Raw genomic sequence first — 72,089 nt, 5'->3', positions numbered from 1 at the left:
AGACCAACCATGCTCCCTTCACTCCCCGCCCACTTGATTACTAACTGGTCTAAAGGCCCATCGAGCACCCGTGAAGTGCAACATATGCAAAGAGGTCAGGGCCCTAAATGCTGTTTCCAAAGGTGCTGTTATCACGGATGCTGAAAGTTCAGGGAGTCCCCGCTGGTTCTTCTATGAGTTTTCACTAAGGGCCCCAGTCCCCTCTGCAGACTCGATGTGGATTTCTCGGGTTTATAAGTCAGGGTTCCAGAGAAAAGATCTCAGCTAGAGAGCTGTTTATTTTGTGCTGTGTTTTCATCTTGTCGGAACGGGGCACGGGAATGGAATTCTCTGTGGCTATTTGAGTGCAGCGAGGCACAGAGAAATATGTACGAACACAGACAGCAAAGCCAAACAGCAGGGCCTGGATAAATGGGTGCAGAGATGTGGCTTGGGGGTATTTGGGCTGTTATCTCGCACAATGAAACACGGGAAGGGGCATTAAATCATGTCACTTATGATTATTTTCACTCAGAATGCACTGGCGGCACCTCCTAGCGCTGAACGTCTCTGTGCTCCCGTTCAGCAGGCACCTAGGGCAGGGCCGCGCTGTCCTCCCACTCTCCGGGCAGCGCCTTTGATTCGCCCCCACTTCGAGTACAAACCTCTGCTCAGGAACAGGAGTGTCCCAAGGCCTGACCCAGAGGCATTTGTCCGCCCTTCCAGCTCCTCATCGCTGCCAGCGGACTGTCCCCCTGGCCAGCAGTGCCCTCACTGGGGGCATGTCCTGCGTTAACTGGATTAATTCTGTGTTGACAGTTGGAGCATAGCTGACCACCTGGTCTGGCTTCTGGCTGGCTATGCCTCAGTTTCACCCCTCCCCCCCGAGTGCCTCGATAACGTCAACACCGGGTTCATGTGTTGAGTGATGCCCTGTCTGGGTTTATTAACACAGCCCACCAGGAAACACCAGCACCCCACTCAGCCTTTGCAGCCAGCTCACGCCCTGGGTGCAGGGCTCCTAGTCCAGTCCTGGGGCTTTCCGCTAGCAGACACTCCAGCTTCCCAGCCGGCAGCCTGCACCACGCAGGCCTCTGCCTGGGACCTGGGGACCGTCTCGCTGTGTAGACGCTCACAGCCTCCTGTCCCTTTGAGCTTCTACCTGCTCCCTAGCAAGCAGTGACTTCCCAGGCTTCCTAGTGGAGCCTCCTTTGACTCCCCACAGGCGTCTCTCCTATCTGCCCCCGAGAAAGGCTGGTGTTAGCCCTACCACCTGCCCGCCATCATCTCCAGCTGGGGGGCTGAGTTAAGGTGGGGCCCCTCTTAGCGGGCCAGTCCCCCGGGGACAAGGCGCTTTAAAGGGAGTTGGGGAGCTCTATCGAATTCCCTGGTGATCTTCCATTGACCTCACTGGCCCTGCAGCTTTTCCCGCAGTGAACAGAGGCCGAGCGGCGATCGGAACAAGGCCCCTTTGTTCTTGTGCCGTTGTTAGTCACTTAGTGGGGATCCTTTGGGCGGCCAAATGCAGGACTGATAAGCCACGTCCCCGTGACTCTCGGCTTGCCTGCTAGATGGGAGGAGGTGAACCGTCTTCTTGAACCTATTAGTGACAATGAATGGAAATGCTTCCTTCTGAACAAGGCATTGACATTCAATAGCAGGCAATTTGCCGAGGCCTTGTCTAGACTAGGAGGAAATGGCGCTTTCAGCTGAGCTAGCTTAACTCTACTGAGACCCCTCGAACACCAATGGACTAACTCTGTAACCCACCCTCCAGCACTGAACTAACGGGGTCAAACAGCGTCAACACCGGCGCTCAGTGGAGGTTTCGGTGCCGTGAAGCTAGCTCACCTGAGCTCACTCACTGGAAAAAGCACCGATTGCCTGGTCTAGAGAGACCTGGAGAGAAGAATCTTTGCACAAGACCTTTAAACAAGGAATCTCGACCGGCTCTTCATGGACATGGCTGAATCCCTGGAGCGTTTGCTCCAGTGACCTTGGCCAAACATGTTTCTGGGACCCAGCTGAAATCTTTGGGCAAATGAGAGCCCATCTTATCCCAAGGGGAGTGAGTCAGTGCATACAACCTATAGTTGAAAAATACCCGGCTGTTTTCACTGTGATAGTCCTGCCTGCAATCGGAGACATTCCGCTTGGGCAAATTCACAGAAACCAGCAATTTATCCAGCAAGGCAGGATTTACAGTTGTCTCAGTACAAGGGATGTGGTCATTGATGGGAAAGGTGGGTTTCTTCCTGGAGCAGTGTAGGGCTGCCAGAATCATCTCTTGGGGTCCGTCTAGCCCCAGATTCTGTCTCAGACCATGGCCAATGGTGCCTGGTTCAGAGGAAAGCAAATGAATGTGAGCAGTGTTAGCTCACCAAAGCGGTGGGCTGGGGGTCCCTGCCAGAGCTGCCCAGTGAGCTGCACTGCACCAGACGTGCTGCCGACAGGGATCTGCCGTATTGCAGAGGAGCATGCTGGGTTTGCCCGACCTGGCATAACATGCTACAGACAAGCACTATCCATGCAGCGGGAAAGAACCCTTTGGTGAGAGATCAAGGCAGGGCCCATGTGATTTCCTATATGAGTCGGCACTGGAAACCTGTCAGCTCACATGGCACCAGGCCAGGCATCAAGGTGCTAATACCCTCCTCTGCCTTCTGTTTTATTTGTTCACAGCTCTCCAAATATTTCCCTCCTTTATCGGCACCATCCACACCTCCTCTCAGCACAGACCCCTCTGGAGCCAGTTCTCCCAGGCCAGCATATTCACTAAGCCTATTGCATCTGCTGCTGCTGCCTGTTTGAGAAATGTCCTGTAGTGCTGCTGCAGCTCCCAGTTCAGCGGTATTGGAATTTGCTTTTGCCCCCTTTTGTCTCGTGCTCCTGATTTTTCTTCAGTTACTGTTTTGACTCCTAGAGGGATTATCACTGTTTCTTTCTTATTGGAGGACTGTGTTTTACAAGCAGGGATGGAGATGCACTACTCTTCCTCCTAAGTTGGGAATTGGTCCTGCTTTGAGCAGGGGGTTGGACTAGATGACCTCTTGAGGTCCCTTCCAACCCTGATATTCTATGATTCTATGATTCTAAAGTTCAGATAAGACATATTGGAGTGATGGAGGTTCATTTGTAAAACAGGCCCATCCTCTGCGCTGGGAGCTGCACGTCGTACAAACAATGTTAGCATCTTAAAAAATACAAGAAATACCAGTTGCATGGATGTCAGTAATAACATCTTCACAGACCAGGAGGACTAACTGTCTTCTCATCCTTCAACCCAGCTCTGCACCTGCCTGGGGGAAGAGCTAACTGTGAAGCATGCTCTGAAATCCAGTCAGCTCCATTCTGTGGCTGGGCCTTGGAAACGAGAGTCCCGTGACTGTGGAGTTTGCTCCCTTCCTACACCCACTGGGTCAACGCAGCCCAAGTTTCTTGACTTTAGAGACATGCCAAGGGGTTGATCTACTTCTCCAGCATCTGGCTTCCCAAGCCGAGGGATACAAAAAATAATCCCATTATCACTATTAAAAACTCTACAATCTTTGTCAGATAGTTTTTCTCAACAAGTGTGGTGTACAGAGACCTCATGGTGGCATGGTGTGACACAGCTTTGTAAGTGTTTTACTTTCCCTTGTGTAAGACGATCTGCCTCACGTGTGTGTGGTTTGCTTTCTCTGGGTGAAGCTGCCATGCCAAACTCATCCTGCTAAATGTTCACCCACCCCAAAACTGACAAGTGTGTGTGTGTGTGTTTGTAGATTCATGGCATTTAAGGCCAAAAGAGACCATTAGATCATCCAGTCCAAACTGCTGTATAGCACGGGCCTTTGAATGTCACCCAGTTACCCCCACATTGTGTTTGACTAAAGCATGACTTCCAAAGAGGCCTCCAGTCTTGATCTGAAAACATCAAGAGATGGAGAATCCTCCACTCCCTTTAGTAGGTTGTTCCAGTGGTTAGTCATCCTCATTGTTAAAATTACATGCCTTATTTCTCCTTTGCATTATCTGACTTCAGTTTCCAGCTATGGGGTCTTGTTCTGCCTTTCAATGCTAGACTAAAGAGCCCTTTAGCACCTGGTGTTTTCTCCCCATGAAAGTACTTATACACCACATCAACTCATTTCTCCATCTTCACAAGTGTCCCCTCCCGCTGTGTGTGGGCCCGTGCCTTATTATATGTGTGTATAAAGCGATGGATGGGGTGCTCAGGTTTTCCTCTGCAGTGCTCCCTTGACTCATCCAGCCGCAGGGTCTCTGATGGTAAGGGGCGATGTAGCTGTGGTATGATAAATATCAGTGTAACAATATACAAGTGGGCCAAATTTTTCTGTTACATTCACTAGTACAACCATGGAGCAATCAGTGAGATGGCAGAGGAATCTGGCTGCAGTTATACACACAGAAATACCCAAAACACGGTAGAAGCTCCTGGGCACAGTATGACATGTAAGGTATTAATAGTGTATAGCTAGTTTGTCAGAAGTAGGCACTCCAGTGTGAATGCTGGTCAGGGACAGAGCAGAATAGCACTGCGATGGCTGGCAAGAGAAAATCTTTGGGGAATTAAAGTCTTCACAGAAGCTCACCGGCTGGAGTGGTCAGAGATTAACAAAGAGACTCAGAGGTTAGTTGGTACAAATGGACATAAGTTGCCCTCTCCCTCTTGTGCTGGACATTGTTCCCAGCGGTGGCTTAGTGCCTTGCTGACACTTTTCTTGTTATTCCTCTTTAAAAGATCCTTCTGTACTCCTCTCTAGCTGGATAATATTCTTAGAATCATAGAATCATAGAATATCAGGGTTGGAAGGGACCTCAGGAGGTCATCTAGTCCAACCCCCTGCTCAAAGCAGGATCAACCCCAATTAAATCATCCCAGCCAGGGCTTTGTCAAGCTGGGCCTTAAAAACCTCTTGTATTGCAGGTCTGGTCCCTTTGCTCCTTTCAGATTCTTTTCTCAGGTTCGCTACATTAACATGCTTTTCTGGGGGGGAGTGACCCGCTGGCGCTGCTACAAATAATCTTGCTTTTTGGTGCAAGAGCACACCGCTGTGGACGAGCTGATGTATCGCTGTCAGTTTTGTGATCATTTCTTGTGGGAGGGCTGTGGCAAGCAGCAAGGGAGATGGCTTTCGTCCTTAACCTATCTAACTAGAGTCAGTCCTTGGGGATTGTCGCTCCCTGGGAACCTGACGCTGGTGTTTGGGGTCCCTGGGATAGGGGATTGCCGGCTGCTGTTTGACACCCCCTCTGTGCACAGATTGGTGGATGTGTGTAACGAAAACAAGTTACACTAAGGAAATACCCCAGATTCACAGCCCTGATGCCCTTCCAACGGAAAACCAACCCGTGTCTACTACTGCTCAGCAGAAGCTCAACAATACTGTGTAAGATGTCAGATGGGGTCTCTTCTGCCGCTGGCATTGAAAATGCAATGCTGCTGCTTTGCTTCTTGCAATCTGAGTTTCAGCGTTTGATCTTGTGAGACATTGTGGCATCTTCGTGTTCTTCAAGCCTACTGTCACTAGTTATTCTCTTGTGTCCCCCTGTTTGAACTGTTCAGCAACACAGGAATGGCTCTTTGAAAAGTACCAGCTCTTTTCCTAGCACCTCTTCTTTACAGCTGACCGAATAGCTGATTTTTTGGGTTCGGTGGCTGAACTGCAAAAATCTTTCTAAAAAAGAGGGGGAGGGGTTTGTTTTGAACCCAAACTGATTTTTTTTTTCTCGCTGAAACAAACGAAAACTCCATGCAGCTGGAACAAAAGTTCCAATCATCATTTTGAAATGATATTTTGAAATAAAATGCTGAAATTGTTCTTTTCAAAACTGACAAGATGAACTGTTTTTTAGACAAACAAAGTCCTCATTTTGTATTTAGTCCAAACTATTCACCAAATTCAACCTGAAGGTGCAAATCGTTTTGATTGTCCCAAAACTACATTTTTCGGAAAATTTACTATTCAACCAAAAAATTTCACTCACCTTTTACTCTATTAAATTTGGCTCTTCCATGTATAATATGACCAAATATTGTTTTCACTTCAGTATCATTTTTCATTTCCACGCTAGTCTGTGGGAAGGCATGTGGACTGTCATTGGCAGAGTCACCCATGGCACATAGCTGGGCACTCACCTGTATTCTTGTGGTTTGCCTACCTAACAGGAAGCATTACAAAGCTTTCGGATCTTCTTACACCAGTTACACTGGCTGCCGCCAAAAAAATTTCCACTGAAAACAGGGTTCATTAAAACTGAACTGTTTTGCAGGCAAATATTGTTTTCAGTTACATTTTATTTTTCAGTGGGAAATTCCTAAAAGAAACAAAAATGTTTGTTTTGTTTCAGTTTGAGTTACTCTCTGAAACCAAATGAGATAACAATTTTGATTAAATTTCCTATTGCATTTTTTGTTTTGTTTTGGATTTCTTGGGTTATCAGGCAAAGGCACTATAAAAAACAGAGAAAAAATAGTTCTCACTTTACAGTTTTAAATCTCTTTCCCACAGGGAAGAAAGTAAGAAAAGGGAGATAATTTTTCAGCCACGACTCATCCTTGGACTGTGACCTCCGTTCTTGCACTTTGTTCACTACTTGCTGTTCCTCTTGTGTGGGAGCATGGGGCCGTTCAGACAGCGAGGAATGCCGCTGTTCTTCCCCTCGCAGCTTTGGCCAAAATTCTTTTCTTTCATGCAAAGGCTTTTCCCTCAGTTTCCTTCTCTGAAAGGAAAGTAGCTTCTACTTTCTTCCCTGTACTGCCCTGCTGGAGAGCACAGCTCAGGCCCTGTCTATGCCAGGCTGACGAGGCAGAGACCTGTGAGACAGCAACTCCATGCTCCCAGGCACAGAACTCCCCTACACTTGACTGACGTCTACCTTACAACATTGCTTGGTCCTCTCTAGGAACTGCAGTATCAAGAGCTTTATGGTTACAACTGCTACACCAGAAATAGACCACGAAACACTGGAGATCACATTCCAGAAACCATTGTGCAAAGCACTGCCTAGTGTTCCCTGATTTGTCAGTTGATTATTGATAATGTTGGCTATAGTGATTATTTAGAGTCCCCAATTAGTAAAGTAATTAGACCTCTGAGTCTTAATGGGTTCTAGCCCCAGAATGAGGCACAACAGAGCCGTGATCTCTGTCTGGTTGGGACCCTGACGTGCCCAGCACCAACACTCACAGCCAGGGCAAAGCTGAGTCTGTAATATTTTTGTATTAATACTGTTAATAAAAGCACACATGTTCCAATCCAAAAGAGAATGTAGCTATAGTGCAGTATCAGTCTGATGTCCCACATCATCCCATACACTTACTCACAATTCCCATAGACACCTGAGGACAGGTGGTGATCCACAGGGGTCCTATCCCATCTCTCTGGCGTGCCAAGCACCTTCAATGGCCAGACATTTCCCAGCAGAAAATCATATGGGGACCTTTAAGATGAAACTGTTGCACAGAGGACAATCTGTCCTTCCTAGTGCCACCCAGCATGAGGTCAGAAATGCCAAGCATAGTCTGCAGCCCCCATCTGAGTACTGAGAAGTGTATGAGGCCAAGATGACCTATTCTGACAGGTGTGGATGCTGCCAGGAAAGAGAAGGAATCTAAGTGTGAACTCTGTGATAAACACAAGTAGGAGAGTGCAAGAGAACGACCACAACCACATTCAACATGCATGGGAGCAGCTTTCTGTGACCGATCCTCTTTCAGGATGGAGTCCTACCCTGGGCTTTATGCACATATGTATGTAATTGCAAAATTGGGGCCTTGGATTCGCCCTCTCCACCCCCTGAGATTTTTGCTGCTTCTTGGAGCCCAGTTCACTGAAATATTACTATCATATGAAGAATTTTGTCGCAAGAGTCAATTTTAAGCAAATATTGTGGAATATTAATGGAAAGCACTTTCAAATTGTAACAGAATATTTCTACAAGAAAATTGAGTCTAAGGCCATGTCAACACTACACAGTTTGTCGACAAAAGTCAGCTTTTGTCAACAAAACAGTGGAGACGTACACACTGAAATGTCCGTCCGGCCAATGTAATCCCCCTGCCACGCTGACAAAATAAAACTACCTTGATGAGTGGCACAGGGCATTTCGTGATGTAGTTAGAATCTGGTGCAGCGCCAGCGTAGAGGCTGCAAATGGTTATGTCGTCCTCATTGGCTGCCTGGAGGTGTCCCACAATGCACATCATGAATGCTCTGCTCAGCAGTTTGAACTCCGTTGCCCTGGAGATACACAACTATATGCCCTTTTAAAGGCCTGGGTCTTTCTGAAATTCCTCTTCCTCTTTGCTTTGCGTGGACAGTTCACACAACATCTTCCCAGCTGACCGTGTCGGCTTTCCACAAGAGGAGAACATCGGAGTGGCGTTCACAGGAGCTGTTGGATCTTCTGGGTCGGTGGGGAAAGGAGGCTCTGCAGTCACAGCTGTGCTCCAGCTGTAGGAACTTTGATACCTACAGGCTGGTTGCTAGTGGCATGTGGGATCTAAGAGGGACATGCCGCCGTGCTGGGCTAAAATCAAGGAGCTGAAGCAGGTGTACCAGTAGGCAAGGGAGGCCAATTGTCGCTCTGGTGCGGCGCCGAAGACACGCTGCTTCTACAAGGAGCTGCATGCCATCCTCGGTGGTGACCCCACCGGCACTGCCAAGAGCCCCGTGGGACAGGAGACAGCAGCCATAAACTCAGCCCCAAGGACGAGGAAGTGGAGTTGGAGGAGGATGTGGAACACACAATAGGCCGTTCGGTGGTGCGGTGAGCCAGGTCCTCTTTTTGACTCCACGGGGGTCAGCACTCCAGCTCTGGCATGCATGAAGCAGGGGGCAGGTGCGCGGGTAGCAGCATTTTGCTTTGATACTTCACGGTGAGAGGAGATTGAGCTCTCGCGTATTTTGTTACATGGTAGAGGAGCGATAAGGGACAGAGATTAACAACAGTGCCTATGCAGCTATGCAGTAGGGGGCCTGGTGAAAGGGTTTGTTAATGTACACTGGGATGTACTGGGAATCCACCATAGTGAGCTCTAGGAAACTTTCCTGTCGGTATTCTGCAATCCTCCGCCAAAGGTTCCCTGGGACAGCTGCCTTGTTTCTCCCCCCACACACACACACACAACCTAACCCGCTCTGAAAGAAACTTTGCCATACCAACCAACAATTATTTCTGCAGGGACCAAAGTAGCCCAGAGGTGAGCAGCATGTGGCACTGATCTGAAGCCACATGCATGCAGGAGAAGTATCTTTGCATCCTGGGTTACCCTCAGGACTGAGATACTAGGTTTGATTACCCCAGCCTGTGGCAAAGGGTACCCATATTCAGAATACTCTCCCTAGGGGCTTGTAGGAGCCCCCTTCTCAGATCACCCAGGCCCTCTGTACCTTCTTGCCCCTTCCCCTTCTCTCCCCCACCGTGCCAAACTCACCATATTTTGGACTCCTTCCGAGCTGCATGCTAGCCAAGGGACAGTGAAAAATGTGGGTGTAACTTTTGTGATTCACGGCTGTGAGCACACTCACAATGTCTCTCTTCATTGTTTCTTTGGCTTCTGGAGATGTGCCCTTGCAGACCCACTCTTCCACACCGACAGAGTGCCAACGTCACATAAGGCTGCTTACCAGGAAGAGGAAGGAGTACATGTTTTGTGAAGTGCTGCAGTCAAAAGATACAGCACATAGCGAAATACGAGTGTGGAGGGAGACAATGAAAAACTCAGGCTGGATAACCTGGAAAACACACAGGGGCAGGAGCAGATGATTAAGCTACTGGAGGACCAGACAGAGATGCTCAAATCCCTCATTAGTCTGCAGTCAGAGCACATCCGTGTATGAATCCCCCTGCAGCCAATACAGAACTCCATTCCATGCTCTTCCAAATCTCCAGCAGAAAATCGTATGGGGCCCTTTAAGATGAAACTGTTGAACAAAGTGCATGGATTGTGTTTTCTCCTGTTATTAAACTTTATTGTGTTATACAAATTGACTCTTTATTTGTGTCAGATGCACTTTAGTTGGTGCTGACATTCAAACACAGTGGCTATTGGTAGGAATAGTTGCTCAGTACAGTTAACGCCCTATAAGCAATTAGGGGTCATTCAGGGAGGCAAGTAAACATTGTCTGGCCAAATGCCTCACATAAAGACATAAATGCCTCACATATTTCTAGGAATCATTATCAAAGCCTCCCTGATTTGAATGGTGCCCCACTGTGCCCCTCTAATTTCCCTGGTATCTGGCTGCTCAAAATCAGCAGCCAGCTGATAAGCCTCAACATTCATCCCAGGGAAACTCTCCCCCTTACTGCACAAATAGTATGCAGAATACAGCAGGCTGCAATGATCATGGGAATATTTTCTTCACTGAGGTCTAAACTGCCAAAAAGGCAGCACCAGCGACCTTTTAATCTGCTGAAGGTGCATTCAGTGGTCATTCAGCACCTGCGGAGTCTGTTATTGAAGTGAACGTAAGAACACAAGCGGCAGTCAAACAGGCAAACAGAATGCTGTGAATCATTATGAAAGTGATAGATAATAAGGCAGGGAATATCATATTGCCTCTATATAAATACATGGTACACCCATATCTTGAACACTGCGTGCAGATATGGTGCCCCCATCTCAAAAAAGATATATTGGAATTAGAAAAGTTTCAGAAAAGGGCAACAAAAATGCTTAGGGGTATGGAACAGCTTCCGTATGAGGAGAGATTAATAAGATTGGGACTTTTCATCTTGGAAAAGAAATGACTAAGGGGGGATATGATAGAGGTCTATAAAATCATGACTGTGTGGAAAAAATAGATAAGGAAGTGTTATTTGCTCCTTCTCACAATACAAGAACTAGGGGTCACCAAATGAAATTAATAGGCAGCAGGTTTAAAACAAACAAAAGGAAGTATTTCTCCACATAACGCACAGTCAACCTGTGGAAATCTTTGCCAGAGGATGTTGTGAAGGCCAAAACTATAACAGGGTTCAAAAAAGAACTAGATAAATGCATGGAGGATAGGTCCATCAAAGGCTATTAGCCAGGATGGGCAGAGATGGTGTCCCTAGCCTCTGTTTGCCAGAAGCTGGGAATGGGCGACAGGGGATGGATCACTTGATGATTACCTGTTCTGTTCCTTCCCCTGGGGCACCTAGCACTGGCCACTGTCGGCAGACAGGACACTGGGCTGGATGGACCTTTCGTCTGACCGTTCTTATGTAAGCACTCCTTGCTGCTGTCTAGATTTCCAGTGTAAGGCTTCATGAGCCACAGGAGTAAGGGGTAGGCCGGGTCTCCCAGGATCACTATGGGCATTTCCATGTCCCCCATTGAAATCTTCTGGTCTGGAAAGAAAGTCCCAGCGTGCAGCTTTCTATACAGTCCAGTGTTCCTAACGGCGCATTCATCATGCACTTTCCCTGACCACCCTGCATTGATGTCAGTGAAATGGCCCCAGTGATACACCAGCACTTGCAAGACTGTCATAAACAGATAGTTAAGGGTTAATGCCTCTTTTACCTGTAAAGGGTTAAGAAGTTCACCTAGCCTAGCTGATACCTGACCAGAGGAACCAATGGGGGGATAAGATGGTTCAAAAAGAAGGAGGGAAGTTTCCTTTGTTTAGAGTTTAGTTTCAGTTTTTACCGGAGTGGGAAAGCTCCAGAAATCAGCCTCTTATCATGTAGTAAGTATTAGTGAAGGGAATAAATAAGTTTATGTTTATTTTCTTTGTAACTTGTCTTGGGCATTATGGAATAATCAAATTGGGTATTTTTTGAGTAACTAAGTTTTTGCCCAGGGGAACATCCTCTGTGTTTTGAATCTGTTGTCTGTGAGATCAGCTGGTATGCTATCTCCCAGAGGGTTTTCTTTTACCTTTCTTTTCTTTAATTAAAAATTTTATTTTTAAGAACCGGATTGATTTTTCCTTGTGTTAAGATCCAAGGGGATTGGATCTGGACTCACCAGGAATTGGTGGGGGAAAGGAGGGAGGATGGTTAAATTCTCCTTGCGTTAAGATCCAAGGGTTTGGATCAGTGTTCACCAGGAAATTGGTGAAGAAGTCTCTCAAGGCTACCCAGGGAAAGGAGTCAAAACTTGGGAGTGGTGGCAGCAAAACCAGATCTAAACTGGTAATTCAGTTTAGGGGTTCACATGCAGGTCTCCATACCGGTACTCTAAAGTCCAGAGTGGGGGTGAAACCTATGGCAAAGACCACGGAGAAGTAGCCATTTTGATTGATGTACCATGTTGCAAGATGGTCTGGGGCCAAAATGGGGATATCCGTTCCATCTATTGCCCCACCAAAGTTAGGGAATCCCATTGCCTTGAAGCCATTGAGTATTTCCTGCACATTGCCCAGAATCACAGTCCTTTGTAGATGGACATGATAAATTGCCCTGCACGCTTACATCATTGCAACCCTCACGGTGGATTTTCCAACCCCAGACTGATTTGCGACTGACTGGTAGTAGTTTGGAGTTGCCAGCTTCCCCACAGCGATCGCAACTTGCTTTTCCACAGTGAGGGCACTCTCATTCTGGTGTCCTTGTGCTGCAGTGCTGGGCTGAGCGCCGCACACAGTTCCAGGAAGGTGGAGTTTCACATCCGAAAGTTCTGCAGCCACTGCTCATCATCCCATACCTACATCACAATGCAATCCCACCACTCAGTGCTTGTTTCCCGAGCCCAGGACTGACAGTCCACCATGTGCAGCTGCTCCGCGAATGCCAACAGCAATCTCGAATTATTTGTTTCCATGGCAAACAGCAGGGCAGGCATCACTGATTCACTTTCTTCTTTTGCAGCTCATGCAATACTGCAGGACCAGTTGCATTGTGTTTATAGTGCTCATCACCAGGCTGGTCAGCAGTTCAGGATCTGTGCTTTCAGATGGCAGGTGCACAGTTTACAAGGGTTTTAAAAAATTGTGCAAAACGTAGTCGGAACCATGGAATGATGGGACGGATGGGGTGGTGAGCATGCCCCCATGGTGCACTGAGATCCATTCCCAGAGCTCCCAGTGGCAGAGAGTGGCAAGTTGCACAGTGGGATAGCTTCCTATGATGCAACACTCTCTCTGTCGATGCAAAAGCACCTACTATGGACGTGCTCCGCCAACACAAGGAGCGTTGTGTGGACATGCACAACCAATGTAATTAAAGTGTCATATGATTGTCAACGTAACTTAAGTCACCTGAACTCTGTAGTGTAGACATGGCCTAATTGTTCTTCTCTCCAAGTTAGGAAATTAAAACAAGTCTTATGATCTGTCTGTCCACTCAGAACAGCTCAAGTATCAAATTTTCTCTGGCAAGCATTAGCCATGAACTACTACAGAACTAAGGTAGCAAATACTTTCAAGAAAATTCCAATATTTTCATAATATTTGTTAATGAAAACAAGGTGAACTTTATCGTGGTAACCTACCTGCCATATGGATGTTGCAAGACTTAACTGAGATCTGCAAATACCTTGACATGTGTGGATGAACTGTGCTATGAAGATGCTAAGAGCTGATGTATGATTATGTTATAAAATATTAAGAAACTCTAGCCTGGGAATCCGATGCTTCTCTTCACTTGCTAAATAGTGGGCTTTCATTTTGGTTAACATTTTGTCTCTAAAATAATCCAAGGAGGATAGTTTGTTGGGCAAATCCTTCAGGATTGTGGTGTGTGAACAGAGAACCCGCTGCCCAGGCTGCAGCCGGTATTAATAGTGCACAGCGAGCAACAACGCTGACATGCTAAATCATGCTAATCTGCATTTTAGTTTAATCTGGGAAATCTAATACACCAGCTGAGAGCTGAGCTCCCAAGCAGTAAGAAGTGAAGCCGTGAATGAGAAAATCTCAACGGTGGCCTGTTAAGCAGCTTTATCTGCATCTTTCTGACATGAAGTGCACACAGCTCTGCATCGGAAATGGAATTCCTTTCAAACAAGCCCAGTGATGTGCCAGCTGTCTCGCTGGCTTCCTGCCCCATCACTAATTTGATCCCAGACTGCCCAACTGCACCTTCCAGCAAAATATGGGGTCTCTTACCAGTCTCTTGCTGGCTGATATGAGCTTCACAGCATGTGATTGGCCTTCACTCAAATTCTGCATTGTGGACATAGCTGGCAGAATTAAGGATTTCATTAACTTGCAACGGTGGGGTAATTTTGGTCAAAAAGCAGATTGAGGGGAGACTAGATCCATTCCCCTGGAGCCTCTTTCTCTGCAATACCAGCTGCATCCCACCTTGCTCCCCACCTGCCACTAACATAAAAATACCCCCCAAACAAACGAACAAGAATCCCTCCCTGTGTGCACTCGCTGTCTCACGTGTGAATGTGCAGAACCCGTTTTTCACTTGCAAGCAGGGGGAATTGGCTGTGCAGGTTTAAAACCGACTCTTTGTGCGTGTAAGTGACTCTGTACGAAAGTTGTGTCACTCAGCATGAGAGTCGTGGTGGATTCTCTGTCACTGACAATATTTGAATCAAGACTGGATGTTTTTCTCAAAGCTCTTCAGGCATGTTGCTACAGCAGCTCAGACGAGGTGATCTCAGTGGTTCCTTCTGGCCTTGGAATCTGTGAATCTACAAACATGGACTCCAGTCAGGGCTCCTTTTAAAAGGTGGCTCTGAGGATTTAGAAACACTCCCTAATGTCTATCAGGAAGGATATGCTGGTGGCATAAGGATAGAGCAGCCCCTGGGCTGCTCTAACCGATGCTAGGGTCGGCATAGCGCAAGATCAGGAATCTGTCACTTGCTCTCTGATGTCCCCCATCCCACCCCTCCCCCTCAGCTTCAGCCCAGGGGAGAGCTGAGCTCACATTCTCTTAGGTTTCGGTGCTCCCCCTCCTTGGCGATTGAAGGGACCCTGGGGGCTGCTAGTGACTGCGGAAGCTCTGACAGCCTGGCACCACGGGAAGCACTTTGTCAGGGATCAATGCTAGGGAGGCAGAGCCAGTGAACAGGCATGGGGCCTCCACCCCACCCTGCCTGCCCCAGCCTGGTTTCTCTGCAGTCCCAGGAGGACACAGGGTGTATGGATGGGCTCCATTGAGCAATTAGAATGAAATCTGTCAGAGGAGAACCTTGGGAGCAGCTGATCAGGTCCTGAGATCGAGCATTTGTGCTCCTTAAAACTCTGCTAACTCCCTTTGGGAGAGTAGGGCAGGTAACGGCAGTGTCCGGCTAACTCCCAAACCAAGACACTGTGCTTGACATCCTTGTTGGGAAGTTTCAGTCCAGGGCAGGTAACGGCAGTGTCCGGCTAACTCCCAAACCAAGACACTGTGCTTGACATCCTTGTTGGGAAGTTTCAGTCCAAAGGGCCCTGTATTTCCGTCTGATACAGGGATCAGTTAAATTCAGACCCCTCCACAAAGGCAGGAGCCAGACCCTGCCGTTATAAGATACCATTTGACATTGACACACTTTATTGCTGCTCTAGCAATTGTTCCACAATGTGCCTTTCACAGGCTAGGTAGGGAGAGTGTGTGACCGTACACACCAGCTGTCTAAGGAAAATAGCTGGGGTCTTCTTTAAGCCACAGATTTTGATACTGAACAATTTTTCACTCATCTTCTCATTTCTTTCTCAAACGTGCCCCTGAATCTGAACCTGAATGTCTTCATCTTAAAATTAGAGCAATTTCTGCAATCAGCTTAATGAAATACGTATTTTATTTGGTACAGAATTTCTTCACATCGGCAGTAGGTGTTGTGACATTGTGCAGTCTATATGGTTTTATAAAAACTTGATAATAAGTCAATATAATGTAACTGAGATAAAAAGAAGAACAGGAGTACTTGTGGCACCTTAGAGACTAACAAATTTATTAGAGCATAAGCTTTCGTGGACTACAGCCCACTTCTTCGGATGTAACTGAGATAGTTTTAGAGAAAATACGGTAATAAGTGAATGTAACGTAACTGGGATATGCTTCATGCAAAAGGTCTCTTGTAAGGTATCATTACAAAGCTTATAATCTACTGAGTATGATCATCTGATTTGTATAAATGTACCACTCTTGTATCTAAAACTATAAATATAAAATATAACTCTGAGGGCCTATTGTAATTGTGTAAAGTGTGGACCATTAATGATGGTTTGGAATCTTGATGACTCCCATTGACTGCAGATGGCTGTATTTACCTGTGAGTCTTCCTGTATATGTGTGTGCTGGCAAGTGAGTAATGAAGTCTTGCAGTGACATGTGATCATGTCACCTGAACTGGAATCCATCTTTAACCTGGTGCTTTTCCAGTGAGGGGGGGTGGAAACCCAGAGGGACAAAGGGTTCCCGCCTTATGCAAAAGATATATAAAGGGGGGAAGAGAACAGAGAGCGAGAGGAGCCATCATGAAGAATCCCCTAGCTACCACCTGAGCTGCAACAAGAGCTGTACCAGGGGAAAGAATTGTGCCCAGGCCTGGAAGGTGTCCAGTCTGAGAAAAAACTTACTGAAGCATCTCTGAGGGTGAGATTATCTGTATTCAGTTTAATTAGGCATAGATTTGCGCATTTTATTTTATTTTGCTTGGTGACTTACTTTGTTCTGTCTGTTACTACTTTGAACCACTTAAATCCTACTGTTTGTATTTAATAAAATCACTTTCTATTTAGTAATTCACTCAGAGTATGTATTAATACCTGGGGGAGCAAACAACTGTGCATATCTCTCTATCAGTGTTATAGAGGGCGAACAATTTATGAGTTTGCCCTGCATAAGCTTTATGCAGGGTAAAACGGATTTATTTGGGTTTAGACCCCATTGGGAGTTGAGCATCTGAGTGCTAAAGACAAGCGCACTTCTGTAAGCTGTTTTCAGGTAACTTGCAGCTTTGGGACAGGAGATTCAGACCCTGGATCTGTGTCTGGAGCCAGACGGGAGTGTCTGGCTCAGCAAGACAGGGTGCTGGAGTCCTGAGCTGGCAGGGAAAACAGAAGCAGGGGTAGTCTTTGCATATCTGGTGGCAGCTCCCAAGGGGGTTTCTGTGATCCAACCCGTCACAGGTGTGTTCTTAGATTTCACTCCCCAAAAATATGAAAGGAACTGTAACTCCTGGAAAACTGCAAGGTGTGTTCCACTGCACCTGTATCTGGGGTTTGCCCAGATCCTCAGATGTGGTTTGGTGCCTGACTCCCATTGGTTCTGATGGGATTTTGGTGCTTAACTCCTCTGAGGTTCACAACCTGGGAGTCTTTCTATTGACTCCACAGGACATTGGCTCAGCTCTAAATGGATTATTTCCTATATGCCAGAGAGAGTCAGAGCAATAGGCCCACTCTGATGTATCACAGGAACATGAAAGGATCTTAGTGCATTTGTCTTTTGGTTGCTTGTCTCTTACGTTAACTTGGTTTGGAACAATACAAGCAGATTAGGCTTACGTTCTCCACTTTATCTTTTCTTAACCATCTTTTTGTTTTAGTCTATTTTTCATGATATGTATTTCTTTCAAAGAGATTTCTCTGAAGGATAAAATATTGCACAATTAATCAAAGACTCATCATGACAGTTGCAAGAATTGTGTTTTTATTTATTCCATATTGAAATAAAACTTCTGAGCGAATGATATCGAAGTTGCATCTTTATGCTTAAAATGTTCTGTTCTGTTATTTCACACTGAGCTGTACTGAATATCAACAAGTCCCTTGCATCTTCCTTAATCTAATGCCCTTTAATGGCTGTGTAGGTGTTCACTGAATTTGGGATTTTGAGCTTTCTATCAAACCTTCCAACTCAATTCTTTCCTACCTGCTGTACCAGGAGCACTTTCTGCTGTGGATATTTAAACACGAGTCTGTTTCATCTCTTGACAGTTGTGTCTGAAATAATGATCTAAAGGCCAGGAGTTTAACAGGGCCCCATTGCACGACAGAGCTAGCACTGTCCCAAAGGGTATCACCATTTCCTGCTATCAAGAACGTAAGAACGGCCGTACCGGGTCAGACCCAACGTCCATCCAGCCCTTATCCTGTCTGCCGACAGCCAATGCCAGGTGCCCCAGAGGGAGTGAACCTAACAGGTAATGATCTATGTAAAGGAGAAAATATCTGTGGGAACAAGGGGCAACTTGTCTGGCTGCTAACGCACTTTTCTAACATGATTTCTGTTGAGCTGGTACCATTGGCAGTTACCTGACTAAATTGGAGAAAATGTCGCCCAAGTCCTAGGGTTGATTTATTTATATGGATTGTGCTGCTGAACCTGCATTTTGCATCATTCTTCTAGGCTAGTATTATTTTTACTGTTGTTTATTTTTCAATAATGCCTAGAGGCCTTGTAACAGGAAACCTGGCCCCCAAGCGCCCCATAGTAGGCAGAGTCCACTCTGCAGGTGCCCTGCCGCAGTTTACCCACCCTAGTGCTGCTTAAACAAATTCCACTAGCCCAAAGCCCCTAAAACATTCCCCTTCTCGGTCTAATTTATTTATATACAATTCACAACAACATTCAGCGCTGCGGGTTTTCCCCTTCATCCAGAGACGAACCCGCCTCTCCCCGGGCCCCTCCCAGGCCTTCCCACCTGCAGTCTGCAACTTATGAAATGAAGCCATGAAACCTCAGCTCTCCTGTGAGAGCTCCAAGTGAAAATGTGTGTTTTGATCTTGGCAATGCATTATCAATTTACAGTCTGCTGAAATCATACTGTGTTCCCTGACTGCTATTTTTAGATAGTCTCTGCTTTGCATTTCCCTTGCATGCCATTCTTTCTTTCCCCCGTGTGTTTATTCTCACTTTACCTTGTCACATGTAATTCTTGTTTCCCCCAGAAGCTGGGACTAGGTGACAGGGGATGGATCACTGATTACCTGTTCTGTTCATTCCCTCTGGGGCACCTGGCATTGGCCACTGTCAGAAGACAGGATACTGGGCTAGATGGACCTTTGGTCTGACCCAGTATGGCCGTTTTTATGTTCTTCTTATTTATTTATTTATTTTGTTTCCGTTGTGATTCTTTGTTTGCCTTGCTCTGTTACTTCACTCTGAGGTGTGACATCCCAGTGTGTGTTTCCCTTGCTGCTCATCCTGTTTAAGGATGTTTCTCCCTCGTGCTGCTCTGCTCAGACCCGATGGTTGAGGTTTGTTTGCCAGTCCTGTTGTGTACAAGAGTCTCTGACAATGTGCAGCGACAGCCAGAAAAGCAAACAGCATTTTAGGGTGTGTAAATAAAGGGATAGAAAAATAGTAGCTAATGCCACCATCTGCATCAAGTCTCTGCTTGCACTTGCAGCGCTGTGCTCAGTTCTGCTCAGCCCATCCCCAAAAGGAGAGAGCAGAACTAGAGATTTAGAGGCAAGGGACAAAGGAGATTCAAGGCTGAGAGATTTAAAAGCTGGGGACTGTTCGGTCTGCAGAGGGGATGAATGGGAGGCACCATGGCAGAGATATACACGGTAAATGAACAGCACGGAGCAGGTGAATGGGGAGCTCTGATTCATTTCACCCTCGTAATGATCCAAGAACAGCGGGACAGTAAATGAAACTGACAAAACTTGACAGTTGAATGGGGGACAAAGCATCATAGACAGGTGTGTTTGCATTAATTAGTTGTCACATGTGCGTGCCAGCATAACCGATAGCATACAGCAGTGATCTGAAATCACTTCTTAAGCACAAGGAGCCCTGGTGAAAGGAGAATGCATCGAAAGACTAGGGCCTGGAAAATGGAAAAATGGTAACGTAACTGGAGCAAACTGAACTCCCCTAGACCATTGATCACAACTGGCAGATCTGACAGGCAGTAGGGAACAGAGATGAATTAGTCCAGTACACAAATCCAGAGCAACACCATCATTATAGCAGCATCCCTACGTTTTGTTTGACTCGCCAGTTAAATTGCTATAAGGGCACAGTGAATGCTCAGACGTGGAAACTGCAGGAAAAACATATTGTCGAACGCGTTTTCAAAGACTGTTGAAGCTGTCCTGTGTACACACAGGAGACAGAGAGCCATGCAGAACAGTAGAGGGCGCTCACACGCATCCTTTCATGGTTACATCAATGCTGAGAATTTTTCAACTTATATCCTACTGTGTATTTACTTAAGGAAAAATGTGCAGCCCCAGGCCTCAGACTGCAGGACAAACCCCGGCAAAATTCCTTCTGGCTTCCAAGGCTGATCTCCCTGGGCAAAGGCTGGGAGTCTGGGCCCCCTACAGTCCAGGTGCACAGGCTGGATGAAAACAGTGCAAAATATTTGCAAACATTTTTGAAAATTCCTTCTGACTCTTCATTTCAGTCAACCCCATTTGATTTTGCATTTACACAAATGACATTCAGGCAAATATTCATCCAAATATGAGCAAGTGATTCTGCATACGACTATGAATATTCATTCTTCACCTCTAAGTGCTCTTCCCTGCTTTATAAAATTTCCACCAGCCAATCAAGGAGCAAAACAATATCTAAGCTCTTTGAGGCAAAGACTGTCCTTTTGGTCTGTGTTCGTACACTGCCTAGTGCAATGGATTCATGACAAGGGCTGCTAGGCACTACCATAACGAATAAGAATAATAAATCATGTGACACGGGTGACCAATGAGACACTGCAAGTGACAGAAAATGAAGCAGAAAAGTGGAAGACACAATGAAAGAGAATTACAGCGGACAATCCATAGGCTGAAGGATGTTTGCATAAATCATTTGTTGAACAATTGCACATAAGAACGTATAACATGAATATCTAATTCTCTGCCCAGATAATGACCAAACAGAAAACAAGGCTAATTTCTAATGTACATTCAGTATTAAAAAACCTATGCTAATGGAACATTAAAGTTGAAAAATTATGGAATCAAAAACCACACAATGCAGAATCTGGGGTGAACCCCTTGTGCATGTCCCTTAAGATATAACATCACTTTATAGCATTATAATAATATAATTAATGTAAAACTGTATAAAATTAAAATTATATATCAAAACAATTTTTTACAACATGATATACAATAATTTACAGATACAAAACACGGTCTTCAGTCTTGGCTCATTTTGTAGAGCTCCCAAGTCTTAAAACCAAGCCACATTTTAAGAAAAGCAGTTGAGTCATTTTGCAGTTGTGAACATTTACATTAGTGAGTGGAAACATTATTTGTTTTATTACTGTGTTTAATGCCATTAAATCACATTAGCTAGAAGGTCATAGGTTGGGTTATTCTATGGTTGAAAATGGTGAGATTTATATCAGTTCTACAGATGGAGAAAAATCCAGTTTTCTTTGAAGTAAAGTGGGACCCTTGGGGTTTGCCGATTGTATCAGGATGTTGAGAGACTTAACCTAACAACACTTGGAAGTTGGTGTTTCTATACAAGGCATTATCCAGGCCAGCCAGTGATAAAGATGAGAACTCAATAGCATGAGGTTCCCAGCATTGTCCCTTTTCCACTTCAGAACTTCTGAACCTATCTCCTGCAAAGTGGGCACGTTCCTTGGATTGCTACAAGAGATATCAAACCAGCCACATTTGAACAAAAGTCTATTTCCTGCTGTTGAACTGGCCAGAAACAACCTTTTTGGTGGAAAGAGACGGGATAAATATATCCGTGAGTTTGTTTGTTTTGTATTTGCATGTGAATTACTATTTCTAAAATGGCCAAACCGCTTGTACTGAAGCTCCCTTTCCAGTCAAGATAAACCATCTCCAGGTGAACCATAGCATGGGAATAGCAGCCCAAAAGGACTTTAGACTGGAGGACAAGTGAAAATGGGAAGGGGAAGAGTTAAAATGGAAGCTCCATTTCACACGTGAGCACAGAGCTTGTTATGACTTCTACCATCCTTTCCCTACACATCTACAAATACAAACAACACTCCAGCTCCAGTCTAGTCTAGCTGCAGGTTATTCAACTCACATACTTATGGGAGGGCTAATGTGTGAGGGTAGGAAAGAAAGCTTAGTGGTTTCCCCGGAGTTCTTAATGGTATTTTAATGTTGATTCCATTTGTTGACTTTGCTTAATGAATTACTCATGAAATGTCATATGTTAATCCAATTATCTCAAATGAAGTATAACCCCCACCAGTGTCATTTCTGCTGTTTTCACTGTGAAGCAACATTTTGATACATTTCTGCAGTTATTTTAACTAGGGCAATGAAATCATTTGATATAATTGCCATTAATTTGTGCTGATCTGTCATTGCATTTCCCAAGTTTGTCTCTATTGGACAGAAGTTGGTCCAATAAAATATTACTTCAGCCACCTTGTCTCTTATTGCATTTCTCGGGCACACTGGCTGACTTCCCACCATATAACTAAACACAATATTATCAATTAATGTCTGGGTTGTACAGGGGCAGCAGCACTCTTGCACCAGCAGACAGCAAGAGACCACAGATTTTCCATACTCCGTAAAGAAACTGTGGAGTTTTAAAAAAGAAGTTCCTGTTATTAGCTTGACTTAGGAGTCCTTTCTGTGAATGGGAAGGCTGCATTGCTGTACTGTGTTCTGGCATGAAACTCTACTTATTGGCCAGCTACAAAGGCAAAATTATACAGCTCTTTCAGACACATGGGTCTGGATTGTTACTGTTGTGCTAGGCTTCCCTTGTGTTAATGAGCCTTTTTCAAATCTGATTCGTGTAAAAGTTCAAAGCTTTCATCTTCCTTTTCCAGACAAAGCACCAAGACAAAGTTCAAAGCAATATCACTTTGGTAATGGTTTCCCTCTTGAGTAATTCAACTGGCTGTGGAGAAAAAGAAAATGTCTTTGTCTTGGCCCCCTGCTCAGTAAAACTCAAATAGCTGCTGAGTGTCCCAGTGTATAGGAAAATACAACATCTCAACATGAAGTGAGGCCAGCACATTTGCTGCAGGAAGTTGTTTTGCAGGTGAAAATCTCAACTACCCTTCAAGGATCACCAGTTTGGGAATTAGCAGCAGTTACTTGGAGTTAGTCACTGAAAACGTTTATCTTTTAGCAATTGTTTAACTTTGAAAAATGCCCTTGTGGTAGGATGTTTTCAAAACATATTGATTAAGCCCTGTGTGGAGTCAGGGCATCTAGGACAGGTAACACAAGGGAAGCAGATGAAATTCAATGTTGATAAATGCAAAGTAATACACATTGGAAAACATAGAAAAGGATGGGGTCTAAACTAGCTGTTACCACTCAAAAAAGAGATCTTGGCGTCATTGTGGATAGTTCTCTGAAAGCATCCACTCAATGTGCAGCAGCAGTCAAAAAAGCGAACAGGATGTTAGGAACCATTAGGAAAGGGATAGATAATAAGATGGATAATAGCATAATGCCACTATATAAATCCATGGTATGTCCACACCTTGAATACTACATGCCTTTCTGGTCATCCCATCTCAAATAGGAAACATTAGAACTGGAAAAAATACTGAGAAGGGCAACAAAAATGATGAGGGGTATGGAACAGCTTCCATATGAGGAGAGATTAAAAAGACTTGGACTGTTCAGCTTAGAAAAGAGACGACTAACAGCGGGCATGATAGAGGTCTATAAAATCATGAATAGTGTGGAGAAAGCGAATAAGGATTACCCATTCTGACAAGACAAGACCCAGGGGTCACCCAATGAAATTAACAGGCAGCAGGTTTAGAACAAACATAAGGAAATATTTCTTCAGAAAACACACAATCAACCATAGAGCTCATTGCCAGGGGATGCTGTGAGGCATAAATATAGCTGGGTTCAGAAAAGAACTGGAAAAGTTAATGGAGGATCGGTCAATCAGTGGATATCAGCCAAGGTCAGGGATGCAACCTCATGTTCTCGGTGTCCCTGAACCTCTGACTGCCAGAACCTGGGACTGGACAACAGGGGATGGATCACTTGATAATTGCCCTCTTCTGTTCATGCCCTCTGAAGCATTCAGCACAGGCTACACTGGTGGGCTAGTCTGACCATTGGTCTGACCCAGTAGAGCCATTCTTATGTTCTTAATATCCACAGAGTAAGGCCAGAAATATTGCACTCTGATAATGGCTCGACAGGTGGTGAGTTGGAATCACTGCTTCTGAGCAGTTAGGTATTCGACACTCACCTGGTCTGGGCTAAAACATCCTGTTATTTGTGTCACCTTGTCCACCCTGCCTGTTATGTCTTGTTTTTTTAGATTGTAAACCCTTTGGAGCAGGAACCGTCTTGCTCTCACTGTATGTGCATGTACAGCACTTTGCACACTGGGCCTGGCTTTTTGAAGATCTCTAGTCACCAGCAAAATCTAAATGGCACGCAGTCATGGAAGTGGGACCCCGATCGCCATAGCATATTGAGTGACCCTCTCCAAAGCACATTCCCCCTTTAGGATCCTGTGTCACACACATTCCTGAAGAGGGAACATTGGGTTTTTCGCAAGACTGAATAACATTGAAATGAAGCTTTGTCTGGGCAGACGAGCATCTGGCAGCATTCTAATTCATTTCCAAGCGCTGTGTCTGACTCTGCTCTCATTTGCATCACCAGCAGGACTCCACTGACTTAAAGAGGGTTATTCATGACTTATAAGTGAGGACAGAACCACCTTCACCTTGCCTTTTCCAGGCCCCGCCAATCAAATGGCACTTAGGTCAGCGATCAGAAAATAATTCAGATTTGTCTCCTTTTAAATTTCCCCTGGATTCTTCTATCAACTTGAACTCTGTATGAAACGAATAGATACAAACAAAGTTATGCAAATGTAAAACAATCCTCAGATTCAGTGACAGGAAAGTGGTACGAAGGGCATGGCCTTATCTCCCTAATCAGGCTGGGTGCTACTGTACTCCATGAGCAACTCCATTGAGTTCAGGCACAACAGAACTCAGGTTATCTAGTTCAGTATCCGGTTGGGAACCCCAATGTGCACAACAACATTCACACCGAGGGCAAAGAAAAGCTTTAACCACTTTTATTAGCACCATTAGTAAAGACACCAGTGCTCCAAACCACATAAAAAGGTAGCTGTAATATCAAGTTGTGGTCATATCATGTACCATTCCTTACATATACTTACACCCTTTCTTGGGGATCTGGTGGTAAGAGACAAGCAATCATCCATGAAGGCCCTACTCTATCCCTGGCATGCCAAGAGAGTCTGATGGTTCAGATCTCCCCTTACATGGTGGTCTGGCTTATTATATGGTCTGATAATTGCCATGAATATTCATAAAAATGCCCATCCTCCTTTGTACATATTTAACATCCTCACGCTAATGTTGGGGTGTTCTCATTCTATAGGTTAGTATATTAGACTTTATGATCATCTAGTCTGACCTCCTGCACAACGCAGGCAATAGAATCTCACCCACCCACTCCTGTATCAAACCCCTAACCTATGTCTGAGCTATTGAAGTCCTCAACTTGTGGTTTAAAGACTTCAAGGTGCAGCGAATCCTTCAGCAAGTGACTCGTGCCCCACGCTGCAGAGGAAGGCGAAAAACCCCTAGGGCCTCTGCCAATCTGCCCTGGAGGAAAATTCCTTCCTGACCCCAAATATGGCGATCAGCTAAACCCTGAGCATGTGGGCAAGACTAATATGATTATTCATTATCATATATGTCAATTAGTGGGTAAGGCACGGTTGTGGTTAAGCCAATTTTTCTATCCTATAATATCCCAGCCTCGTATCAGTTCAATGTTCCTGCGGTTACCTGGGATCATTTTGTACAAACCCCGCTTCTAAGCACAGTTTTCTCACTTTCCTAAAACTCAGGGTCACTGTTGGGCCACTTACTTATGCTAAGGCTCATAGCCTTATGCTAATGACTTAAGCTAATACCTTATGGGATAGGCCTGTAGGTTCCTTGCATTACCGCCAGGGGCGGCTCTATGTTTTTTGCCGCCCCTTAGAAGCTCTGCTTTACTGCGCACATCTGACGAGGAACTCCCAATTCTCCGGGTAGAACCGCTGCTCCAGTTTGCTGCCCAGCATCATGTGGAAAGAGGAAAATGAACTTGGAGAAGATGGCACTTAGCACATGGCCAGAAATAGTTTCTCTTTGCTTTGATTTGAACCCAACCCCCCGGTGAAAGCTCTGGTTTTGATCTTCACATGGCAGGGGAAGGTTTACGTCAGACAAATTTCTATCAAAGTTGTATTTTAAAAGCATGCTTTTAACAGGACGGGGACATTGACTAGATCTGACACCTGAGCCAGCCCAGGACTCAGAACGATTCAAGTGAGGTCTGACATAAAACGTTGCTTTTTTATTCGGTGAGCTCAGCCTTTGAGTAATAAGGTTTGGGTGCTATTAAGCCAACCTGGCAGCTAATAGTTAATATTTGGGGCGTTGTAATTCTTGTTTTCCCCATCTGCTATCTTCCCTGTTTAACAGAGCATGACCTGGTGCACAAAGCCTTGTTAAGAAGTTTCCTGAAATGCAGTTTTTGTGACATAACACAGTTGCTGGCATGGGAATACAAGCCTCTCCCTGCTCCTTTGGCTCTTGGGGGACGTTAGAAAAGCAGAATTTATAGTCATGAGTTAAATGGTGTCAAGACTGCAGCACCAGCTACTCAGGGCCAGTAACTTAACTTAATGGAGATATCCTATCTCCTAGAACTGGAAGGGACCTTGAAAGGTCATTGAGTCCAGCCCCCTGCCTTCACTAGCACGACCAAGTACTGATTTTGCCCCAGATCCCTAAGTGGCCCCCTTAAGGATTGAACTCACAGCGCTGGGTTTAGCAGGCCAATGCTCAAACCACTGAGCTATCCCTCCCCCCACACACAGCTGGTGATTCCTAAACCCACTGACCTGGGGCGCTGGTGCCACCCAGCAGCGGTAGGAGGCCATGGCCTGGGGAGCAGGACTCCGCAGGCTGCAGTCGATCAAGGGCACAGCTGGAGAGCAAACGGGGAGGGGCCAGTGGCGTTATCCTGTTTCTAGCCGGCGGCTCCAGCAGCCAGGCTGCTCGGAAGGGACTTTCTACATGGTTGGGAGCAAATTATTCCTCTCCTCAGGATTACAGCGCAGCTCTGGAGAATTTCACAGCTTCTATCCTGTAGCAGGGTGGTCACCCCGCTCCTGCCTAGCGGGATAAAGCATCCCTGGAGAGGGCTGCAGCGGGGAAAACTGGGCTGACTGGGAAAGCAGCCACAGCTGTGGTCAGCTTAATCAGGGCCCTATAAGAAGGCTGAGGGCCAGCGACTGAGGAGAGACTCTCTCTCCCTAGAGAGAGAAGGACCGGCTGCCTGGGAGCTGAGGAGGGGACCTAGGGTGGAGCAGGGCTGGGGAAGGGCAGAGGGAGCTGGGGCGCCCCAGGCTGCAGGCCGAGTTAAGGGCCCACAAAAGGGCACTGGGGCGGTAGAAGGGCAGCCCAGAGATAGGCAGCGGCAGCTGGTTCAACTCCCCTGGCCGATGATGAGGGGTTTACAGACTGCGTCTGCCCCAGGGGGCAGGGGCTGAATGGAGACTGGCAGTAGCCACTGAGGCAAGGTGGGAATAGGGGGTTGGGGGTTCCCCTGGGTGGGCAGACCCAGATTGTGGGTTGCTGCTAGGGGGTAGAACCCTGATGTAAAGGGCACTGGGTCCGGGAGGGACACAGGGGCCAGCGGCGGGCGAGACACCAGCCTACAGAGGGCGCTCCGGACTGGAAGAGCTAATTCCTGAGATGACCAGCAGGAAGCGCCGAGCCAATTAGTCGTCACCCCGCCACATATCCCCACTCAGAACCGGAGCAGCCTCCCTACAGGCAGGCAATGGCTGGTGGGCAGAGGGGGACACCTCACTACACATCACAACAGAAGGACCCCAGTAGAGCTGGGCTAAACAGCAGGTAGAGGGCACAGGTCTTGTGTGCAGGCGGCTAACTCTTGTTAGCTAGAGACGCTCCTGCTGGGCCGTCCAGCCAAGGGGCGCAGCGACGGAGCTCTGCTGCTAGTCCCGCAGGGCTCCTCAGCCAGGCAGGGCCAGGAGGAGGTTCCTTGGCCCAGAAGCTGGTACTCCCTTTCCTGGTACTGTGCCCGTTCTGTATGCAATGCACATTGTGGCCAACCCCGCAGCCTTCACACGCGCTGGACCTGCTTACCAGGCATGTGGAAAATGGTACCCGATGCTCAAGAAATGGAGAGACGCCAGAGACATCCTGGTGAGCTGACAGCAGCCCAAGCATCATTTGCTCAATCTTCTGACTGCCCAGACAGCCATGATGCACCGCTGTCGTAGGTTCTGCAGAGCCACGTTGGCCACTGAGCTAAAGCCGCTTCTGTAAAACAGTCTGCAGCCTCTCTGGGTGGCCTAGTCTCCTCCCCATCTGGGGCAGTCACTCTGGCTCTGGGCCTGACACCACATGTGTGTTTTGCACAGGACTGAGACACTTGAAACTTCAATGTAAAAAAAAAAAAAAAAAAGGGAGTTGATGTCACGTGGCCAGCACAGCCCACTAGAACTGGATTGTAATGGTGCTGGGCCAAATTCTTGGATGGTGTAAGTAGGCAGAACTCCATTGAAGCCAATAGGACTTCACTTCTTTACACCACAGAGAACTGGGCCCTCTGTTTTCAGCCTCTTGTGATTGACAGTGTCTGGGGTTGGTCAGCACCCAAAATGGTGGCCAGTCACCAATCAGCTCTGCAAGGTCTGTGTGACGACTGGGGCGGAAGAGTAAATCCATAGAGGACTGAATGTTGGGGATACTGGTTTGGTCTCCTGTGATGTCAGGCTCTTGGGAGGGTTAGTAACAGTGTCATTTCACCTTCAATTACCCAAATGGGAAAGAGAGTGGAGGGGAGGTCACCAGTTTATACTGCTGAGCGGATGCCCAGGTCAGCGGACGCACACGCCCAGAGGATTGCTCTCCATTTGGTAACTGTTTGTTTTTAGAGCCAGGCTGTTTTTGCTAATGCAATAGCACAGGGCCTAGATTGGGCTCCCACTCTGGGTCTCGGCACACAGCCCAGGTGCTAGAACAAGGATTGCTAAGGTATCCTGAGCAGAATGATTTATTCAACCTGCAATAAGTGAGTATTTGGAAATGCTTAGACCTGACAGAGGGATTATTCCTTTTTACTCTCTGATATGCAAATCCTATTACAGGATTTTTTTTATTTTTGAAATGTTGCAATGTTTGGTAGAATCATAGAAATTAGTGTCAGAATTATATGAAATTGCCTCTAATTATTACTTCTGCTTTGCCCAATTCATGTTCTGCACAAAAGTAACATGGCATTTATTGATGTTACAAATTGTACAAGGGAAAAGAGATAGGGAACTTTTTAAAGTCTGCTACACACAATATATATTTATTCCACTTTTCATTACTCCACAATGAAAAGTGCCTGTCCAAAGCTCTGGGCTGCTTTGACAATCTTTCCAAAGCAAGCACATCAGCAGACCTAGCGATGACCTCGATAGCCTCGATCAGAGAGACAACGGTTTATGTCGTCATTCAGTCACTCCTGGATTCTGTTTCGTACGCATGAAAGAGAAAAACTAAAAAAAAAAAAAAAGAAAAGGAAGTTAGCAACACCAAATACACAAATTGTCGCTGGCACTTGGACTCGAGTGCTGGGCCAGGCTCTGCACATAGTGGGCAGGAGGGCAGTTTGCAGCACTGAAAAGCATTCAGATCTCAGAGACGCTCGGGTGCCAGATGAGATCACACGGGTGCCAGAGAGGACACTGCCATTGCTTTCAGCCGACTTCTGCCTCCACTCCCAGTCCATATTACTGATGTCACTTCAAATACCGGATGATCCTTGAGACATTGGATGCTGGAGGCTGAGAACGATTCCTGATTTAAATGAACCCTTAGGAGACAAGCTTGGACGCCAGGTAAAACTGACAAGAATGTGGCAGCGGGGCCTGGGCAGCCAGGCTAGGTTCAGAGCAACCCTAGTGCACGGCAGCCTGGGGTCAGGGTTGCCAGGTGGCAGGAAGCCCCTCTCTGAGAGCAGCTCAGCCGACCTAGACAATCTGGGGGAGTGTCCAGCTCTGCCTCTGCAGAAGCCTCCCACGCTCATCCCTGAGACCAGGATGGTGCTGCAAACACCCACTAAATCCACGGGAGCTGCACCAAGCCCCAAACTAGCCGCCACCGACATCACCAATAACTTCATTCTGAGCTCCAGCCACCCAGAATTCAGCCACGGAGTGTTGCTCCCAAACCCTCTGGAGCGTCACTGAGAAGGGCTCCCTTGTTCTCAACATGTTCCCCAGCCCTCCACCTACAACAGGCTGGGAGGAGGATGGGGTCAGAGCCATACTGGAGGGGCACGACAGGGCATTGCCCTATTTTGGGGGAATCCCGCTGGGTTGCTTCATGCCACCCAATTAGTGAAAATCAGCCGTAAAGGTTCAGGGTCTGGTCATGAGACTGGTTCTACTGGCAAGACACGGCGCAGGTGAGCTCAGCAATATGCCTGCAGCGATTTGCTCTCCTTTGACCCTGAGTCTCCTGGGCTTTTCATCAGAATAACCAGTGGCTGCTGGTTACACTGGTGAGTTAGGCACAGCATGTCTGCAGTGACCTACAGAGCACTTCTCGCTACACAAAAGGAAGGCACTGACTATGGTAAAAATGACAAGGAGCGTTTACCACCCACCACTTCATGCAGAAAGGGTGTTCCTAAGACAAGCACAGGGCAGCGGGGGACACTGCATGTTTACTCATTAGGAACCAAACCCACGCTCAGGGGCATGCGAGATGGGAAAAGCAGTCGAAGGGCTGTAGAGAGCGTATCCAGAGGAGCTGAGCAGGGCCGCGGCAGGACACAGCTCTCCACGGGGGCCGTGACAGGAGGCACCATGGTTAGGTTTGGGATTGCCAGGGGAATGGCCAGAGACTGTGCATGTCAACCTGTCTGGAGTGGCTGAGGACTGTGAGTGCCAACCTCAGGGCAGCCTGTTACAAACCAGTGCGCAAACCCCCAACTGGGTGTGAGTTCTACACTTAAATGTCACCAACCAACAAGTGTGAACTGCTCAAGCGCTATACCAGGGTCGGCATGGACTCACAGACAGGCCCCTTGGGCACATGGTCTATCTGGCCACCCTGGAAAGCCTGCCTTTCTAATAGATGGTCCCTTACACCAACAATCACAACAATGTTCAAGTTATTCCCTGTCCCAAGTCACTTCCCCCACTTACCTCTTACTAAAGACAATGCTTGTAACCAACCCTACTCATGATTTACTAACTAGGAAATAGAAATCAGAGAGTTATTTACCAGGTTAAACCAGGTAAACATGCACCCACAAATGAGTTACAGTCTTAGGTTCCAAAAAGTAATAGAGGCTGTTGTAATGTGCAAGCTCTACATGTCCTCTAGGGCTAACCCAGGCTAAGCAGCTGGGGATCCCTTGCGTATGCTTAGAAGTCCGGCCCTCTCCCTGAAGGCCAAGCAGCACAGGGATAACGATTTCTTCTGGATGGGTTTTTTATTCCCTGCCCCCAGACTTCAAGCTGATGGGACCAGGTTGTGTGCATGTCCCGTCCCCATGGGTGTGGGGGGAGCAATCACCAAAGTCTTTTGTCCATTGATGTTCCACAACGACTTGTCTAGTGTCCATGGGCCTTCTTTGTTGGGCAGGAGATGACACTTCTCGTGATAAACCAGCATTTCACTCTTGGTAATGCTTCTCTCCTGGCTTTCCAGTTTCAGAGCAAACACATTTACAGTTGCTGCTTGGCATTAATCTCATGTATAACCTCTGTATGCGTTGTTAGAAGGTTCTATCAGAGTGTTTGCTCTGTAACTCACAAGCATTTCATAAAGCTCAAACACTAAGCACATCTCTATAAATCCAATCCCTATGTTAACAATGCAAACCCACAGGTGAGCCAGACTGGCTCCAGCCAGCATTTGTCAGTGTTCAGTGGGGCTTAGGGCCCTTGGCATGAGTTGGCACCTGGTCTGCCAGTGTCACAGTGCACACAGCACAGATGCCTGAGCCTAGATTCTGTACAGAAAGTCCCAACCCCACACCCAGCGATAAAGCCACAGCCCAGCTGGGCTGCAGCACAGGAGGAGAGGATTCTGTCCCTCCGGCTTTGTGTTGTTCCCTGACACAAAGGTCTTCTCCGGCGGCTGTCTGCAGCCGAGCCAGTTTGGCCCCCATTGCAGAGCAGGCACTGGCAGAGGAGAGAGATGCACGCTCTAAAAACCTGCTGCAGCTGCGTTTCAGTTCCGTGTGGATTCATGTGCTGTAGTTCTCGACATTTCTGTGGTGGGCTGATGGGTAGGCAGGTGGGTCTCTAGGTGCACTTTGCTCACACACAGAAGATTTGTGCAATCACACTCTTAGTATTAACTGGAGGGTTTATTAAAACACAGACTTTCCCCCAGTTGTTCTTATTTGTTCTGTGTGACAGAGAGAGGGGAAGAGAGCAGCTGCTCTCCTGTCTCACACTCCCACAGTTGCTCCAGCCACTGTCAGGGATGTGCAGCTCCACCGAGCCCCCATAAGAGTCTCCCACATGCGGAATCAGAGAGCACAGGTCCATCAATGGCTATTCGCCAAGATGGTCAGAGATGCAGCGGCAGGCTCTGGGTGTCTCCAGCCAGAAGCTGGTAGCGGATAACAGGATGGATCACTTGATGATTGTCTGTTCTGTTCATTCCCTCTGAAGCACCTGGCATTGGCCACTGTCGGAAGACAGGATACTGGGCTAGATGGACCTTTGGTCTGATCCAGTCTGGCTGGTTTTATGTTCATAAACAGCTGCTCTCCACAGTAGGGTGTGCTCCGAGAGCAGAATGAATTGTTCTGTTCCCTAGAAACCAGGGACTAAATTCAGAGCTGGTGTAAGCTGATGCACCCCTGGTTTATGAGCTATCGATCCTACTCGATACCGTTTTTGATGAGATGAGACGTCTGATCGAGAAAGGTGACAGTGTCGATGTAACTTAAACTCTTATGAGGTGTTTGACTTGGTGCCATTGACTGTTCAGTTAAAAATCTAGAACATTATAAAACTAACCTGCCACACGTTAAGTGGATTAAAACCTGGCTAATTTATAGGTCTCAAAATGTAACTAACTGGGGAATGGTTATTGAGCGGGTGCATTTCTAGTGGGGGCCACAGGGATTGGTTCTTGGCCCTACACTATCTAGCATTTTTTATGAATAATCTGGCAGAAAACATAAAACCATCACTGACAAAGTTTGCAGATGACACAAAAATTGGGCAAGTGATAACTAATGAAGATGACAGGTCACTAATACTGGATTGCTGGGTAAACTGGGCGCAATCAAATTGTATGCATTTTATTATGGCTAAATGTAAATGTACACATCTAGGAACAAAGAATGCAGGCTGTAGTTACAGGGCGGGGGCCTCTATCCTGGGAAACAGGGACCCTGGGAAAGATTTGCAGGTCATGGTGGATAATCAGTTGAACATGAGCTCTCGGTGCGACGCTGTGGCCAAAAGGGCTGATGCAAACCTTGGATATCTTGAGTAGGAGTAAAGTGGTTATTTTCCATCAGTATTTGGCACTAATGTGACCGCTGCTGGAATCCTGTATCCGGTTCTGTTCTTCAAAACTCAAGAAAGATGTTGATGAACAGAAGAGGGTTCAGAGAAAGGCAGGAGAATGATTAAAGGTTTAGAAAACCTGCCTTAGAGTGATAGACTCCTGGCACTCAATCTGTTTAGCTTAACAAAGAGGTGATTATAAGGTGACTTAATCACACTCTCTAAGTACCTATATGAGGAGCAGAAATCTGATAATAGAGGGCTCTTCAGTTGAGAGACAAAGAGTAGAACAAGACCCAATGGCTGGAAGCTGAAGCTAGACAAATTCAGACTGGAAATAAGGTGCAATTTTTTAATAGTGAGGTTAATTAACCACTGGAACAACTTACCAAGGGTCCTGGTGGATTCTCCATCACTGTCAATTTTTAAATCCAGATTGGCGGCTTTTCTGAAAGATCTGCTCTAGCTCCAACAGGAACGTTCTGGGGGCAGGTCTCCGGCCCGTGCTAGACAGGAGGTCGGGCAGACGATCACAATGGTCCCTTCTGGCCTTGGAGTCTGCACGTCTATGAATCGCTGCTGTGAACTGAATGTGCCGACTTACCCCAGGTTGGAATGCGGGTGAGTCTCATTTCTAACAGCGAAGTCGGCAGGCGCTCCGTGGCTCCACCCACGCCATTGGCTTTCTCGTGCTGCCTGTGCTGCTTCCTTAGTACAGGGCAACTGGCCAGTGTCACACTTGGCAGGGTGCTCAGAGTCATTTGCATTGTACAGTCTATTGCTGGGGAAGAATCACAGTTTCCTGTTTCATAAGGTAGCCTGGCTCTGCCGAGGGATGATGTGATGGTCTGAAGAGACGCTCTCTCACTCTCTCTGGAAGGGCCAGCGGCGGTTCCAGGCACCAGCGCTCCAAGCGCGTGCCTAGGGTGGCAAGCCGTGGGGGGCACCTGCCGGTTCCTGCGAGGGGAGCAGTCAAGCAGCCTTCGGCGGCATGCCTGCGGGAGGGCCGCCGGTCCCGCGGATTGGGCAGCAATTCGGTGGCGGGTACGCCAGATCCGCGGGACCAGCAGACCTCCTGCAGGCATGCCGCCGAATCCGCGGGACCGGGGACCTCCTGCAGGCATGCCACCCAAGGCAGCCTGCCTGCCACACTTGGGGTGGCAAAAAAGCTAGAGCTGCCCCTGGGAAGGGCTCCATAATGTTCCTTAATGCCTGACTGTTCCACAGCACCCAGGCCTTGTGCCACATTCATGTAATAATGTTGGACAGTACCATGGGCGTGCATGGCCTGCATTAGCATGTTCACCAAATGCACCCCGGATGAAGCTCAGTCAGCTACAATAGGAGAGAGGTGTGATCACCCGCAGAGCAGGCAGCCCCAGGGAAGAGAACAGGAATAGGAAACATGTCTGGAGAGGCAGCTGAGAGAGAGAAACAATCGAGCCTCCAATCGCTGTCCAGCAAACAACCCAGCGTTAACGTGAGCCCTCTGTCCTTCTGAAATCCATTCCGAAAACACTCCACAGCAAGGAGCGAGCAGAGCGTAGTTGCTAGACATCGGGTCCCTGGGCTGGAATTCAGAGTAGTGGGCAGGCGGGTTTCCCTACCAGCCCCAGGACCTGGCCTGGGAGCAGCAGGCTGTCTGGAATGGCATGCGAACAGCTGACCCAGTAGGGCTATGACACCCCGGAAGGGGAGGACTACAGGCCACCTGGCCAGAGGGCTGAGTCACAAAGAGCGTCCTGGAGAGCGAGGAGGGACATGGCGAGAGCAACTGGTTGGAAAGGGGGCATCAGAGCTGAGTGGAGTAATCCCCAGACCCAGCCTCAAGGAGGCACTGACCAGGGAGTGAACCCTGAGACATACGTACATCCATGTACATCACTGCCCACAAAGCCTAACACTCCACGCAGAAACGGAAAAATGGAAGGATTTCTCAGGCTGCATATGGACAATTTTCTGCATTTTGTTGCCTATGCATTGCTGAGAATATTACTTTAATAATCATCTCTAAAGCCCACAACTATTTTTACGTATTTTTCCCATAAGAAAAAAAAGCATTTTTGTTTTTCCTACTCATTTTTCTAACAGATTAGGAAAAGAAACACTTGCCAGCTAGTGAATGTTTGTGTATTTTGCTGTGAGCTGAATCTGTTTTTCTCTGAGAATATATGAACCTTGCCTATCCCAGTAGGAGAGCTGGAGGTGCACTGCCTTTCCGAGACTGCTACCAGCAACTGCTGTGTGTAAAGAGCTCCAAGAGGGATGCTGCTTATCTCTGGAGGAACTTTGCTACAAACTGAAGCTCTGAACAAAGGATTGATGACCCATCCCAGCTGGGGATGATCCAGAGACTAGATTTGAACCTGCAGTTTATTCCATCACTGCTACAAGCCTGAACCAAGAACTGTGCCATTGCTCTAGGTAATTGATTCCATTTAACCAATTCTAGCTCTCATCTCTATTTCTTTCTTTTTATGAATAAACCTTTAGATTTTAGATTCTAAAGGATTGGCAACAGCGTGATTTGTGGGTAAGATCTGATTTGTATATTGACCTGGGTCTGGGGCTCGGTCCTTTGGGGTCAGGAGAACCTTTTTTCTTTTACTGGGGTATTGGTTTTCATAACCAGTCGTCCCCATAACGAGTGGCCCTGGTGGTGATACTGGGAAACTGGAGTGTCTGAGGGAATTGTTTGTGTGACTTGTGGTTCGCCAGTGGGGTGAGACCGAAGTCTTCTCTGTCTGGCTGGTTTGGTGCCTTAGTAATAAAGGACCCCCAGCTTTGGGCTGTGACTGCCCTGCTCTAAGCAATTTGTCCTGCATTGATACTCTCAGTTGTGTCCCCCCAAGAGGCAGCATCGTTACAACATCACCGTGAGGCACACAGCGAGCACAACACACGTCGCCGTGAGACAGCACAACTCACGTTGCTGTGAGGCACAGAGTGAGCACAACACACATCGCCGTGAGAGAGGACAACACAGGACACCGTGAAGCACACAGTGAGCACAACACAAGTCACCGTGAGAGAGCACAACACACGTCATCGTGAGGCACACAGCGAGCACAACACACGTTGCCATGAGGCACACAGCGAGCACAACACAAGTCACCGTGAGAGAGCACAACACAGGTCACCATGAGGCACACAGCGAGCACAACACATGTCATCGTGAGGCACACAGCGAGCATAACACACGTCACCGTGAGAGAGCACAACACACGTCATCGTGAGGCACACAGCGAGCACAACACACGTCATCGTGAGGCACACAGCGAGCATAACACACGTCACCGTGAGAGAGCACAACACAGGTCACCATGAGGCACACAGCGAGCACAACACACATCGCCGTGAGGCACACAGTGAGCACAACACAGGACACCGTGAGGCACACGGGGAGCACAACACTCGTCGCCGTGAGGCACACAGTGAGCACAACACACGTCGCCGTGAGGCACACAGCGAGCAGCCGCTCAGCAATGTTGTGCTCCGAGCGCCTTGAGCCCATTCATCACTCATGAAAACAAAGAGCCTAAAAAGGAGCAAGTGTGTGGGATTTTCTAGAGAGCCTAAGTGACTTAGGCACCACTGATTTCAGTAGGACTTAGGTGCCTAGGCACTTTTGAAAATCCCACTAAGTCCCTACCTGCATCTATAGGTGTCTGAATACCTTTGAAAATCTGGCCCTTTGCCTCCTTTCAAAATCCCAGCCAGAGGGTTTAGTCGACCTTTATGTCAATAGTCTCACAAACTGAAGACTTGCCTCGGAGAAACTAACACAGTGAGTAAAGAAGTTCCTCTTTGCCCGTGCTGCTGAAAGCTCAGATTGGACCAGCACGCCTCTTAATTACCTTGGTTGTTGGCATTTCAGTGCTGAAGAGCGAATGCGTTCCTTTTCACTTCTCTTCTTCAATCTCCCTCCTGCCCCCCGTTACTTTACTGCCTCCTTTCACATCAATCCCGTCCAGCGGGGAGTGGGGTGTTATTTCCTGCAGATATAATGGAAAGGGAAGGAAACTTCTGGTCTTCATTTCCAAAGACAAGTTTTCCACTGTTATTTCAGATCTTGCTTTACTGAGCTCCCTAAGAATACACTAACGGTTAAATGCAGATGGACCGAAATGGTTTGGATACGGTTTGGACACACTATGGCCTTGAACATAGAGGTGAGAGCTCAGAAATCAAGTGAAATCATTCTCTGAACTGCTAGAGGTTTCCCTGAGATCACAGGGATTAGTTATGCATGATATCGCTTTTATATTTCAGTCACAAGAACAGATACCCTTCTACAAGATGCTTTTAGCAAGTGATACATTTAAAACTGTTTGGGAATTAATGTTTCTTTGTTAACCCTGTGCTCTCCTTAGGAAATTATAATAGACTATCACTACAAAAGTAATGATAGACCCCCATCTACCTGGCACTGCATAAAACAATGGATTATTAATAAGCAAAGTGCATTTTGGTTGACTTTCCATGTTGGCAACTATCCTATTTTCACTTTATGTAATGTGAATCTTCAGGATTAATTATTAAGGAAAACATATTTAGCATGACAGCATTTCTCATTCTACATTACCAACCCGTTCATTGCTGGTCTAGATTTGGGGAACATCAGTTTCAAATGGAAGTAAATTCTTTGAATTTTTACTGACTGTTTTTTCTCTTGCTCTTTGTTGCTATGGAAACCTCCCCTTTTTTATTCTTAAATCATTTAATCCTAACATTACCCATTAAGCAAATTCACATTTCTCTCACAGTTGCAGTCAGGACTTGCTAACAACTGTTTCCCTAAGTGATCACTGACCAGGCATGACCAGGGGCTTTTACATATCTTCATTACCCCAGAGAGAGAAAACAGGGACATTCCCTCGCAGCAGCTCTCCTTGGCAGTATACATGTGATAAGATAGGTAAAGCTCTGAGGGCCAGATTGTGGGGCATCTAGTGCGACCTCCTGCATAGCACCGGCCATAGGACTCCCTGAGTTAATTCTGGTTTGAACTAGAGCAGATCTTTTAGAAACACATCCAATCTAGGTTTAAAAATTGCCAGTGACAGAGAATCCACCACGACAGTTGGGAAATATCTCCAGTTGCTAATTACACTCACTGTTAAAACTTTGCATCTTATTTCCAGTCTGAATTTGTCCAGCTTCAACTTCCAGCTATTGGATCTTGTTATACGTTTGTCTGCTTGATTGAAGAGCCGTCTATTATCAACTTTCTGTGCCTCGTGTATTTATTTATAGAGTGTGATCGTCACCCCTTAACCTTCCTTTTGATAAGCAAAATATATGGAGCTCCTTGAGTCTATCACTGTAAGGCGAATTTTCCAGTCTTTTTATCATTCTCATCTCCTCTGAGCTCTCTCCAACTTGTTAACACCCTTCTTGAATTGTGCACACCACAATTGGACACCCTGTTCCAGCCATGGTTGCACCATTATTCTTTCACCTCTTTTGGCCACAGTGTCACACTGGGAGCTCATCTTCAGCTCATTGTCCACCCCGTAGCTTTTAGTGTCCCTGGGCTTCTGGCATATCAGACAGTACTCCAGTTCCTCCATTGATTATGGTTGCTCGCTAGTTGCGGTAATTCTTCCCAGGTAATGCCAGTCTATTCAATATCTTATATCACTCTCTTCTGCCAGTTCTTCCTTGGTCTTTCCTCTCCCAGGTACCCAGTCCAATGCTTGCTTAGCATGTCTCCCATCTTCCATATGGAGAATGTGTCCCAACCAAATGGTTCTTCTTTCTCTGATTATATTTTCTAATGTGTCCTGCTCTGTCAGCTCCCTTACTCTCACATTTGTTATTTTGTCTTTCCATGAAATATGTAGTATCTGCCTCAGCCATCTGTGATAGGCAGCCTCCAGTCTCTTCTTGGTAGCCATGGTCATTTGTCAAGTCTCTGCTCCACCCATGAGTGTGGTCAGTATGAGGGCATGGTTTAATCCGACTTTTAGTTTGGTGTGGAGATCTCTGTTTGACCACACGGTATTCATCCTTCCAAACATGGTGTTTGCTTTTACTAACCTCCTATGAATCTCTCTATCGCAGCCATCTTCAACTGTCATTACACTCCCCAGAAAGCAGCCACGTGCACATTTGCATCTGTTGTACAGTTTCCCACCTTCATAATCTTGGGTTTACTCTGCAATCCATTTTTTGCTGCCTCCTGTTCTACTTCTGCTGTAAGGGCAATCATTCCATCCACGTCATACTTAGTAAAACAATGTTGTCGACAAATTCAAGGATGTGTAACTCATCTCCGCTAACTTGTTTTACATCATCCATGGTGCCTTTTGTTGCTAGTTTCATCACCCAGTCTATTTCTAGTGCAAAGACACATCCCTGTCTCACTCCAGTTACAATATCAAATCACTCACCCAGGGCTATAGCTGATCTTGCTGCACATATAAACTTCCATCATATAAACTCTTTATTATGTTGATCAGCTTGTCTGGTATCCGATAGCATCTGGCAATATTCCACAGGGTCTCTCTGTGGAAACTATCAAATGCTTTCTTAAAGTGGATAAAGTTTATTAAGATGGTTTTTTACCAAGCAGTAGCTTTTTCGGTGGTCTGTCGAATAATGAATATCCGTCCACAACATGATCTACCTGGAGAGAACCCAGCCTGTTCTTGTAATATTTCATCCACTGCCTTCTTCATTCTGTTCAGAATAATGTAACCAATACTTTGCCCAGGATTGATAGCAGTACAATACCTCTTCGGGTCATGCACTAAGGTCACCCTTTTTTGCCAATGCCGTGATGATACCACCTTTCCAGACTCATAGCACTTGTTTTTTCACCCATATTTTGTTACAGCATTTTGTTAGTTGCTCAGTCATTATTTCTCCTCCTGCCTTTTGTACCTCTGCTTGATTTCTGTCAAACCCAGGTGCTTTCCCTCTGTTTGAAGCCTTTGATGTCTGTTTTAATTTCATGTGATGTTATTGGTCCCTCTTCTGTTTCTAACTTAGCATTGGCATTTCTCTTGAATGTGTACATGATCGTCGGCTAGGGACAGTTTAATATGGAGTGAAAATATTCTTTCCATTGTCTGGCTTGTTCTTCTTGTGTTTTCCACATCTGTCTGTGAGAGTCCCTGATGGATGTCAACTGTGATCATTTGGTTCTTTCTGAAATGTCATTCACTATTCTATAGAGCTGCTATTTCTGCCTCAACAGCCTTCTTCTGACCCCAGGCATTTCTATCTTGCCTGCATCTCTTCTTTATTTCTTTGTATTTTTCTCTGTATCTTACACCTGTCCCTACAGGATCTGCCTTTGTCTTTCACAGTTCCTTTTTTTCCTTCAGCACTTTTCACTCATCAGTTGCTGACTGTGTTCCAGAGGTAATGCATGTATCTTTTTTTCACCCACTTTGGAGGCCCTCTACTTCTCCTGATGTCTCGACTACTTCCAGTCTCACCATCTGTCTTCCAGACCTTCATCAGCCTGGTCCTGTAAAACACTGGACTGGCTGCAAAGTTCAATCTGATCTGTGTTTTTTGTCACTGTATTTCTTTATTGCCATAACTATTTTTTATCCATCTTTGAGAGCTTTTGGAGTTCAAGTTAGAATCATAGAATCATAGGACCGGAAGGGACCTTGAGAGGTCATCTAGTCCAGTCCCCTCCACTCAAGGCAGGACTAAGTATTATCTAGACCATCCCTGACAGGTGTTTGTCCAACCTATTCTTAAAAATCCCCAATGATGGAGATTCCACAACCTCCATAAGCAATTTATTCCAGTGCTTAACCACTCTGACAGTTAGGAAGTTTTTCCTAATGTCCAACCTAAACCTCCCTTGCTGCAATTTAAGCCCATTGCTTCTTGACCTATCCTCAGAGGTTAAGAAGAACAATTTTTTCTCCCTTCTCCTAGTAAAAACCTTTTATGTACTTTAAAACTGTTATCATGTCCCCTATCAGTCTTCTATTCTCCAGATTAAACAAACCCAATTTTTTCAATTTTCTCTCATAGGTTAATCCTATTTGTTGCTCTTCTCTGGACTTTCTCCAATGTGTCCACATCTTTCCTGAAATGTGGGGCCCAGAACTGGACACAATACTCCAGTTGAGGCCTAACCAGCGTAGAGTAGAGTGGAAGAATTACTTCTCGCGTCTTGCTTACAACACTCCTGTTAATACATCCCAGAATGATGTTTGCTTTTTTTGCAAAAGCATTACACTGATGATTCATATTTAGCTTGTGATCCACTATGACCCACAGATCCCTTTCCGCAGTACTCCTTCCAAGGCAGTCATTTCCCATTTTGTATGTGTGCAACTGATTATTCCTTTCTAAGTGGAGTACTTGCATTTGTCCTTATTGAATTTCATCCTATTTACTTCAGACCATTTCTCCAGTTTGCCCAGATCATTTTGAATTTTAATCCTATTCTCCAAAGAACTTGCAACCCCTCCCAGCGTGGTATTGTCCGCAAACTTTATAAGTGTACTCTGTATGCCATTATCTAAATCACTGATGAAGATATTGAAAAGAACTGGACCAGAACTGATCCTGCAGGACTCCACTCGTTATGCCCTTCTAGCATGACTGTGAACCACTGATAACCACGTTGTGGCATGGCCACTAAAAGATAATGATTGGAGCCTGTATCTGCTTGTCTGCTGACTCTGACATCCCTCAAAGAAGATGCCCGTCTCTTAGAGATATGTACAGGGTCTATCTGATTGACAAGTCACATTATCCATGCAAAGTCAAGGGAGGGATATGGTTTTTCCATCTGACAATCATTTTTCTCATTCCACTTTAAGGTGAAACTGAGCCATTTTGAATTTCTTTTGAAAACCAGAGAATGCAAAAGAGCAGAATAGCTGGGAAATGGGAGAGCCAGTTTCAAGTCCCTGCAATACCTAATTCTGAGCAGAGCCTTGAACGTTCATCTCCATCTGAGTGTTCTAACCACAGCCTACAGGGTCAGTCTCCCTCTTTTGCCCACTGAATGTTCAATTATTTGTACAAAGTGGGAGAGTTCCTGCATGAGACACTAAGACTGATGGACTGACTTTATAGCCTGGTGATTAGTGCACTCGCCTGGGATGTAGGAGCTCTATGTCCAGATAGGAGCTGCCTGACTCAGAGCATAGCCCACGGGAGTGCCCTAACCGCATGGCTATTGGCTATTCCCGGGCTGCATGAGTCTCACTCTCCCTAGTTAGTCTTCAACCTCAGAAACCTTCTGAGGAAAGTTTTGTCACAACTGCTACATGTCTGTGAAAAGTTCCAGGTTTGCTGACCAGCATTTTCCAAACAACATTTTGTTGAAAAATTCCCCATCAGCTCTAATGCAAAGTCACATCCTTCCTGGGAAAATTCTTCAACGCCTTTATTGCTTTCCTGTCTGTGCTGCCTCCCTGGCTGACATTGCAAATGCCCAGAAGGGGCATGTACCAGAACTGCGAGTCATTCTGCTTCGTCAACAGCACAATGGTGATTAAGGATGTCAGAGAAAAACAGAGTTCTCACTATTTGTTTGGGTACAGCAAGTCAGATGCTTTATTAACTCTCACAATTGCGCAGAGGGAGAGAGCTAAGCAGGTCTCTCAACAGGTAAACAATTACAGCAAGCATTTATACCTTTTGTTACAGACAATAATGAGCAACAGCTGCATTTTGTTTATACATAGGTCATTCTGATATCTTGTTTTGCTCACTAATGTAGACTCTTAGTCTACATTCCATATTATCTACACATTATCTACATAAGGTCGCAACAACTTCTCACACAGTTCTTTCCCACTCGCCGCACACATTCCTCGCTTCTACAAATCTCGCGTTATTAGGGTTACAGTTAGCCTAACTCTTGCTAACGAACTGTCATGCATTGCATCCCCTTGCTGTCAGTTCTTTCTCTGCTTCCACAAGGAACAGGAACAGAAAATGCAGTCACAGTAACACAGACCTCTCAGGAAGTGTTTTAAATGTATCCAAACCACACCACAATACTGTACGTCCTAACGAGAGCTTGCTCATTGTGCTTAATGGGCCACTTCCAGTCTCACTTGCACCACTGCTTCCTCCATGGAGTCACTCTTGATTTATCTCTGTGTAAATGCAGAACCTGGTCAAATCATGTTATAGTGTTTGGTGTTATATTGTAAGCACCACAAAGTGTTCCAGGGGCTTTACAGAACACATAGAAAGACCTGGTCCATGCCACAAAGAGCTTACAGTCTAAGAAGGGATGTGATGCAAAGAATAGTGGGAAGAACCGGAAGGGAGGTGGAGCAGCATGATACAGGCTAAGGGATACATCAATAAGATGACAGGGTTACTCTGACACACATACCTATATCATGAGAGTTGGACGGAAAGGTTGGGGCTTGGGAATTTTTTATTATTATTGAATAATTTCTTCTGGGTCTCACACAAGAGATGAGTTTTCGCAGGGGTTTTAGGTTCTGATCCAAAACCCATCGAAGTCAAAGGAAAAACTTCCATTTAACTCCATTGGGCCAGGCCCTTAGAGGAGACAGCGTCTAGATGAACCAGTGGAAGGACATCCGAGGCACAGGAGGAGGTGTGAACAAGGGACTTTACTAAGCACATTTCCACAAGCATGGCTGAAGTACGGAATGGAATCGGACGGCAGGTGGGTTTCATGAAGTTTTGGTGTGGGTTGGGAATGTTTCACACACCAGGAGGCACGACATGCCAAGGGAAGCAACTCTTGCATAAATCTTTGGTCATCTGAAAAGAAAATGTTGAGTGCTCAAAACTGCCTTTCCATCTAGCTCATGTACAGACTTGAATTCATACCGGAGTTGATGTCTGCGGTGTTGTTGTAGCCATGTGGGGCCCAGATATTAGAGAGACAAGGTGGGTGACGTAATATCTGTTACTGGCCCAACTTCTCTTGGTGAAAGAGACGAGCTTGATGCCACTATTCCACTAGCTTAGACTGTAGCATTTTCAGTGCAGATTGCTTCTGCTATGCCCTGCTAATCTACTAATTATTTTGTCCTCAGGGCTTGCTGCTTCCCTGATGTAGTCTGTGTGCCTGTGCATTCCTTTAGAAAGGATGTCATGCCACCCAGGTCCAATTCCAGCACATTACTATGGAGGGAGTAATAGAGTTTGACCTGAACTGGCTGACAGTAAAGAGGCTGGGAGCTGGTCTGACATTACAGGGAACCGCTTTGGAAGTTAATTACCCACAAAGCCATGTGCTCCCATTAATTTTCATTTAATTTTTGAACAGTGAAGATGAACAGGGTCGATATTATTTAATTTTGTCCACATCCCATTATTCCCACTGACACTAATGCCGTTGAGGGGCTAGTGGCCCAAGAGAACGTTGCTGTCAGTAACGTCACCGCTATCCGAGCCAGTCACAGAGAACACTCCAGGGCACACAGCCTTGCCGAGATAACAGCTTGCTCCAGGGAACAAGCTGAAGCCGACAGCTCAGACAAGCACTTTCGGCTACCTGAGGAAATGGTTTTATCTCTTGGAGGCCACATGTGCTGGAGTGCTTTATTTGCATGTAATTTTAAAGTTAGGTATAATTGTATTTTAGGAGTGTCAGAGACGGAGAAGAAAAAAATAAGGCCTGTAGTTTTAAAGAAACAGTCACTGAACATAGGCAAAGATTTGTTTCCAGTCACAAGTCAATGGTAAAGATTTTCGAGATTGACAATAAGTCTCAGACAGCCAGAATGTGCTTGATTACAAGGCAGTGGGCTAGGCGCATCGTTTCGGTGTTTGGGTGTTGGGGTCAGCATAGGTGAGAAAGGTAGCACAGAGTGCTGGCCATTTTTAGCAAATTTCATACACAAGTATGCTTTCCTGTGGCGAGTCTACCCCAGACTTTATGGTACCAGATCTGGGGAATGGGGCTGAAGGGCTGCCCCATTGGGAATGGCTGCAGTGAGGAACCAGTGCAGACAGGACTGGGGTTTTTGGTGGGTACCCACCGGCTCAGTGCAAGAACCTAGACTCAGGCTCCTCTGGCTGGGTACTCCTTCCCAGGCCCTGGGTACTTCCACGGGTACTCCTCTGCCTGGGTACTCCTTCCCAGGCCCTGGGTACTCCTCTGGGTACTCCTTCCCAGGCCCTGCGTACTCCTCTGGCTGGGTACTCCTTCCCAGGCCCTGGGTACTTCCACGGGTACTCCTCTGCCTGGGTACTCCTTCCCAGGCCCTGGGTACTGCTCTGCCTGGGTACTCCTTCCCAGGCCCTGGGTACTTCCACGGGTACTCCTCTGGCTGGGTACTCCTTCCCAGGCCCTGGGTACTTCCACGGGTACTCCTCTGCCTGGGTACTCCTTCCCAGGCCCTGGGTACTGCTCTGCCTGGGTACTCCTTCCCAGGCCCTGGGTACTTCCACAGGTACTCCTTCCCAGGCCCTGGGTACTGCTCTGGGTACTCCTCTGCCTGGGTACTCCTTCCCAGGCCCTGGGTACTTCCACGGGTACTCCTCTGGCTGGGTACTCCTTCCCAGGCCCTGGGTACTTCCACGGGTACTCCTCTGGCTGGGTACTCCTTCCCAGACCTTGGGTACTTCCACGGGTACTCCTCTGGCTGGGTACTCCTTCCCAGACCCTGGGTACTGCCCTGGGTACTGCTCTGCCTGGGTACTCCTTCCCAGGCCCTCGGTACTGCTCTGCCTGGGTACTCCTTCCCAGGCCCTGGGTACTGCTCTGGGTACTGCTCTGCCTGGGTACTCCTTCCCAGGCCCTGGGTACTTCCATGGGTACTCCTCTGGCTGGGTACTCCTTCCCAGGCCGGGTACTGCCCTGGGTACTCCTTCCCAGGCCCTGGGTACTGCTCTGGGTACTCCTCTGCCTGGGTACTCCTTCCCAGACCCTGGGTACTGCTCTGGGTACTCCTCTGCCTGGGTACTCCTTCCCAGGCCCTGGGTACTTCCACAGGTACTCCTCTGGCTGGGTACTCCTTCCCAGGCCCTGGGTACTTCCACGGGTACTCCTCTGGCTGGGTACTCCTTCCCAGGCCCTGGGTACTGCTCTGGCTAGGTACTGCCCTGGGTACTTCCCTGGCCCTGCCAGCCCTAAACAGCTCAGTTACAAGTGCCGTGTCCATTGTTGTTGACTAGCAGTGGGGAAGGTGAGTTGCTGGGAGTGGGGGAGAGGGAGAGACGGGCGTTCTCCGAGAGTCAGGCTGTGGGGAAGAGCCAGGTGGATGGTAGAGGAAGGCATGGACAGGGAGAGCTGCTGCAGTGCTGGCTGAAGGGGAAGAGTGAGTGATGATTTCCCCACTACCTGCATCTAGCCTTCTGGTGAGAGAGTTCCTATCTGCCTGGAATTCCTCCCGGCTCAGGGTCAGAGCGGCTGGCCTGGTTAGCCACTGCATTGAGTCATGTCCCCTGCAGTAATTGGTGATATTTAATGTGTTAGGGGGAGAAGGCGAATCTGCTAGTGATCTTTCCCAACGTATTTCCCCAAAATGTTCCATGCAAACACTCCTCAAGCCTTTTGGGGGAGATGTGAGCACACAGACACAGGCAGACACACACCTAAACACTGGCTGAAAATGGTCAACTTATTAGCCCTGGTCTACACTACGAGTTTAGGTTGAATTTAGCAGTGTTAGATCGATTTAACCTGCACCCGTCCACACGACGAAGCCATTTTTGTCGACTTAAAGGGCGCTTAAAATTGATTTCTGTACTCCTCCCCGATGAGGGATTAGCGCTGAAATCGACATTGCCGGGTCAAATTTGGGGTAGTCTGGATGCAATTCGACAGCATTGGCCTTCAGGAGCTATCCCAGAGTGCTCCATTGTGACTGCTCTGGACAGCACTACCCAGGTAGACAGGAAAAGCCCCGGGAACTTTTGAATTTCATTTCCTGTTTGGCCAGCGTGGCAAACTCAGCAGCACTCAGCAGCACAGGTGACCATGCAGTGCCCCCAGAATGTTTCTACGCTCCCCCTATCATCTCCGTTCCTGAGGTTATCGCAGATTAGAAGGCGAAAGAAAAGCACTTGTGATGACATGTTTTCTGAGCTCATGCAGTCCTCCCGTACTGATAGGGCATAGCGTAATGCATGTAGGCATTCAGTGGCAGAGGCCAGGAAGGAATTGCTGTGTTTGCTTAATGGCAAAAGTATCATGCCTCGCTAGCAATCCTGCCCGAGCTGGGTCGCTGTGTCACATGCACGCCGCGCTGTGTCAGCCTTGGGTGGGGCATGACCACTTTGTGAGCAGGAAGGCCATAGATATAGACATTACATTAGGTAGCTAGAGAAAACATTCCTGTGCATTTGGCAAAGTTTGTGGCAAAAAAAGAGGAGACCCATAGTGTAGTTGTGCTCATGTTCACCTAACACATGAAACGGCCCCAGTTCAAAACCAGGCAGGAACAAGTCACTGTTCCTTTTTCTGACTCCCCTCCTGCATTTTTAGTCTTAGAACAGACCATGCTGTGAAAGATTTTTTGGCTCCCGAGGACAGCGTTATATCGGGGTAGAGGTGTATATCAGTTATGAGTTAAATAATATGGAAGCTCTCTCTAAGTTATAGTCCTGGGTTCCTTACCCTTTCAGCTGCTCTGATAAATTAACATTTTTGTTAGGGGCGGGGGGAAATTTTTATGAAGCTTTTTATAGGGACTAAATGCTATCTAGGACTCTGAAATAATCTTAACGTGGCCCATACAGTGCAATTCTTCATTCTGGATTTGTCATTCCACAAGTTGAACTGCTCCTTACTGCTGTCCAGGCTTCATGAGTCATGGGAGCAAGGGATAGGCTGGGGCAGGTGCGACCACGCGGTGCTGCCGACTGGGAGAGCAGCCTGAGGCAGAAGCCTCCAGTTCGCATGATATTCCAGGCAGGACTGAATCTCCATGAGACGAAATTTAAAGAAGAGAATGACCTGGAGTCACTCCCATTCGGTGCTCTAAGAGGAGGATAGCCATGTCTGTCCTGGCACCCCTGAGCGACCTCACCGAGGTCTGCCAACTGAGCAGGGCTGAGCGGGACCCCGGCTGGCAGGAGCCAGCGGACGTCTGGGGCTCCGTCCGCCATCCCTGCTCAGCTGGCTCCCTGCCTGGGGTTCCGATCATCCAGGCAGGCAGCAGGCTGAGCGGGTCCAGCGGACGGGACCCCAGAAAAAAGGTTCAAAACGATTGTCTGCAGTTCCTTTCACAGAAGGGGGGGGCTGACAACATGTACCCAAAACCACCCGCGACAATGTTTTTGTCCCATCAGGCATTGGGAGCTTAACCCAGAATTCCAATGGGCAGCGGAGACGGCGGGAACTGTGGGATAGCTACCCACAGTGCACCGCTCTGTAAGTCGAGGCTAGCCGCGGTAGTGAGGACGCACTCCGCCGACTTAATGCACTTAGTGTGGACATACGCAATAGACTGTATAAAATCGACTTCTAAAAAATCAACTTCTATCAAATTGACCTAATTTCGTAGTGTAGACATTAGACATGAAGGACCCTGCAAATTTTCAAAGTTCTAGGAACAGTCTTGTGAAAGATCTGAGCAGAATGAAAGCATCTGCTGAGATGTACGTTCCCTGAGACACAGAGTTCTGGAAGGGCCGTGGGAGTTTCCTCTAAATCAGTCCAGTATTTACTCCTCTGCAATGAGCTCTAGAATCTTCCCCATTTGTCCAGCCACCAATACCCAGGGGGACTAGATATAAGTTCCTCTTTGTGCATGTTTGTGCATTCTCCAGCCTCTGTGATGAGAAAAACAGGGTGTCTTTAGCTTTACAAATCAAACACAGAGGTGATGAAACTCTAGGTTCTGTTTTATTCAGATCCCCAAAGTTTGGGATATGGAAGGGTTTTGCAAAGAAGGCAGCTCTTGACAAATCCCTACTAGTTATGCGTAAACCCTTGTAAAGATGTGCCTGATATCAAGACTCCAAAGCTTCCTTGACACCCACATTCGCTATAGGATAGAGAAAGGTCCCCTCCTTTTCCATTGCTTAGCCTAGTTTGAAAAAGAGCCTATGTTTTTGTGATTCGTTACTTGAGAGTAAGTGCTTCCATCTGCTATCACAAAAGGTATCTGTTGATAACCTCTCTGAAGCTGCATCCATCTCTCTCTCTGCAGAAACAGCTTGGCTGGATTATGGACAGAGGAGATGCTCTTCCCAAGGGGTATTTTGCCAGTCAGACTGCAGAGGCAGGTTGCAGGTGGAATGAGTTGCTGCCAGTTGCAGATGAGGATAGGGATTCTGCTGTACTCAGAAATCCGTTCTTCACATAGCTGCTAATAAAAAGATATTATAACATTTAAACAAAGCAAGGATCAACGAATAATGACTCACCAAGTCAGCAGAATAATTGTGACTTGTTTGTGTCAAACATCCAATCTTAATTTTAAAATTGCCAGTGATGGGGAATCCACCATGACTCTTGGTAAGGTGTCCCAATAGCTAGTTACCTTCACTATTCAAGATGTAATCCTTATTTCCAGTCTGAATTTGTCTAGCTTCAACTTCCAGCCATTGGATCATGTTACACCTTTCTCGGCTAGATTGAAGAGCCCATCGCCAAATATTTGTTCCCTATGTAGCTACATGTTATCCAGTCACCTCTTAACCTTCTCTTTGTTAAACTCAGTAGATGGAGCTCCTTGAGTCTATGACTCTACAGCATGTTTTCTAATCATTTAGTCATTCTCTGGATCTTCTCTGAGCTCTCCCAGTTGAGTTGTGGGCACCAGAACTGCTTCCGGCAGAGTTTGCACCAGTGTCAAATACAGAGGTAAAATAATCTCTTGAGCCTCCAGCCCCTGTGATCCATTCATATGCTAACCAAAACGCAATGGGCTTACCTTCATTTAGAAGAGTGGGTTGATATTACCAAGGGATACGTCTCTGGAAATAGGGAATTATTCCTATTGTACTATTTGTATGTATCTGTTTGAATGTTATTGAAAGTTGGTGGTAATCAGGTGCCTGTGTAGGCTCGTTTCCGTTGTTGAAAATCTCCCCTGAAAAGTGATGCAAGAAAAGCAGGACTCAAATCTATTTGTCCAAAGCAGCAGAGACAACCCTTGTGAAATGTACAGTGGACATGCCCTCATAAGACACTGCTAATCTCCTGCTCAGAGAGAAGGTCTAGGCCATTACATACATAGGGGGGCCCTGACCTGGGAAGGGTTGAAAGGACCATGCTAGGGAGTCCTTGGTATTTCTGTCTAGTGGCTCCCTTTGGCTGACCCAGGAACAGCTGGGACAAATTTCAGAGGGAACAATTTACTCCCTTATTTACTGGGAGGAACGTCTGGAGAAATGGTCTGAAGAAAATAGCGTGTAATTCAGTAAGGACAAATGCAAAGTACTGCACTTAGGAAGGAAAATTGAGTTGCACATATACAAAATGGGAAATGACTGCCTAGGAAGGAGTACTGCAGAAAGGGATCTGGGGGTCATAGTGGATCACAAGCTAAATATGAGTCAACAGGGTAACGCTGTGGCAAAAAAGAGAACATCATTCTGGAATGTATTAGCAGGAGTTTTGTAAGCAAGACACAAAAAGTAATTCTTCTGCTTTGCACTAATTAGGCCTCAACTGGAGGATTGTGTCCAGTTCTGGGTGCCACATGTCAGGAAAGATATGGGCAAATTGAAGAAACTCCAGAGAAGAGCAACACAAATGATTAAAGGTCTAGAAAACATGACCTATGAGGGAAGATTGAAAAAATTGGGTTTGTTTCATCTGAAGAACTGAAGAATGAGGGGGGACAGGACAAGAGTTTTCAAGTACATAAAAGTTTGTTACAAGGAGGAGGGAGAAAAATTGTTGTTCTTAACCTCTGAGGATAGGACAAGAAGCAATGGGCTTAAATTTCAGCAAGGGCGGTTTAGGTTGTACATTAGGAAAAACTTCCTAACTGTCAGGGGGGTTAAGCAGTGGAATAAATTGCCCAGAGAGGTTGTGGAATCTCCATCATTGGGATTTTTAAGAGCAGGTTAGACAAACACCTGTCAGGGATGGTCTAGATAATACTCAGTCCTGCCACGAGTGCAGGGGACTGGACTAGATGACCTCTTGAGGACCCTTCCAGTCCTATGATTCTATTATTCTATCCCACAGAGCCACCTCCGCCCCCATCTTCCTGCAGAAATTCTAGACCTTTCTGGGGTAGTTCAGAGATGGGGCCAGGCATCTGCTGTAGACTGTCTGAGCTCCGTTGAAGACAATAACTGTTCTGTTTGATGCCAGTGGTTTCCATCAAAATGGAAAGTTCTATGCACACTGGAGACAGGGCAGAATCTTGTCTAGTCTGGCCCCTCACCATGCCCAGCAGAGGCTGGACCTGTGCAGTGTACAGGGGCTGGAAACCGGCAGCAGGTATTGAGCCACTCTGGTTAAAGAAACCGTCCAGTTTCAAACAGACCCCAGACAGTCCGGTATTATTTTGGAAATAGTCATTTTACAATTCTCAGAGTATGACGATGACAAACTGACGGCTCCTAAGGAACTGCTGACTTCCCCATTGGTTACTGAATTCTGAATAAATGATTTACAGCTTTGGAAAGTCAGCGTGATGCTTGAGGACCAAGCACTCTAAGATGCTATTGATTGTGCAGAGACAGCTATGCCTTTGGTTTTGCTGGCTTGTCGTTGAGACACGAATGGAAGAGAACTTTGGCACAACTGAAAACCTGAAACATTTGAAAAATGTTGGGGTAAAACGAGAAAAAAACAACTAACTGACACCTGGCCCAGGGAGCGGGAAAAAAGATTCCCCTTCCCCTTGGGCATTGTATTGTCCTCTCTCCCCCCAAAGGTAACTCTATGGCTATAAACTTAGTTGCCAATTAGAATTTTTATTAGACCTATGCATTTTTTTAGACCTATTAGACCTGGGGCCGAAACGGCTAATGTGATTTTGGGATGCATAAATGGGAATCTCAAGTAGAAGGAAGGAGGTTATTTTACTCTGTATTTGGTACTGGTGCTCCTGTTGCTGAAATACAGAGCCCAGTTCTGGGCCCCTAATTCATATGGAGAGAAGGAAATAGTCACCCTAGAACCGTCGTGTCTCTGCTATTCTATTTTATTTCCACCTATATTTAAAACTGTTTCGATCTACTGCTGTCTCTCCAGTTTGCAGCCATGTGGCAGAGGGTACTGCAGACAGTCCAGTGTCCCACTGAAATTGTCTTTCAGCACTTGTAGTCAACCCTACGTCTGTGTGCAATGTGGAACCTGACACTGCGAACAGCTCACCTGATTGAGGGATTTGTTACAGATTCGCAACTCAGAGCGGATCTGGGGAAAGAACCTCTGGGGTTCATCAGCTTTTCAAGCAAGCTTGGTCCTAGTTTATGGCTTCTCATTAAACCGTGCAAAGTTTGTGGTTCTGGGACTTTAGTTGTGAATGTCGGGTTTGTCTGAAAGCAAACTTCAATGAAAAGAGTTCCTTGGGGGGATTGAAATCAAGGGAAACATTTGCATAAACTCCTGTGAAAGGAAAATTACATGTTTTCCACTGCTCTGGTCAATACTCATTTCCTGATCTCTGCAACGATAGATGGAGTATTAGCTAGAATAAAAATAACAGCGGTTAGCTGGCAGCCCACTGGGCCAGTCCCTGGCAGTGGGGCGGTTTTGTAATCCCTCAGAACCAGTGGAAAGTATTGTGTCTTTTTCATTTTTCTGCCGCAGAAGGAAGGAGAAAAGAAATTCACATACAGAAGGAAAAAGAGGTAAATAGACAAAAGACAAAAAAAACCCTCTCTTAATTGTGTTGTGAGCCTTCCCTGCTTAATGGGCTCCTTTGTGGTGCCACAGCTGGATGGCTTATACTCTGCACTTATCCGTAGGGCACACAGAGGCTTGTAATCACCAGCAAAGAAGAGCAAAGATTTCTCAGCTTTCCCCTCACTCCAGGGACCCTGCACAAAGGCCATGTGCCTCCTTGGCATTAATTCTCCTCCAAAAATACTTGTTGCTTGAGCCAGGCCAGCTGTTACCCTGAATGAGTCACTGCTATGATCCTCCTCTGCCCTGCATCATGTGTCTTCATTGGCAACTGTGCAAATGAGAGGTCAAAGGGCTGCCAGACCAGAACGGTCACATGCTAACACTCAGTCTGACAGCCCAAGGGGCAGGGCAGTAGGGAATCCAGGCTTCTGTCCTCTTATCGGTGACTAAGGAGGCGATTATTCCTGTGGAAATGAGAGAGATACAGCGATTCTCAGCTCCCATGCCCAAGAGCAGGTGCTATGCGTTGCTGTGATCTCAGTTAGCCCACCACAGATCTAGACCTATAACCATGTGCATTGGAGGAGGAGAAGATAATCACTGGTTTTCCTGGGCTGAGTGTCAGCACTGACACCATAGTGTTCTGAATTTCTGCTCTTCCACTACATTGTATTGGAATCTCAGCTAGACTGTGCTTCAGATTAAACAGTCTCTGGCAGAGGGCTGGGGAAATGAGCCAGAGACTCTCAACATATTAAAAACAGCACTACCAAGGGGCTGCCAGGAGCTTGTCATGAAATGAGATGAAACCCAAGGTCAAGAAGCACACAGAGAACAAATGAAATGAGAAGCAAGAGAAGAACAGGGTTGTAAATTGAAGAGTGGAGGCTAGTTAATGCAGAGCACTGCTGGTGCATCGTGGGCACCCATTTCCGGCAGAGAAAGCGCTTTGAAGGAGTTTCTCATGCCATAGTATACAGAAGTCATTCATCTCATTGACAGTTCTGATTTACAAAAATACCACTTGTTTTATAACTTAATTCTGTTTTCCTTAAATATTCAAGTTTGGGGAAAAGTTTAGGCTGCCTAATAATTTAGAAGCTGGTTTCCCCTGGCAGACTTAGTGGCATTATGTGCTGAAAGCTCAAAAATTCACCTCCTAAAATAGTACCTGGACAGATTCGCACCATGCATGCCCATGGGTTCTGGAAGAGCTCCGTGTGGCTCGAAAGCTTGTCTTTCTCACCAAGAGAAGTTGGTCCAGTAAAAGCTATTAGCTCACCCACTCTGTGCCTCATGGTTCTGGAGCAATTCCTACAACCTATTTACCACCTTCTATAAAAAAGTACAAATATGTACTAGAGTTTGGGTTTTGAACAGCCAACTGATGTATTAGCAAATATTGCTGCATTTGCTTTCTGCAAAAAATCATTCAAGCAGCTTTGCTTCATCAAGTGCTCACATGTTATTTGTGTTGATGCTAAAACATTTTTTTACCCATTATATCTAATTAGTGCTAGCTGGAAAAATGAATTTTTTTCTGTTGAAAACAAAAAGCTTTTCCAACAAAAACTTTCAGAACTTTCAATTTTGTTATGGTTTTTTTGAAAAAAAAAAAAAAAAAAAGAAAATTTTCAATTCTTCCTTGACAAGTACATTTTCCCACAGCAGGCAGACATTTTCCACACAACCCCCCCCCCCTCCACACACACACACATTTGGTTAAAAAACAAGAACAACAAACAAACAGTTTTCTATAGAAAACCAGTTTCAATACAAAATTTCCACTCAGCCTGAGGAATAGAAGATTAGGCTTGGAGGAGACCTAAGGAGGTCATCTAGTCCAACCCCCTGCTCAAAGCAGGACCAATCCCCAACTAAATCATCCCAGCCAGGGCTTTGTCCAGCTGGGCCTTAAAAACCTCTAAGGAAGGAGATTCCACCACCTCCCTAGATAACCCATTCCAGTGCTTCACCACCCTCCTAGTGAAATAGTGTTTCCTAATATCCAACCTAGACCTACCCCACTACAAGTTGAGACCATTGCTCCTTGTTCTGTCATCTGCCACCACTGAGAACAGCTGAGCTCCATCCTCTTTGGAACCCCCCTTCAGGTAGCTGAAAGCAGCTATCAAATCCCCCCTCATTCTTCTCTTCTGCAGACTAAATAAGCCCAGTTCCCTCAGCTTTCCTCATAAGCCATGTGTCCCAGCCCCCTGATCATTTCCGTTGCCCTCCACTAGACTCTCTCCAATTTGTCCACATCCCTTCTGTAATGGGGGGACCAAAACTGGACACAATACTCCGGGTGTGGCCTCACAAGTGCCGAATAGAGGGGAATAATCACTTCCCTCGATCTGCTGGCAATGCTCCTACTAATACAGCCCAATATGCCTTTGGCCTTCTTGGCAACAAGGGCACACTGCTGACTCATATCCAGCTTCTTGTCCACTGTAACCCCTAGGTCCTTTTCTGCAGAACTGCTGCTTAGCCATTTGGTCCCTAGTCTGTAGCAGTGCATGGGATTCTTCCGTCCTAAGTACAGGACTCTGCACTTGTCCTTGTTGAACCTCATCAGGTTTTTTCTGGCCCAATCCTCTAATTTGTCTAGGTCCCTCTGTATCTGATCCCGACCCTCCAGCATATCTACCATGCCTCCCAGTTTAGTGTCATCTGCAAACTTGCTGAGAGTGCAGTCCACACCATCCTCCAGATCATTAATAAAGGTCAGTAACGTGCCATCACTGGTAATTAGTAACAATGGTCAATGATGGGATATTAAAAGTTACTACAGAGAACTTTTTCCGGAGGGTCTGGCTGGAGAATCTTGCCCGCATGCTCGGGGTTCAGCTGATCGCCATATTTGGGGTCGGGAAGGAATTTTCCTCCAGGGTAGATTGGCAGAGGCCCTGGAGGTTTTTTGCCTTCCTCTGCAGCGTGGGGCAGGGGTCGCTTGTTGGGCAGGGGTCGCTTGCTGGAGGATTCTCTGCAACTTGAAGTCTTTAAATCACGATTTGGGGACTTCAACAGCTGAGTCAAGGGAGAGAATTATTCCAGGAGTGGGTGGGTTAGCTTTTGTGGCCTGCATCATGCGGGAGGTCAGACTAGATGATCATAATGGTCCCTTCTGACCTTAAAGTCTATGAGTCTATGAGTCTATATTAAACAAAACTGGCCCCAGGACCGACCCTTGGGGCACTCCACTTGAAACTGGCTGCCAACTAGACATGGAGCCATTGATCACTACCCGTTGAGCCCGATGATCTAGCCAGCTTTCTATCCACCTTACAGTCCATTCATCCAGCCCATACTTCTTTAACTTGGTGGCAAGAATACTGTGGGAGACCATATCAAAAGCTTTGCTAAAGTCAAGGAATAACACATCCACTGCTTTCCCCTCATCCACAGAGCCAGTTATCTCATCATAGAAGGGAATTAGGTTAGTCAGGCACGACTTCCCCTTGGTGAATCCATGCTGACTGTTCCTGATCACTTTCCTCTCCTCTAAGTGTTTCATAATTGATTCCTTATTCGACATTGGTGAGGCCTCATCTGGAGTACTGTGTCCAGTTTTGGGGCCCACATTACACGAAGGATGTGGAAATATTGGAAAGAGTCTAGCGGAGGGCAACAAAAATGATTAGGGGTCTGGAGCACATGACTTATGAGGAGAGGCTGAGGGAACTGGGATTGTTTAGTCTCCAGAAGAGAAGAATGAGGGGGGGGGATTTGATAGCTGCTTTCAACTACCTGAAAGGGGGTTTCAAAGAGGATGGAGCTCAGCTGTTCTCAGGGATGGCAGATGACAGAACAAGGAGTAATGGTCTCAAGTTGCAGTGGGGGAGGTCTAGTTTGGATATTAGGAAACACTTTTTCACTGGGAGGGTGGTGAAGCACTGCAATGTGTTACCTAGGGAGGTGGTGGAATCTCCTTCCTTAGAGGTTTTTAAGGCCCAGCTTGACAAAGTCCTGGCTGGGATGATTTAGTTGGGAATTGGTCCCGCTTTGAGCAGGGGGTTGGACTAGATGACCTCCTGAGGTCCCTTCCAACCCTGATATTCTATGATTCTATGATTTAGGAGCCCAGAGGTGAAAACTAAACCTGTCTTTCTGAACTGAAATATTTTAAACTTGTTCATGTCTGGAAACAAAATCAGATTTTTGTTTATAATGAAATGAAGAGTGATGTCTATTTCACAGTCTGACTGCTCGAAAGCATTAATCCCCGTGGCTGCAGAAAGTTATTCAATATCAAGGAGAGCTTCAGCCCTATATTTATTAAAGTCAGCAACAAAGGTCAATAAGGACACTGGAAAAATCACGTAGACGGCACTTGTTAATGTTATCCAGGAGAACTGTTTGAGCACAGGAGAAAGGTGACCGTGCATCAAAGATCATTTAGTAAAGTTAATAATCTTGGCTTTTCATATGTTGTGGGGGTTATAGGCTGAAAGTGATCTGAGTTGCGAGAGCATTAGCTGACACTCCAGAAGCTGAACATAATTATTATAAGAGGCATCCAGTACGTTCCTCAGCTCCGCACCCGAAGCTCCAGGCACCGTCATACATTTTCTGTCCATTTATCCATGTTGATGCCCATCACGGGAATATCTGAGCATGGATTTTAGGTTTTGTATTTATGGTGCCAGGGAAAGTGACTTCGATTAATCATTTACATGGGAATAAAACAAGGAAAAACAACCTGTAACACAGCACATAGAATTATAATCTCATCACATTGCTTTATGGTGTCATCTGGCAATTCCCCTATAATGGATTCTGTGAGTTTTTCTACTCCTTTCGTGAAAAGATTTATCTGGCTGATTTCCTGCTTTTTTTCTATTCATACATTATTCATACACATAATTTAATTTGTATTAACTTGTTTGTTTAACACTTGTGTGAATGTATTTGAGGCAAAGGGTTTTTCTCGTACTATTCATGTTACCTGTCTTTGGCTCTGACTATTTATTATCCATGGTGTGTGACTGGTCGCCTGATTCCCAGGATATTATTTCCTCGGCACTCTCTGACAAGGCACTGAAGTGCCGTCAGCAGAGCCGGGGAGCAATTCCAGCACTAGTAGTGAGCAAAGCATAGACCAGACAGGAGCCAAATGCGGATTTGCCTGCAGAGGAACCATTCCCCAAACATTTGCCTGAACAAAACCCCATTTGCATGTGTCTGTGGGAAAGCAAACAGAAGGGGCGCAGCACACAGGGATGAGCGGAGCAGCGATTGGGAATTCAAACCAATGTTCAGCTCTGCACATGACGAGAGAGCAAGGGCAGTAACGCAGTTTGTAAAGCACTCATGTAAAGCATGATTTTTTTGCCTCTGTCTTCACGCACAAGGTCAGCTCCCAGATTGCTGCACTGGGCAGTACAGCATGGGGAGAAGGTGACCAGCGCTCTGTGGAGAAAGAAGTGGTTCGGGACTATTTAGAAAAACTGGACGTGCACAAGTCCATGGGGCCGGATGCGCTGCATCCGAGGGTGCTAAAGGAGTTGGCGGGTGAGATTGCAGAGCCATTAGCCATTATTTTTGAAAACTCATGGCGATCGGGGGAGGTCCCAGATGACTGGAAAAAGGCTAATGTAGTGCCCATCTTTAAAAAAGGGAAGAAGGAGGATCCGGGGAACTACAGGCCAGTCAGCCTCACCTCAGTCCCTGGAAAAATTATGGAGCAGGTCCTCAAGGAATCAATTATGAAACATTTAGAGGAAAGGAAAGTGATCAGGAACAGTCAGCATGGATTCACGAAGGGGAAGTCGTGCCTGACTAACCTAATTGCCTTCTATGATGAGATAACTGGCTCTGTGGATGAGGGGAAAGCAGTGGATGTGTTATTTCTTGACTTTAGCAAAGCTTTTGATACTGTCTCCCACAGTATTCTTGCCACCAAGTTAAAGAAGTATGGGCTGGATGAATGGACTGTAAGGTGGATAGAAAGCTGGCTAGATCGTCGGGCTCAACGGGTAGTGATCAATGGCTCCATGTCTAGTTGGCAGCCGGTTTCAAGTGGAGTGCCCCAAGGGTCGGTCCTGGGGCCGGTTTTGTTTAATATCTTTATTAATGATCTGGAGGATGGTGTGGACTGCACTCTCAGCAAGTTTGCAGATGACACTAAACTAGGAGGCGTGGTAGATACACTAGAGGGTAGGGATCGGATACAGAGGGACCTAGACAAATTAGAGGATTGGGCAGAAAAAAACCTGATGAGGTTCAACAAGGACAAGTGCAGAGTCCTGCACTTAGGACGGAAGAATCCCATGCACTGCTACAGACTAGGGACCGAATGGCTAGGTAGCAGTTCTGCTGAAAAGGACCTAGGGGTCACAGTGGACGAGAAGCTGGATATGAGTCAACAGTGTGCTCTTGTTGCCAAGAAGGCTAACGGCATTTTGGGCTGTATAAGTAGGGGCATTGCCAGCAGATCGAGGAACGTGATCGTTCCCCTTTATTCGACATTGGTGAGGCCTCATCTGGAATACTGTGTCCAGTTTTGGGCCCCACACTACAAGAAGGATGTGGAAAAATTGGAAAGAGTCCAGCGGAGGGCAACAAAAATGATTAGGGGTCTGGAGCACATGACTTATGAGGAGAGGCTGAGAGAACTGGGATTGTTTAGTCTCCAGAAGAGAAGAATGAGGGGGGATTTGATAGCAGCCTTCAACTACCTGAAGGGGGGTTCCAAAGAGGATGGAGCTCGGCTGTTCTCAGTGGTGGCAGATGACAGAACAAGGAGCAATGGTCTCAAGTTGCGGTGGGGGAGGTCCAGGTTGGATATCAGGAAAAACTATTTCACTAGGAGGGTGGTGAAACACTGGAATGCATTACCTAGGGAGGTGGTGGAGTCTCCTTCCTTGGAGGTTTTTAAGGCCCGGCTTGACAAAGCCCTGGCTGGGATGATTTAGCTGGGAATTGGTCCTGCTTTGAGCAGGGGGTTGGACTAGATGACCTCTTGAGGTCCCTTCCAACTCTGATATTCTATGATTCTATGATTCTATGATTCACTCGGGGCAGGGACTAGCACAATGGGGCCCGGACCTGAGTTGGGACCGTTAGGTGCTACCACCCCACAATTAATAAATCCCTGCCATCTGACGTTCCAATCAGAAAGAAGCACAATACAAAAATAACCTGCTATATATTGAATGGATTGGGACTGGCAAAGGGATAGATTTTAGCATGCAGTTGTTAATGGGTGACCGTTAGCTGGGGTGCCATACATTGGGTCCTGCTGGACAAAGTTTACATCCCTGTGCTATTTACCAGTGTAGGTTCTCTGGCCTCCTCTGGGCAGGAGGTCACACCAGCTGCTGGTGGTGAGGATCCCTTTTAGTCTTAGAATCTGTGAAAGAGAAGAATAAATGTCATTTGCCAGGGATGGCTCCGCTCCTATGTATGTTTGCACCTGCGACCCAGCTGAGCCATTCAGAGCTCTGGTAGTGGGATTTCTGCCATCGGCGTGACTTCCAGGGCAATTCCTACAGGTTGTCTTTCCCTTTTGCCTCAGGGTTTGTTCCAGGCCAACTGAGCAGTGGTGCTGCTGCCTCCAAAGAAGTCACCTGGGACACCACCCAGAGTAAACGTCCTGGCTGTGCCAGAGGATAGCAAAAAGTGAACATCCAACGAGAGACCAAGCGAGCGGGAAGGTAATGCGCAGCCAGTGCAGCACTTCCACGGGAGCATTCAGCAAGTCCCCCGCTTGTCTGTCACCTCCGGATACAGGTTTCTTCTTCACCAAGGGAGCAGCACAAGAGCCCGTAACTAGGAGTTATATGTAAAGTTTAGGAGAAGTGTACTAGAACTCAGCGCGCTCCCACCGTGAATACTAATCCATGTCTAACTGAGGAGGTAGTGAAGCTATAATTGTCTCGCTTCAGTCTGAAGCCAGTGGTATTATAGATATCAGCTGAACAGGCCAAAAGGTCATCACAATGTACAGTGTTCTTTCAAATGCACAACGGATATTTTTAAAACAGTTTTGTTGGAAATGAAACAGAAAATCTTTCTTCTGAACTGTTCTTGTACAGCCGTTGATCGCAGTGAACGAGTTCAGAGACAAACGACTCAAATAAAAGTAGGCGGTGACCGTTTCTGTCACTGGTTAATTTTACCTGCCCTCCAAACAGCCTTTGGAAGAGGCTACGGGCACTCAGTGTAGCAGGTGCCATAGGAGGAATGTTGAGTGTGGACGATGGTGACTCTCCAAATCACACGCTCTCTTCGCGGGTTGAGACGTCCAGAGCAGCTTGGAGGATTTAGATACATCTTCCATTAGCGGTGAGGGGAGCACCCAGTCCCCTGGAGCGCCAGGGTAATCTCAGCCTGGGAGTATGACGCTCAGGCCAGCTGGGCTCACTGGTATGTCACAGCGCTGAGTCATGGCGAATGCTGCCTGCTGTGTTTCAGGCCGGGCCTTCGGAGCAGGACTAATCAGCGGAAATTACCCCTCTCCTCCCAACCCCGGGCCGTGGCAAACTAGATCCTCAGGGATACACCAACCAGGGAGGCTCGGACGTGCACTGGGGTAAGAGTTTAGGGGCAGATCCTCAGCTGGTGTTAAGTGTGATAGCTACCTGCAGTCAGTGGAGCTGTGACTCTTTATCTCAGATGAGGATCTGCCCCTAGACAGCCACACTTGTAAATCTTTGGGTGCCAGGACTTAACAGGTCCCTCCTCTCTGACAGCCACCAGCACTGTGGCCACTGGTCCTCCATCCTTTACAAGCCCTTGCCTACTTTCATCTTCCTTCAATATGGGGCTGTCGCCTCTTTCACAACAGGACCCTGGGCCTCCAGTTCTCCCTTCCTGCTGCACCCTGTCTGCTCCACTTGAGACTTCTCCAGGCGTGGCTGAGCTCGGTGCATCAATCAGCCCCTGGCGTATGTCAGGGAGTAAGACACTTAAAGGGGAAGTACTCGGCCAATGGAGATCGACAGATTAGTGACCTGCCTCTAGTCAGAAAGTGAATCAGGGTCAGAGCCAAGATTAGCTTTTGGGGATCCTGACTCAAAGTCCTGTGATCAAACAAGACCATGCCTTGTCCAATGTCAGAGTCCGCAGGGCGTTCTGGGCGCTAGAGGAAAGGATCTGCGCATCTGTGAGGGAGCAAAGAGGGTAATTAACCATTGGAACAGGATGCGTGGGGTTTTGTATCCCTTGAAGTGTAAGTCCAGACTTGATGTCTATTCTACCTCGCCCGAAGTACAGGAACCCCTGGTGAGGTTCTCTGGTGGTGCTATGGTGGAGTCAGACCAGATGATGACACTGGTCCCTTTTGGTGCTACAAACTTGGTTCTATAAACCATGGGAAAGCCAACAGTGTGTTGGGGTCTTGGCCAGGTCTCTGGAGAGAGCTGGGAATTGGTAGGCAGCAGGTGCACTGTGGAGTTCTCCTTCCCCACACTGTATTTGAAGAAGTGGGCAGTAGCCCACGAAAGCTTATGCTCTAATAAATTTGTTAGTCTCTAAGGTGCCACAAGTACTCCTGTTCTTCCCCACACTGTTCCTAAACTCTGGGGGGGGTGAGGGGGTGCTGAAAGTTTGATAGCTCTGGTCCTTTGGAAATATACAAAGTACGCTTCCTACTTTTCTATGGGGAAAGCAACTATTTTCAAAGGCTAGTTATTGGCCTTCAAAAAAGTCCAAAAGTCCCACTTATCTGCCAACAATGCCAGATATTACATTTTTGATTGTTTGTTTTTTTCAGTATATCTTGTTTCATATAATACGTTAATTAAGGTGACATAAAATAGCTTCCATTCTCATTCATATACTGTTTTCCCCATTTTTCCTCAGTAAAAGGGTATTTGTATTTTCTTCTTAAAATAGGCCAAAATCTTAGTAAAGAAAACTGCCAACACTTCCCCAGTGCCTTTTATATTCCTCCTGCTCCAAGTACAGGAAAGTCAGTTATATGCATTTATACTATTTTATTTGATTGATGATAATCCACAATATACCATGAAACACCATGAGGCAAATTCTTTGTTGGGGTAAATCACCAGAGTTTATATTTATATAAAAATCATTACATATTTCTGCCCAACATATGAAACTTGAACTGAAGGGACCAAAAACCATTAGAGAGCATTATTTTCAGTCAAACCTGACATTACTTTTTGATATTATAACTTCCTGTCTAACTTCAGGTAAAAGATGCAAATTCAGCGTCTGCTATTAGCCCCTCTGTATCCTGATTATTAAATATTTATGCTTTCTGTAGCTTCTCTCTGTGTCTAGGTTATTAAAGCTCATAAAATTAGCAATAGTTACTAAATGATCAACTTTTGGTATTAAAGATAAAGTGCTTTTAAATTTTGCTTCTTTATTGGCTCTGCTAGTCTAGTGCCATAGAGAGAGTTTTTGCTACACAATTTAAATTAGGAAGTTGAATTTATACCTGGGAAGTGATCTCCATCTTCTCCCATGCTCTTTAAAAGCAGCATACCCGAGTTCTGATATAGATCAGAACACTAGGAAAGAGCTATCTCTAGATCTCTCTGTAGATATGTCTCCTGCCTAGAGTTGCTGTCATTTGCTCTTCGCATACTGATTATTCTCCAGACAGATGATGCTCTAATTTTGTCACTCATGTGGGACTGATCCTGAGTATATGTGACAGGCGCCATCCTGGCCACCTTACCAGGGAGTGAACTAAAGGCAAAAGTCTCTACGGCTTGAGCTAACGAGGCAGGCTCTGAAACTGGGGCTGTCTCAGAGTCACACTTGAGGGGACAGTTCATCAGACACTGCTCCAGGGGAAGCTGTGGGCCTTCCTGCCCTTTTTCCTGCTCTCCTGGGCCCGTTTCTCTGGGTGGGCGAGCACTCTTTTACAAATAGACATGAAAAGTGCCGGACGGCTTTTCTCCCTAGATCCCCAAGGGCTGACCCTGAAACGCTTTGGCAACACGAGCTCGCTGGACACAGAGATTCCACTGGCATCCTGAGAGTCAGGCACAGCTGACAGCCGGGCATGTGATTTGCCTCTCACTTGAGGTACATTGGGAGAAACCTCTCAGCAGCTGGAGCCTCGAGGTGGTATGCTACTCATTCATCAGTCCCTGGGCATGAGGATCACAGCCCCGCTTTGCTACCAGAGGAATCATTCTGGGTTTGGGTGGTTTGTCAGTAGAACAGTATTTGAGCAAAAGCTCCTTCGTGCTTTGTACCACCCCTCCCCGTCCCATTGTGCTAAATGTAGCGGGAGTTCCAAACCAAAGGGAAAGTTGCTATTTTGACCAGGAGGTCGACAAATGATTTTCGGTCTCCAACCCGGGTGCATTCGTTTGTACAATAGGTTAAAGTGAACATAACAGGGTGGCCCAAGTGAAGGTGGCCACCATCACTCCAGAGACCAAGTGCTTGCTCGGCCTGCACACATCGGCAGCTTTAAACGGCTTAAGCTTTTATCGGAAAAGAGGGGGTTGTAAATGTGGCTAGGGACACATTGCACAGCTTACCTAGAGTGTGGCCCTTTTCAAAATTATGCCCTTAATATTTATTTCAATGTTTTTGACAAACTATGTACTTCAGTATTTATAGATGTAAAAAACTAACAAGTCCAGTGCGGATCAACGCTTTCAATGTTTTTGACAAACTATGTACTTCAGTATTTATAGATGTAAAAAACTAACAAGTCCAGTGCGGATCAACGCTCTCAGTCCCCTGATATTTCAGTTCTGGGATTTTCCAGAAGTAAATTGCAAAAAAAAATATGGAGGCTTTGAGATGTATGAAAATGTGCATTTGGGACTAAAATAAGATCACAAAATTCATTTACCCTATAATCTTAGGCAAATGTGAGGCCAGGTCCCCAGAGTTGGAGACAAGTGCAGAGCAATTCATATTTGAATATAGATTAAATTTTGTTTGCTTAACTTGATAAGGGAAATTTTTCATTCTCAGTTTTGAAAGACACGCATAGACAATTTTCAAAATTCACTGGCTAATTGGTTCAAAGTCAGAAAGCACAGAAGTAGAGAGCTAAATCTAATAAAGAATTGTATAATAAATAATAAATTATTAACAACTTTCTCATCCTCTTATATTATCACAGATATAATGTAACCAAAATACACATTTCTAGTGTATTCTGAGAACTAAAATATATAGAGTGGGGGAAAAAATACTTTAAGTAACATTATGGTTGATTTTTTAAACACACACATTTAAGAGATTTAAAGTTGCAATTCAGTCATTACTGGAACTCACTGCATGGCATACACATAGATAGTGGTTTGTATCATTGTTATAAAGAGCAATGTGTCCGTTATGGGATGAGGATTATCCTGTGAAAGGTCCAAACTTTAGTACATGAAATGACATGTGAATACTACATGAGCACTAGGATGTTTTACATAGTGACAGGATCACGGGCCATCCTCTCTGCTGGTGTAAAATGGCACAGCTCCATTGAATACAATGGATGGGCACAGAAGCGGGCCCTTGTCTATATCGACTCAGATATAATTGACTGCGTTATGAAAGTGGTCACTTTTGTACATAACATTCAACACTCAGATACATGCACTTATCAGTACACAGGGGATGGCACTCACATCCTTTCTTCAAGGGCCCTGGCTCGGGTTTTTAAGATGTTAGCATTAGTATTGCATTAATGCCTCGTATTAATAAAGGCATTTAGTTTCTTTATTAGGGAAGAAAGAGGGGCTGGTGCCTTTGTTTGCAACTGCAGATACAGGGAGACTGTGTGTTCCTATGTGGGATATGTCTGTTGACTATTCCACTGAGTGCATTGGTCCCCTGAAGTGCTGTGTCAAAGCCCCGGTGGAGTGCCTGCTTGAGGCACATGAAACAATGCATCATTCAGGGAAATCACCTTACTTCAAACCAAATGGGGAAAGTATCAGGGGGTAGCCGTGTTAGTCTGTATCTACAAAAACAACAAGGAGTCCGGTGGCACCTTAAAGACTAAAAGATTTATTTGGGCATAAGCTTTCGTGGGTAAAAAAACTCACTTCTTCAGATGCATGGAGTGAAAATTACAGCTGCAGGCATTATATACTGACACATGAAGAGAAGGGAGTTACCTCACAAGTGGAGAACCAGTGCTCACAGGGCCAATTTGATCAGGGTGGATGTGGTCCACTCCCAACAATAGATGAGGAGGTGCAGTTCCAGGAGAGGCAAAGCTGCTTTTGTACATCCCTACAACAACAAATCATGTCGTGAACAATTACTCCAATGCATGACTCAGTCTGTAATTTAAAGTTCAGCTGACACCAGGCGGAAGGTTAACTTTACAGCCTTTTGAGATATGTTCCATCAACTCGCTGCTGTGGAAAAGGCAATAGAATTTCTGCCTGTGAAAATGTCTGCAACTTTGGGAAGAGCCAATTTAATAGAAGTATTAGACCCCGCATGCTGCCGTGAGAGAGAAATAGGAAGCATGTTCTTAACGTAAATTGGAAATTCTCTGCGTAATGTGCTTCAGAAATCTCAGGCTAGATCGTTGGCAGCCCGCAGCCCAGTTCAGGCAGAGGTGCGGCAAAGGCCATCTTTATCATCTGCCCCCTGTCTGGGGATATCCGAGCACTGACACAGCCCCTGGCGTAAGTTAGAACATTCCCAAGGCCATGAGCATCTAATGATAAAGGAGCAGAGTTGGGGGCTAGTCCACATCTGTCTTTATGTGGAAGGCAGCTGGTGTTCAATCCAATGTACGTTCTGTGGGAGCCCCAAATGAAATCTTCCAGGAGAGCTCAGAGAGTGCTGCTGCATGGCGGGGGGTGGGGGGGCGGGGTAGCACATTCCCTCTGCCCAGGCAGGAGGGAGGTTGCTTAGACCATTATGAGAAATCTTCCCTGACTGGGTCTGCCACTGCTGGGACGTTTCATTCCTAGCGGTGCTAAACAGAGGGACGGGGGCTGTTCTCAGTCCATCTGAATCCGTCATTAGGTCACTAAAACAAAGGGGCCTGGCTTTTCAAAGGTGCTGAGGTGCTGCACCACCCTGCAGTTCTGATTTGCACTGTTTGTAATAGATCTGCAGGCACGAGGATCCTTTCAAGTCCACTCACAATCAAACAGCATCAATGTTATGTGTAAAGCACAACAGGCCCTGGGTGCACACTCACCACTAAGCTTCAAACTTTCCATGGGAACTGTTTTGCAACGAGCAGTTCTTCACTGGAGAACCCACCACCATATTGAATTCACCCAGAGGGGAAGTCCTCCTCAAGGAAAATATTATGGAAATTGTCTTTAGCTCTCACACTATAACAAAAGCTTGAGGAATACACTTATAAGGAGACTTCCCGTGAAGAGCCAGAGTTCATCTGCTTTACATTCGTTAATTCACAAGATACTAGTTGTCCATGAAGCTCCTCAAATAATATCCTCTCTTAGACCCGGCACTGTCCCCATTTATTCCAGCATGGAGAATGGTTCTTGAGAGACACCCAGCATTGTGAGAGAACAGCCTGCCCTGTGAATAACTCCGCTCGGGCACCAGTCCTGTCTGAGTTATAACAAGCCATGGGTGAAGACTCTCCACCTGCCAAGACTTTTACTGGGATATTTGTAGCATAGCAGCCATTTTCCTCTAACAATGATAGGAACAGAATACAGCCCATGCAGACAATTAGCCCATTGCTGGCTGTTGCCAAACCATCCTTTTCTAACACCTGTAACGACTGGAGCATCACCACAGCTGATTGTATCCATTGTGCGCCCAATGACTGCACAATACTGCTAAGAGGTTTTAGAAAGGGGACTTTTCTGACACTAAGGCTAAGTCCACACTACCCGCCTGATTCGCTGGGTAGAGATCCATCTTCTGGAATCGATTTATCGCGTCTCATCTGGATGCGGTAAATCGATCCCAGAAGCGCTCCCCCATCGACTGCGGAACTCCTGCTCGCCGAGAGGAGGAAACGCTGTCGACGGGGGAGCTTGACTGCGCCACGTGGACCCGCAGTAAGTAAACTTAGTTCGATCTAGGAAATGTCGACTTCAGCTACGCTATTCTCGTAGCTGAAGTTGCGTTTCCTAGATCGATCCCCTGCCCCAGTGTGGACCAAGCCTAAGTTGCATGCCGCACACAGTTGCTAACATATCAGTATTGACAAACAGCCGAAAACCTCCCTCAGTGACAGCACAAGGGAAGGATATACAGTTACACAAAATATGCTGCTCTTGCTGCCAGTTGAAATGAGAAGAGCCGAGTAAAGTAAGTTCCCTTTGTTCGTGCCGTGAGGGGAACGTTGCTGTAATCGGTGCTGTCAGTGGTTGGCTGGGTGTCTCTCTGTGGGCTGTGCAGGTTCTGTGCAGACAGGTGATTCAGCAAACCGCGATCGAACGGCCCAAGAAGACCAATGACTCAGTTCCGTAGCGAAGGCGCTCGGCCAGGGACAGTGCCGACAGAGCACAGCACTTGCACCCAGCACACATTATGGGGCCACTAATCCATGCACACCTGTGAGAATGGACTCGGCTCAGTGAGCAGCGGGACTCTCCATCCCCCTCCCCTCGGCTGGACAAAGACACCCCCTCTGTGGCCCCTCTTTCACACACTGATACAAACAAGTTATGTAGTGCCCCTCTGATGTGGTTAGCTACCGCCCTTTACCTTGTACCTCTTGGTTCATCACATCTCTATCCATCATGCTGTCATCCTGACTTTATCTTTCGGAGGGGTCAGCGTGTTCCTGGACCATCTTTGGGGAGAGTGTCTACACTGTATCTTGGTGCCAGGGTGTTCTGGTACCAGCCTTCTGAAATGTGTTTAGGTGAATACTTAGGGCCTACAAGTGCTTGTGTTTTTGCAATGCCAGCCCTGTTCTTGCCAAGTTCATGTACGGGACAGTGAACTTGCAAAGAGGCATCTGCTTTGTAACAGGGCCTGACTTTTGCTCATAGCCTGACTCTTGCTAACTTTGCTTTATCTCAGCAGGAACTGACATTACTCCAGGCCTTAGAAAGCCTGAGACATGAGGCCTGGTATAAAGGGCCTGGTCTGAGGCCTATCTCTACTAGAACTGGCAATAAGACATAGGCTCATGGTGCAAAGCGGGACTAGGGGAGAGTTATTTGTGAGTGACGTATCAGGGGGTAGCCATGTTAGTCTGTATCCACAAAAACAACAAGGAGTCCGGTGGCACCCTAAAGACTAACAGATTTATTTGGGCATAAGCTTTTGTGGGTAAAAAAACTCACTTCTTCAGATGCATGGAGTGAAAATTACAGATGCAGGCATTATATACACATGAAGAGAAGGGAGTTACCTCACAAGTGGAGAACCAATGTTGACAGGGCCAATTCAATCAGGGTGGATGTAGTCCACTCCCAATAATAGATGAGGAGGTGTCAATTCCAGGAGAGGAAAAGCTGCTTCTGTAATGAGCCAGCCACTCCCAGTCCCTATTCAAGCCCAAATTATTGGTGTTAAATTTGCAAATGAATTTTAGTTCTGCTGTTTCTCTTTGAAGTCTGTTTCTGAAGTTTTTTTGTTCAAGAATAGTGATTTTTAAATCTGTTATAGAATGTCCAGGGTGATTGAAGTGTTTACGTACTGGCTTTTGTATGTTACCATTCCTGATGTCCGATTTATGTCCATTTATTCTTTTACATAGGGACTGTCCGGTTTGGCCAATGTACATGGCAGAGGGGCATTGCTGGCACATGATGGCATATATAACATTAGTGGATGTGCAGGTGAATGAGTCCCTGATGGTGTGGCTGATGTGATTGGGTCCTCTGATGGAGTCGCCAGAGTAGATATGGGGACAGAGTAGGCAGCGAGGTTTGCTACAGGGATTGGTTCCTGGGTTAGTGTTTCTGTGGTGTGGTGTGTAGTTGCTGGTGAGTATTTGCTTCAGGTTGGGGGGTTGTCTGTACGCGAGTACTGGCCTTTCTCCCAGGCTCTGCGAGAGTGAGGGATCGTTTTCCAGGATAGGTTGTAGATCGTGGATAATGCGCTCGAGAGGTTTTAGCTGGGGGCTGTACATGATGGCCAATGGTGTTCTGTTATTTTCCTTGTTGGGCCTGTCCTGTAGTAGGTGATTTCTGGGTACCCATCTCACTCTGTCAATCTGTTTCCTCACTTCCCCAGATGGGTATTGTAGTTTTACGAATGCTTGATAAAGATCTTGTAGGTGTTTGTCTCTGTCTGAGGGATTAGAGCAAATTCGGTTGTATCTTAGGGCTTGGCTGTAGACAATGGATCGTGTGATATGGTCTGGATGAAAGCTGGAGGCATGTAGGTAAGTATAGCGGTCAGTAGGTTTCCGGTATAGGGTGGTGTTTATGTGACCATCACTTATTTGCACTGTAGTGTCCAGGAAGTGGATCTCTTGTGCAGACTGGTCCTGGCTTTGGTTGATGGTGGGGTGGAAATTGTTGAAATCCAGGTGTAATTCTTCAAGGGCCTCCTTCCCATGGGTCCATATGAGCTTTGTGACTTTGTGACTTTGTCCTCACCCACAACCATTTCAGATTTGGGGATAACTTATACCTTCAAGTCAGCGGCACTGCTATGGGTACCCGCATGGCCCCACAGTATGCCAACATTTTTATTGCTGACTTAGAACAACGCTTCCTCAGCTCTCGTCCCCTAGTGCCCCTCCTCTAGTTGTGCTACATTGATGACAACTTCATCATATGGACCCACGGGAAGGAGGCCCTTGAAGAATTCCACCTGGATTTCAACAATTTCCACCCCACCAGGAACCGTGGCCAATGGGAGCTGGGGCGGGGGGGGGCGGGGGGCAGTGCCTGTGGGCGAGAGCAGCGTATGGAGCCTGCCTTATCGCCGCTACACTTCTGACTGGGAGCCACCCGAGATAAGCCCCAACCCCCTGCCCCAGCCATGAGCCCCCCCAAACCTGAAGCCCCCTCCTGCATTCCAAACTCCTCATCCCTAGCCCCACCCCAAAGCCTGCACCCCCAGCCTGAACCCTCACCCCACACACCTCCTGCCCCAACCCGGAGAGCCCCCCCCCTGCACCCCGAAACCCTTACTCCCGGCCAGATCCTGTACTCCCTCCCACGCCCCAACCCCCTGCCTCAAACCACAGCCCCCTCCCACATTCCAAATCCCTCAGCCTGGAGTCCCCTCCTGTACGCCAAACCCCATTCCCAGCCCCTGCAGCCCCAGCCGGAGCCCTCGCCCCCTCCCACACCCCAACCCAGTGAAAGTGAGCGAGGGTGGGGAGAGCGAGCCACGGAGGGAGGGGGAATGTAGTGAGTGGGGGCATGGCCTCGGGTAAGGAGCGGGGAAGGAGGCATGGCCTCGGGAAAGGGGCAGGTCTAGGGTGTTTGGTTTTGTGCAATTAGGAAGTTGGCAACGCTACTCTCTACCAGACATGGGAACTGGTGTGGGATACACAGCTGCAGCTCCTAGCTCCCGCCCCCCACTGCACCTCATGCCATCCTCCGCCCCCCCACCCCCACTGCACATCACTGCATCCTCAGTCCCACAGTGCAAAGGACATCATCCCCGCACTGCACAGACTGCGATCTACTTATATTTTGCAGGGAATTTTGCCCACCTGATTAGGATAAGAACATAGAAAGGGGTGTCCTCAGGCATGGGCATGAGACATGTAATCAATGTGCGCTGACTATGCTGGGTTATATCGGATGATTAAGAAAATGGCTGCCCATAGATTTCATATTTTAATAAGTTCCCTAAGGAGCCCAGCCCTGGAGAGGCGAGATGTCTGAACACCGGGGTCTCTGGGTTGGCCTTGTGTTTACAATGACGATAGTTGAAGCTTTTATTAGCTCGCTTTCTCATTACCATCTTTGTCACACTGCGATTGGATTTCGGTGTCAGTGTCTGTTCCAGTCACGGGCACTGGCTAAGGAGGCAGCATTAGAAAGTTAATGCCTCGTAAAGCTTGGAGTCGCTGTAACGCAAGGTGCTGTGCATTGGCCGGGGAGCTGCCCTGTGAGGGGGAGGAGAACAGACAGCCATTCCCGCTGACACAGAATGCAGCTGCTTGCCACGCGATACACTAGCCATTAGCATTCCTATTCGGAGAGCCTCACGGTGAGGAATGAGAGCAGAA

At 46.7% G+C, this 72,089-nt stretch overlaps 1 long non-coding RNA gene across 1 annotated transcript; it reads right to left on the bottom strand.

Annotated features, from left to right (window-relative positions):
• Positions 1-29,147: 29,147 nt before the first annotated feature.
• LOC112058827 (uncharacterized) lies at positions 29,148-63,597 on the bottom strand. The gene is made up of 3 exons (XR_002888006.2): positions 63,459-63,597; positions 37,215-37,352; positions 29,148-29,370 (listed from the first exon to the last, which is right to left on the bottom strand). It is a non-coding gene; the product is annotated as an uncharacterized LOC112058827 (long non-coding RNA).
• Positions 63,598-72,089: the final 8,492 nt, after the last annotated feature.

The sequence above is a fragment of the Chrysemys picta genome, chromosome 4 (assembly GCF_011386835.1).
Source record: "Chrysemys picta bellii isolate R12L10 chromosome 4, ASM1138683v2, whole genome shotgun sequence".
NCBI lineage: Eukaryota > Metazoa > Chordata > Testudines > Emydidae > Chrysemys > Chrysemys picta.
This window is presented reverse-complemented; position numbering and strand designations above follow the sequence as displayed.